Below are 72089 nucleotides of genomic sequence, written 5' to 3' on the forward strand. Positions count from 1 at the left end.
GGATGCCCTCCATGTCCTCATGGCACCAAATCCTGCATTAACTGGCACATGTGACCGACCAGTTCCCCAGTCATGTGTAGTCTTCGGCACCACGAGTTCTCGATCATCTGCAGGAATGACAGGCGGCATCTATAGACCCTGGGTGTCGCTAGGCACTGAGCAGCGATGGCTCACTGTGTCTCTTCACTGGCATGAGCGGGAGTCCCAGCCACCCCTTCTTCCTGGGGTTGCTGCTCCTGCCTCTGCGCAGCCAGGAGCCTCAGTTGCTGTCTCCTCCGTCGTCTTCGTGCTCTGTTGGCCGTCAGGCATACAACTAGTTCACCAGGCTCCATGATCCTGATGTAGTCCTCCTGCAGGATGAAAGAGAGAGACACATGGTTAGCCTGTACTAAGAACCCGTCCTGGTTAAGTGTGCAGGCCTCTTAATGCTTCCCGGAGAGTACTGGCCACCACTTGGAGGGCCAGAGATTAGTGCGCTGCATGGCTACCCTGTTAGCTTGAACCATGGGTGGAGACAGGCCCAAACCGGGATGTTGACATTGAACTTCACCTGGTTAGGTGACACAATTCACCCCTTCTTTGGAAACAATGTACTCTGGTTTATTTAAAAATACAACTGTCCTTCTATACTTACATTCTAACCTTCCTCCATGTTTACCTACTTAACGTTTCAAACCTAGCTCATCTTCTAAAACATCAATGCCTTCAGACCAGCTGCCTTTAATCCAATTAAGACACACACACACACACACACACACACACACACAGATAGCGTTATTTTCCAATAAATTCCAGTAATATTATTACCTCTTCCTGACAGGTGTCACCCTGCAGCATTTCAGCCTGTGGCTTGTGTGCATTTTCAAAAAATTCAGGTCTTATTTTGCAAGTATTATATTCCTAGATGCAATTGTGTTTTTTTCTTTCATTATCATGACAGTATTGAGAGAGTGCTGCACTGTCAAAGGGTCATACTGAGGGAGTACTGCACTGTCAGAGGGTCAGTACTGAGGGAGCGCTGCACTGTCAGATGGTCAGTACTGAGGGAGTGTTGCACTGTCAGAGGGTCAGTACTGAGGGAGTGCTGCACTGTCAGAGGGTCGGTACTGAGGGAGTGCTGCACTGTCAGAGGGTCAGTACTGAGGGAGTGTTGCACTGTCAGAGGGTCAGTACTGAGGGAGTGCTGCACTGTCAGAGGGTCAGTACTGAGGGAGTGCTGCACTGTCAGAGGGTCAGTACTGAGGGAGCGCTGCACTGTCAGATGGTCAGTACTGAGTGAATGCAGCACTGTCAGAGGGTCAGTACTGAGGGAGTGTTGCACTATCAGAGGATCAGTACTGAGTGAATGCAGCACTGTCAGAGGGTCAGTACTGAGGGAGTGCTGCACTGTCAGAGGGTCAGTACTGAGGGAGCGCTGCACTGTCAGAGGGACAGTACTGAGGGAGTGCTGCACTGTCAGAGGGTCAGTACTGAGGGAGCGCTGCACTGTCAGATGGTCAGTACTGAGTGAATGCAGCACTGTCAGAGGGTCAGTACTGAGGGAGTGTTGCACTATCAGAGGATCAGTACTGAGAAAGCAGTGCACTGTCGGGTCAGTACTGAGGAAGCGCTGCACTGTCGGGGGGTCAGTACTGAAGGAGTGCTGTACTGTCAGAGGGTCAATACTGAGGGAATGCTGCACTGTCAGAGGGTCAGTACTGAGGGACTGCTGCACTGTTGAAGGGACAATACGGAGGAAATGCTGCACTGTCAGATGATCAGTACTGAGGGAGTACAGCACTGTCAGAGGGACAGTACTGAGGGAGGTCTGCACTGTCAGAAGATCACGACTGAGGGAATGCTGCATTGTCAGAGGGTCAGTACTGAGGGACTGCACTGTCAGCGGGTCAGTATTGAGGGAGTGCTGCACTGTCAGAGGGTCAGTACTGAGGGAGTGCTGCACTGTCGGAGGGTCAGTGCTGAGGGGATGCTGCACTGTCGGAGTGTCAGTACTGAGGGGGTGCTGCACTGTAGGATGGTCAGTATGGAGGGAGTGCTGCACTGTTGGGAGGGTCAGCACTGAGGGAGTGCTGCACTGTTGGAGTGTCAGCACTGAGGGAATGCTGCACTGTCTGGAGGGTCAGCACTGTGGGAGTGCTGCACTGTCAGAGGGTCAGTACTGAGGGCATGCTGCACTGTTGGAGGGTCAGTACTGAGGGGGTGCTGCACTGTAGGAGGGTCAGTACGGAGGGAGTGCTGCACTGTCAGGAGGGTCAGCACTGAGGGAGTGCTGCACCGTCGAGGGTCAGCACTGAGGGAGTGCTGCACTGTCGGAGGGTCAGCACTGAGGGAATGCTGCACTGTCTGGAGGGTCAGCACTGTGGGAGTGCTGCACTGTCGGAAGGTCAGTACGGGGGAAGTGCTGCACTGTCAGAGGGTCAGTACTGATGGAATGCTGCACTGTCTGGAGGGTCAGCACTGTGGGAGTGCTGCACTGTCAGAGAGTCAGTACAGAGGCGGTGCTGTACTGTCTGGAGTGTCAGTACTGTGGCAGCATTGTATCGTTAGGTGTGCCCTCTTTCAGAAGAAACATTAAACCAGGAACCCATCTTCCCTCTCAGGCGGTACTGGCACTATTACTAGGTAGTCATTGCCTGGTCCTGGCCAGTATTTATCCCTGAACCAAATTCACAATAACAGATGATAGAGTTGTTGTTTTTTGTTGTTTTGAGAGGTTTGCAGTGCACAAATTGGTTACTGTGTTTTCTACATTGCAGCAGGAACTACACTTCCAAAGTACTTTATTGGCTATTTAGTGTTTTGGGATGTCTGGAATTGTGTAAGGTGCGATATAATTGCAAGTCTTTCTTTCTTTTAAAATATCCATTCTCTCCACCACCGATGCACAGTGACAGCACCAACTACAAGATACACCGCAGCAGCTCACCAAGGCTCGTTTCAAACCAGTGACATCTCCCACCTAGGAGAACAAGGGCAGTGGTTACATCACCTCCAAGTTTCCCTCCACGTCACAAACCATTGCAACTTGGAAATATATTGGCTGTTCCTTCATCATCATTGGGTCAAAATCAGAAAATTCTCTACCTAACAGCTCTGCGGGAGTACCTCCACCACAGGGACCGCAGTGCTTCAAGAAGACAGCTCACCACCACCTTCTCAGCTGGAGAACTGTGTCTAATTCTGGGCACCACACTTTAGGTAGGGTGTGGAGGCTTTAGAGAGGGTGCACAAGAGATTGATAAGAATGGTTCCAGGGATGAGGAATTCTAGTTACATAGATAGACCAGAGAAGCTGGAGATTTTGTCACTAGAGCAGGGAAGGCTAAGAGGAGAATTGCTGGAGCTTTTCGAAATCATGAAGAGCTTAGGTAAAGTAAACAAAGAGAAGTTGTTTCCAAAGTCTGAAGGATCAGTAACAAGACGGCACAGATTTAAGGTGATTGGCAAAAGAATCAGAGGTGACCTGAGGAAAAGCTTTTTAACGCAACGTGTGGTTAGGATTTGGAATGCACTGTCTGATAGGGCCTGGATGCAGATTCAATGGTAACCTTCACTAGGGAATTGGATAAATATTTTAAAGAGGAAAATGGGAATATGGGATATGGGGAAGGAGTGGGGGAGTGAGACTAACTGGATTGTTCTTTGTAAGAGTCAACACAGACTTGATGGGCTGAATAATCTCATTCTGTTCTGTATGATATGATTCAAGGGGGATTTTGGACAGGCAATGAAGGTCAGCCTTCGCAGTCACACCAATATCTTGCGAATATGGGATGGAAAGTCCCTGTTCCTGGAATGGAATGAAGATTGGCACTGACTCCCATAGTTACACCAGGTAAATGTGGTTTGTTTTGTGCTGAGGGAGAGCAGGTTTTGTGTTGCTGGTAATTGGAGGTTTTTTTGGAAAGCCCCTGTCTCTGAAGGTGAACCTGACTCTACATTGTGCAGGTCTGACTAACACCAGAATTCAGTGAAAACTTTAATGTGGCTATCGCACAGCCAATCAGATAAAGGAGTCATCGGTTGCTGGGTAGAGTATGTTGGTGAAGGTTTGATTTTGGATCTGTGTACGGTGGAGATTATTAACAGGCCCAGCCTCTCCCACAGGCTCTCCAACCTTTATAAAGTCAGTAGTTAGAGAGATTGTGATCAAACATCATCAGGAATATCCCTGACACTACCTGCTTTATTCCAGTCAAACCTCACACACCCTGCCTCTGGTCGGTGATCGAATACTCGCACTAGAATCATAGAAGGATACAGCAAGACGAAAGACACTCTGCCCATCAAGACTGTGCTGGCTCTTTTTGCAACTGCCGACCAATTAGTCCGACTCCCTTGCACTTTCCCCACAGTCCTGCAAATTTTCTTCCCTTAAAATATTTATCCAGTTCCCTTTTGAAAGATGCTATCAAGCCTGTTTCCATCACCCATTCCAGGCCCGATGTTCCAAATCATAACAACTCTCTGTGTGAAATAAATCCTCCTCATCTTACATCTGGTTCTTTTGCCAATTACCTTAAACCTGTGTCCTCTGGTTACTGATCCTCCCATCACTGGAAACAGTTTCTCCTTATTTACTCAATCAAAACCCTTACTAGTTTCAAATCTCCATTTCTCCTTCTCTGCTCTCAGGAGAACAATCCCAGCTTCCCAGTTTCTCCACATAACTGAAGTCTCTGTTATACTGCACCAATCTTCACTAAGCTCAGCTTGTCCTGCCGCCTGCAAAGAAGGGTTTACAAATACCTCCCTAGTCTCTATGTGTCTGCACCCATTTTAGTTTATATTGCCTCTCCTCAGTCTTCCTCCTCAAATGCATCAGTTCACATTTCTCTGTTAAATTTGATCTGTCTTGTGTCTGTCCATGTCACCAGTCTGCCTATGTCCTCCTGAAGTCTATGACCGACATCCTCACTGTTTTCCATGCTTCTGAGTTTTCAGCCATCATGCAGTTTGAATTTATGCCCCAAGTGCAGGTCACATATATATCAAAAAGAGCGATGGTCAAAATACTGACCTCTGGGGAGCACCATTGTATACACCCTCCATTCTGAACAACAATCAGTTACTATTGCATGCTGCTTTCTGCTCCTTAGCCAATTTTGTATCTTAAAAGCCATTTCCCCCTTAATCCCATCGGCATCAATTTTGATACTACGTGTTGCTTTGACAAGGAACTTTGAGGGTCCAGATTCACAACACCAACTGCCCCACACCCCTGAAGCAGACAGTTTGAACATCTTTCACACGGAGTCCCGGGTAAAGTCTATTTCATTCACTGGGGGTTGTGGAGAATGATTCGGAAACATAAAGCAACTGGAATTTAAGAAATGGGACCAGGGGTTCACCACAAAGCCCAATAAGCCTGCTCCACCATTCAATTAGATCGTGGCTGATGTGATTACGGCCTTGACTTCACCATACAGCCTGACTGGTTCAGCTGTGTTGTCAATGTTTGGATGCTTCTCACATCACTAAAAAGCTCACAGAACAAGAGATAGAATCAGTGAGAATCTAAAATACACAGAACAGGAGACAGAAGGTCAGTAACCAGCTGGGATTACACAGGGAACAGAGGGTCAGTAACCAGCTGGGATTACACAGGGAACAGAGGGTCAGTAACCAGCTGGGATTACACAGGGGACAGAAGGTCAGTAACCATCTGGGATTACACAGGGGACAGAGGGTCAGTAACCAGCTGGGATTACACAGGGAACAGAGGGTCAGTAACCAGCTGGGATAACACAGGGGACAGAGGGTCAGTAACCAGCTGGGATTACACAGGGGACAGAGGGTCAGTAACCAGCTGGGATTACACAGGGAACAGAGGGTCAGTAACCAGCTGGGATTACATAGGGGACAGAGGGTCAGTAACCAGCTGGGATTACACAGGGGACAGAGGGTCAGTAACCAGCTGGGATTACACAGAGGACAGAAAGTCAGTAACCATCTGGGATTACACAGGGGACAGAAGGTCAGTAACCATCTGGGATTACACAGGGGACAGAAGGTCAGTAACCATCTGGGATTACACGGGGGACAGAAAGTCAGTAACCAGCTGGGATTACACAGAGGACAGAGGGTCAGTAACCATCTGGGATTACACAGGGGACAGAGGGTCAGTAACCAGCTGGGATTACACAGGGGACAGAGGGTCAGTAACCATCTGGGATTACACAGGGGACAGAGGGTCAGTAACCAGCTGGGATTACACAGGGGACAGAGGGTCAGTAACCATCTGGGATTACACAGGGGACAGAGGGTCAGTAACCAGCTGGGATTACACAGGGGACAGAGGGTCAGTAACCAGCTGGGATTACACAGGACAGAGGGTCAGTAACCAGATGGGATTACACAGGGAACAGAGGGTCAGTAACCAGCTGGGATTACACAGAGGACAGAGGGTCAGTAACCAGCTGGGATTACACAGGGAACAGAGGGTCAGTAACCAGCTGGGATTACACAGGGAACAGAGGGTCAGTAACCAGCTGGGATTACACAAGGGACAGAGGGTCAGTAACCAGCTGGGATTACACAGGGGACAGAGGGTCAGTAACCAGCTGGGATTACACAGGGGACAGAGGGTCAGTAACCAGCTGGGATTACACAACGGACAGAGGGTCAGTAACCAGCTGGGATTACACAGGGGACAGAGGGTCAGTAACCAGATGGGATTACACAGGGGACAGAGGGTCAGTAACCATCTGGGATTACACAGGGGACAGAGGGTCAGTAACCAGATGGGATTACACAGAGGACAGAGGGTCAGTAACCATCTGGGATTACACAGGGAACAGAGGGTCAGTAACCAGATGGGATTACACAGGGAACGGAGGGTCAGTAACCAGCTGGGATTACACAGGGGACAGAGGGTCAGTAACCAGCTGGGATTACACAGGGAACAGAAGGTCAGTAACCAGCTGGGATTACACAGGGGACAGAAAGTCAGTAACCAGCTGGGATTAAACAGGGGACTGAGGGTCAGTAACCAGATGGGATTACACAGGGGACAGAAGGTCAGTAACCAGCTGGGATTACACGGGGGACAGAAAGTCAGTAACCAGCTGGGATTACACAGGGGACAGAGGGTCAGTAACCATCTGGGATTACACAGGGGACAGAGGGTCAGTAACCAGCTGGGATTACACAGAGGGCAGAGGGTCAGTAACCAGATGGGATTACACAGGGGACAGAGGGTCAGTAACCAGCTGGGATTACACAGAGGACAGAGGGTCAGTAACCATCTGGGATTACACAGGGAACAGAGGGTCAGTAACCAGCTGGGATTACACAGGGAACAGAGGGTCAGTAACCAGCTGGGATTACACAGGGGACAGAGGGTCAGTAACCAGCTGGGATTACACAAGGGACAGAGGGTCAGTAACCAGCTGGGATTACACAGGGGACAGAGGGTCAGTAACCAGCTGGGATTACACAGGGGACAGAGGGTCCGTAACCAGCTGGGATTACACAACGGACAGAGGGTCAGTAACCAGCTGGGATTACACAGGGGACAGAGGGTCAGTAACCAGATGGGATTACACAGGGGACAGAGGGTCAGTAACCATCTGGGATTACACAGGGGACAGAGGGTCAGTAACCAGATGAGATTACACAGAGGACAGAGGGTCAGTAACCAGCTGGGATTACACAGGGGACAGAGGGTCAGTAACCAGCTGGGATTACACAGGGAACAGAGGATCAGTAACCAGCTGGGATTACACAGGGGACAGAGGGTCAGTAACCAGCTGGGATTACACAGAGGACAGAGGGTCAGTAACCATCTGGGATTACACAGGGAACAGAGGGTCAGTAACCAGCTGGGATTACACAGGGAACAGAGGGTCAGTAACCAGCTGGGATTACACAGGGGACAGAGGGTCAGTAACCAGCTGGGATTACACAGGGGACAGAGGGTCAGTAACCAGCTGGGATTACACAGGGGACAGAGGGTCAGTAACCATCTGGGATTACACAGGGAACAGAGGGTCAGTAACCATCTGGGATTACACAGGGGACAGAGGGTCAGTAACCAGCTGGGATTACACAGGGGACAGAAGGTCAGTAACCAGATGGGATTACACAGGGGACAGAAAGTCAGTAACCAGCTGGGATTACACAGGGGACTGAGGGTCAGTAACCAGATGGGATTACACAGGGGACAGAGGGTCAGTAACCAGCTGGGATTACACAGGGGACAGAGGGTCAGTAACCAGATGGGATTACACAGGGGACAGAGGGTCAGTAACCAGCTGGGATTACACAGGGGACAGAGGGTCAGTAACCAGCTGGGATTACACAGGGGACAAAGGGTCAGTAACCAGCTAGGATTACACAGGGGACAGAGCCTCAGTAACCAGCCGGGATTACATAAGAGAGAGAGACGGTCAGTAAACAGCTGGGATAATATAAGAGAGGGAGGGGGTCAGTAACCACTGGCAGTAGGCTTGAAATTTGCCCCATACATTCCCAGATATTGTTTCTCTTACAGAGGCAGTGGATGGAGGTGTTTGCAGACTTGTCCTGTAGATGTGATGTTTTACCTGGTTACTATACTGTCAGTCTGTTGGGTAGGTTTGCACTTTCCGAAGACACTAAAGATTGAAGAGCGGTGATATCTCTCAGCGCCCTGGACAATACTCCTCGTTCGTTTAACACAACAATACTCGTACAAATTTGCAGCTTGCCAGCATTTCATGAGTTACTCAAAATTCACTGAGGGGAAGAATATTTGGGAAATCCTGTAAATGTGACTAATGTTTTATAAATTCAAGCTCACATTATTGTAGTAGTACTGGAGAGCACAGGTACAGACTGGTATGGGGTCAGTTTAGGATTGATGGGCAGAATTGTCACTTAATTCACTCAGAAGATCATAGCAGTAGGCCATTCGGCCCCTTGATCCCACTCTGCTATTCAATAAATTCATGGCTGATATCACTGTGGCCTTAACTCCACTTTCCTGCCTGCACCTGCACCCACCCACCTTGTAGATCAACATCAGTCTAAATCAGTGATGGAGTGAGCTGAGGTTACCAGTGGCTGGAACATTCTGACTATAACTACTGTAGAGAAAAGCACAGCAGTGCTCTCAAGGTCACTCTCGATACTGAAGGGGTTACATTTTATTGTGCACTATCAGTGATCGAAAGTCCCAAGAACTGAAACCAGTCCTGCGGTGAAACCACAGATGAGGAGTACATAAATAGGTGTAAATATAACTCATCTCAGAGCCTGAACTGGCCAGTTAAAATTCAGCTTCCAGTGGAGTCATCTGTCTCTGGGTGAATTTGTTGGACGAGTTACTGTTTTTCTCTAGAGTCTGATAGTGTCCTGGCACCCTCTAGTACCACAGTCATGAACTACTTCACACCCACAGTAGTGCAAGAGCTGGGGAAAAGGTTAGGATTTGGGATAAGGTGACGGAGGGGGAGGGGGAAAAACAAGACATTGTCCCTGTTAAGAGGATACAGGGAGGGGAGCAGGTATTCACACTTTCGCCCCCTCCCTCAGTGTTTGTCCATATGTCAGTCATCCTGCTGATCTGTTGGAGAACAGGTTGCTGGGCAGCTGTGTTACCCTGGAAGCCCCTGGTATCCTGATCCATGAAGGCAGCAGTCTGAGTTTCCACTGCAGCACTCAGACCTGTGGTGGAAGCTGCTGGTGCTGCAATGGAAACTGTCACATCAGCCATCAGACCCTGCACCATGGTGGGGTCCACAGCACCGCGCTAATGGAGGTGGTCACCCATTCCATGTGGAAAGGACGGGCTCCAAGCTCTGTGCATGCTGGTGCCGGACTCCCCCATGACATTGAGTGTAAACTTTCCAATGCACCAAACACTTGGTTGTGTATGCCTATCAGTCTTCTCTGTCACTTGGTCCATCAAAGCCCTTCTCTGAAGCCTCTGCTGTAGCTGAACTGGTGCCAGTGACTGTAAGATCGAGCGATTGGTGTCTGTTCATTGTCATTGTCTTCCTCCTCTTCCTCCTCTGACTGGCAAAGCTCTTGGGTCTCTGAAATGAAGAAGGGACGGGGGTTGGGATGTGTTGAGGGGAGAGGAGAAAGTAAGAAGCATGTACTTGCACCATCTGTAGCTTGTGATTCAGCAGAGCCTTTGAGATGAGTGTGAAGGGGAAAGAGCGAAGAGGGGAGGTGGTGAGGTTGTGGCGTAATGGTATTGTTGCTGGACTAGTAATTCAGAGACCCAGGGCAATGCTCTGGGGACCCAGGCTCAAATCTCATCATGGCAGATGGTTAAAATTTGAATTCAGTAAAAATCTGGATTTAAAAGTCTGATGATGGCCATGATACCATTGTCATAAAAACTCATCTGGTTCACTAATGCCCTTTAGGAAAGGAAATCTGCTGTCCTTACCTGGAGTACGTGTGACTCCAGACCCACAGAATGTGGTTGACTCTTAAATGGCCTAACAAGCCACTCAGTTGTATCAAATGACTAAAAAACCTCAAAGGAATGAAACTGGAGTGACCTAGGGACTGGAAACGACAATGGCAAACTCAGCCTGTTGACCCTGCAAAGTCCTCCTTACTAACAGTTGGGGGCTTGTGCCAAAATTGGGAGAGTTGTCTCACAGACTAGTCAAGCAACAACCTGACATAGTCATCCTCACAGAATCATGCCTTACAGATAGTGTCCCAGGCACCACCATCACCATCCTGGGTATGTCTGAACCGCCGGCAGGACAGACCCAGCAGAGGTGGCGCCACAGTGGTATACAGTTGGGAGGGAGTTGCCTTGGGAGTCCTCAACATCGACTCCAGACCCCATGAAGTCTCATGGCATCAGATCAAACATGAGCAAGTAAACCTCCTGCTGATTACCATGTACCGCCCTCCCTCAGCTGATGAACATCATTTGGAGGAAGCACTAAGGGTAGGAAAGGCACAGAATGTACTCTGCGTGGGAGGCTTCAATGACCATCACCAAGAGTGACTTGGTAGCACCCCTACTGACCGAGCTGCTAGACTGGGTCTGCAGCAGATGGTGAGGGAACCAACAAGAGGGAAAAACTTGACCTCATCCTCACCGACCTGCCTTCCCCAGATGCATCTGTCCATAACAGTGTCAGTAGGAGTGACCACTGCACAGTCGTTGTGAAGACAACGTCCTGTCTTCACATTGAGAATAACCTCCATCATGTTGTGTGGCACAATCACCGTGCTAAATGGGATAGATTTCGAATAGATCCAGCAACTCAAGACTGGGCAGCCATGAGGTGCTGTGGGCCATCAGCAGCAGCAGAATTGTACTCAAACACAATCTGTAACCTCCTGGCCTGGCATATCTACCATTACCACCAAGCCAAGGGATCAACCCTAGTTCAATGAAGAGTGTAGGAGGGCATGGCAGGAGCAGCACGAGACATAACTAAAAATGAGGTGCCAACCTGGTGAAGCTATAACACAGGACTACTTGTGTGCAAAACTGCATAAGCAGCAAGTGATAGACAGAGCCAAGTGATTGCACAACCAACAGATCAGATCTAAGCCCTGCAGCCACACCCAGTCGTGAGTGGTGGTGGACAATTAAACAACTCATGGGAGGAGGAGGCTCCACAAATATCCCCATCCTCAATGATGGTGGAGACCAGCACATCAGTGCAAAAGGTAAGGCTGAAGCATTTGCTACAATCTTCAGCAATTAGTGCCGAGTGGATGATCCATCTCGGCCTCCTCCGGAGGTCCCGAGCATTACATATGCCAGTCTTCAGCAAATTTGGTCACTCCACATGATATCAAGAAACAGCTGAAGGCATTGGATACTGCAAAGGCTATGGGCCCTGACAATATTCCGGCAATAGTACTGAAGACTTGTGCTCCAGAGCTTGCCACGCCCCTAGCCAAGCTGTTCCAGTACAGCTACAACACAGGCATCTACCTGGCAATGTGGAAAATTGCCCAGATATGACCTGTACACAAAAACCAAGAGAAATCCAACCTGACCAACTCTTGATCATCAGTAAAGTGATTGACAGGGTCATCAACAGTGCTATCAAGCAGCACTTGCTTAGCAATAAACTGCTCACTGATGCTCAGTTCGGGTTCCGCCAGAGTCACTCAGCTTCTGTCCTCATTACAGCCTTGGTTCAAACATGGACAAAAGAGCTGAACTCCCGAGGTGAGGTGAGAGTGACTGGCCTTGACATTAAGGCTGCATTTGACCGAGTGTGGCATCAAAAAGCCCCAGCAAAACTCGAGTCAATGTGAATCACAGAGTAAACTCTCTGCTGGTTGCAGTCATACCTAGCATAAAGGAAGATGGCTGTTACCTCAGGTCAGTTATCTCAGCTCCAGGACATCACTGCAGGGGTTCCTCAGGATAGTGTCATAGGCCCAACCATCCTCTGCTGCTCCGTCAACAACCTTCCTTCCATCATAACGTCAGAAGTGGGGATATTTGCTGATGATTGCACGATGTTCAGCACCATTCGCGACTCCTCAGATATTGAAGCAGTCCATGTCCAAATGCATCAAGACCTAGACAACATTCAGGCTTGGGCTGACAAGTGGCAAGTAAGATTCGCCACACATGTGCCAATAAGAGAGAATCTAACTATCACTCCTTGATGTTCAATGGCATTCCCAGCTCTGAATCCCCCACTATCAGCATCCTGGGGGTTACCACTGATCAGAAACTGAACTAGACTGGCCATATAAATACTGTGGCTACAACAGCAGGCCAGAGGCTAGGAATCGTGCAGCGAGTAACTCACCTCCTGACTCCCCAAAGTCTGTCCACAATCTACAAGGCACAAATCAGGAGTGTGATGGAATACTCCCACTTGCCTGGATGAATGCAGCTCCCACAATACTCAAGAAGCTTGACACCATCCAGGACAAAGCAGTCCACTTGATTGGCACCCCATCCACAAACATTCACTCCCTCCACCACCAACGCACAGTAGCAGCAGTGTGTACCATCTACAAGATGCACTGCAGGAATTCATCAAGGTTCCTTAGACAACACCTTCCAAACTCATGACCACTACCATCTAGAAGGACAAGGGCAGCAGGCACGTGGGAATACCACCACCTGGAAGTTCCCTTCCAAGTCACTCACTATCCTGATTTGGAAATGTATCGCTGTTCCTTCACTGTCACTGGGTCAAAATCCTGGAGCTTCCTCTCTAACAGCACTGTGGATGTACCTACACCACATGGACTTCAGTGGTTCAAGAAGGCAGCTCACCACCACCTTCTCAATGGCAACGAGGACAACCTTTTAACCCAGAGGATGGTGATGGTCTGGAATGCGCTGCCTGGGAGGGTGGTGGAGGCAGGTTGCCTCACATCCTTTAAAAAGTACCTGGCACGTCATAATGTTCAAGGCTATGGGCCAAGTGCTGGTAAATGGGATTAGGTAGGTAGGTCAGGTGTTTCTCACGTGTCGGTGCAGATTCGATGGACCAAAGGGCCTCTTCTGCACTGTGTGATTCTGTGATTCTGTCAATTAGGAGATGGGCAATAAATGCTGGCTAGCCAGGGAAGCCCACATCCCTTGAATGAATAAAAAAAAGAGATGGAGGATTAAGTAAGTGGATACCCTAAATTTCAATCTTTAGTGTTGCCATGGACCACTGCCCCTCCCATAAGTCTTCTCCAGGGGGGTGAAAACATGTAAGCTGGTTTGTCCTCCTCCAGTTCCTGCTGTTCCCGTTTGTGAGCTACTTCCTCCTACAAGCGGGAGTGAAGTGTGTCAGTCAGTGTCCTGCAATACATTAGGGTGATGAGGCCATCATGGCTGAATAGTTGCCATTGTGTGAGTTGTGGCTGTGTGGCTTGCAACAACGCTAAGTGTGTGAGTTAAAGATTATGAATGATAGGAGTGAGTAGTGATTGATAGAAATTGTTGGCCAGTGGGTGATGGGTGTATATCTTATACTTTATTTGAATCTATATGGATCATTAGCCTTGAGCAGTAACTAAATGAATGTTGTGGCGTTGGTCACCTGCTATACACCCCTGCTTGATACTCAGGTCAAGTGATGCGCCGCCCAAACTGAATTTCTACCCCAACCCTGCTTCCACTGGTTTTAACAATGAGAACTTGTGACTTGAGCTGGAAAGTCCCAAGAAGTGAAACCAGGCATTTCCAGCATCCGCAGTAGCTTTTAGCTTTTTGTTTTTATCTCTGTGTTTAATTGACTGCCACCTCTCTTCAAGAAATGCCCTCTCTGAAGAAGTACGGTTCTGTTCTCCGACAGGATTTCCGCCTGTCTCTTCTGCCCTGCTCACCTTCATTGCTTTCCATTTCTCTCCTGGTGTTTGACAAGGTGTTTACAAATAGCACCACCTTCAACACCTCTTTGATCCTTTTGTCTGTGACATCTTTTGATTCCACAATCACCACATCCTCAACTTCTCTCTCCCCCCGCCCCCCCCACCTTAAACCAGCTTATATTTCACCTTTCTCCTAACTATGCTTCAGTTCTGCCGAAGGGTCGTGAAGGCTCGAAACGTTAACTGATTTCTTCTCCACCGGTGCTGCCAGACCTGCTGAGTTTTTCCAGGTAATTCTGTTTGTTTTGGATTTCCAGCATCCGCAGTAGCTTGTAGCTTTTTGTTTTTATCACTGAGACATGGAAACCATTCACCACATGGAACACTTGCAGTCTCTCTGCCAATATTCATCCAATCACACTCTGAGTCTCTTGGGCATCATCAGTCGCCGGGTGAACAGAGCTGGTCCAGAGTAGAAAATTCTCAGTTGATGTAGAGTGACCCCTATAGGGTTGTGGTGGGACTGCGGACAATCCCTCACTCCCCTATTCATGTTGATTCAATCACTCGCTCTGTGCATATGGTGCAATGGATAGGGCACAGCTCAATGTGACGGATAATTCAGTGACCTAATATATTTTATTTTAATTCATCCACAGACTATGTGTAAGCACACTGAAAAGAACATAACACCATAAAAAATAGGAGCAGAATGAACCATCTGGCCTGTTATGCCTGCCCCACCATCAATATGATCCTGTTCCACTCCTCCGCCAGCAATTCAAACCATAACCTGATTGTTCCCAACAGTCCCTTTCTAACATATTATGGCTTGTCCAGCAGTCAACAGTGAGTGACATCAGATACAAACCTAGACTGGAGAAACTGGCACTGTCCTCCGTAGAGGAGGCTGAGAGGGGATTTGATTGAGGTATTCAAAATCATGAGGGGTCTAGACAGAGTAGATAGAGAGAGACGGCTCCCAATGGTGGAAGGTTTGGAGAACCAGAGGACACTGATTTACAGTGACTGTGAAAAGAAATAACGTTGACATGAGGAAAATGTTTTTCACGCAGTGAGTGGTTCGGATGTGGAATGCACTGCCTGACAGGCAGGAATTCACCAAGGCTCCTTCAGCAGCACCTTCCAAACTCACAACCACTACCATCTAGAAGGACAAGGGCAGCAGACACACGGGAACATCACCACCTGGAAGTTCCCCTCCAAGTCATTCACTATCCTGATTTGGAAATATATCACCATTCCTTCACTGTCGCTGGGTCAAAATCATGGCACTCCCTTCCTAACAGCACTGTGGGTGTACCTACACCACATGGACTGCAGTGGTTGAAGAAGGCAGCACACCACAACCTTCTCAGGGGCAAATAGGAATGGGCAATAAAAGCTGGCCTAGCCAGGGAAGCCCACATCCATGAAGGAATAAAAGAAAAGAGAGGGAGGATTAAGTATGTGGATACCCTAAATTTCAATCTTCAGTGTTGCCATGGACCACTGCCCCTCCCATAAGTCTTCTCCAGGGGGGTGAAAACATGTAAGCTGGTTTGTCCTCCTCCAGTTCTTTCCTGCTGTTCCCGTTTGTGAGCTACTTCCTCCTACAAGCGGGAGTGAAGTGTGTCAGTCAGTGTCCTGCAATACATTAGGGTGATGAGGCCATCGTGGTTGAATAGTTGCCATTGTGTGAGTTGTGGCTGTGTGGCTTGCAACAACGCTAAGTGTGTGAGTTAAAGATTATGAATGATAGGAGTGAGTAGTGATTGAAAGAAATTGTTGGCCAGTGGGTGATGGGTGTATATCTTATACTTTATTTGAATCTATATGGATCATTAGCCTTGAGCAGTAACTGCAAATGAATAAAAGCAAAAAACTGCGGATGCTGGAAATCTAGAACAAAAACAAAAATACCTGGAAAAACTCAGCAGGTCTGACAGCATCTGCGGAGATGAATACAGTTAACGCTTCGAGTCCGTATGACTCTCCATCAGAACTAAGGAAACACAGAAGAGAGGTGAAATATAAGCTGGTTTAAGGGGGGTGGGACAGGTAGAGATGGAGAGAGGGCCAGTGATAGGTGGAGATGGCTAACAGATGTCACAGACAAAAAGAAAAAGGGGTGTTGATGGTGGTGATATTATCTAAGGAATGTGATAATGGGGACCTTAAGGGTAGAAAGCAGGACAAGCAAGGGATAGATAGCCCTGGTAGGGGTGGGGTGGGGTGGGGGGGGATCAAAATAGGCTAAAAGGTAGAGATAAAACAATGGATGGAAATACATTTAAATCACTGACACTTCCCTTCCCTTCCTTGACCTCCCTGTCTCAATTTCTGGTGATAGACAGTCCACCAATATTCATTACAAGCCGACCAACTCCCACAGCTACCTCGACTACAGCTCCTCACACCCCGCTTCCTGTAAGGACTCCATCCCATTCTCTCAGTTCCTTCGCCTCTGTCGCATCTGTTCTGATGATGCCACTTTCAAAAACAGTTCCTCTGACATGTCTTCCTTAAGTGAGGACACTTGAGTAAGAACCCTTAAGTGCATCAACGGGCGGAGGGATCTGGGTGTACAGGTCCACAGGTCACTGAAAGTAGCAACGCAGGTGGATAAGGTAGTCAGGAAGGCATATGGCGTATTGAGTATAAAAGCTGAGAAGTCATGCTGCAGCTGTATGGAACCTTGGTTAGGCCACACTTGGAATATTGCGTGCAATTCTAGTCGCCACATTACCAGAAGGATATGGAGGTGTTGGAGAGGGTGCAGAGGAGGTTTACCAGGATGCTGCCTGGTCTGGAGGGTATTAGCTATGAGGAGAGGTTGGAGAAACTCGAATTGTTCTCACTAGAGCAACAGAGATTGAGTTGATAGAAGTTTACAAAATTATGAGTGGCATGGACAGAATAGATAGTCAGAAGCTTTTTCCCAGGGTGGAAGAGTCAATTACTAGGGGACATAGATTTAAGGTGAGAGGAGAAAACTATAGAGGAGATGTGCGGGGCAACTTTTTTACGCAAAGGGTGGTGAGTGTCTGGAATTCGCTGCCAGAGGAGGTGGTGGAAGCAGGTACGATAGTGGTGTTTAAGAGGCAGCTTGACAAATACATGAATAGGATGGGAATAGAGGGATATGGACCCCGGAAGTGCACAATGTTTTAGTTAACGGGCAATATGATCGGCGCAGGCTTGGAGGGCCGAAGGGCCTGTTCCTGTGCTGTACTTTTCTTTGTTCTTTGTTCTTCCTTAACTGAGGTTTTCCACCCACGGTAGTTGACAGGGCCCTCAACCGTGTCCGGCCCATCTCCTGCGCATCCGCCCTCACACCTTCCTCTCCCTCCGAGAACCATGATAGGGCCCCCCTTGTACTCACTTATCACCCCACCAGCCTCTGAATTCAAATGATCATCCTCCGCCATTTCCGCCAACTCCAGCATGATGCCACCACCTAACACATCTTATTTTCACCTCCCCGACGGCATTCCGCAGGGATCGTTCCCTCTGGGACACCCTGGTTCACTCTTCCATCACCCCCTACACATCAACCTCCTCCCACGGCACCTTCCCATACAACCACAGGAGGTGTAACACCTGCCCCTTTACTTCCCCCCTCCTCGCATCCAAGGGCTCAAACACTCCTTTCAAGTGTAGCAGCATTTCACTTGCACTTCCCTCAATTTAGTCTACTGCACTTGCTGCTCCCAATGCGGTTTCCTCTACATTGGAAAGACCAAACGGAGACTGGGTGACCGCTTTGCAGAACACCTTCGGTCTGTCCACAAGCATGACCCAGACCTCCCTGTCGCTTGCCATTTCAACACACCACCCTGCTCTCATGCCCACATGTCCGTCCTTGGCTTGCAGCATTGTTCCAGTGAAGCTCAATGCAAACTAGAGGAACAGCACCTCATCTTCCGACTAGGCACTTTACAGCCTTCCAGACTGAATAGTGAGTTCAACAACTTCGGATCATGACATGTCTCCTCCATCCCCACCCCCATTCCGATCTCCCTTTTTCCAATAATTTATATATATTTTTCTTTTCCCACCTATTTCCATTATTTTTAAATGTATTTCCATCCATTGTTTTATCTCTACCTTTTAGCCTATTTCGTTCCCCCCCACCCCACCCCACCCCCACTAGGGCTATCTGTACCTTGCTCGTCCTGCTTTCCACCCTTAATGTCACCTATTAGCACATTTTTTAGCTAATATCACCACCGTCAACACCTCTTTGTCCTTTTGTCTGTGACATCTTTTGGTTATCTCCACCTATCACTGGCCCTCTATCCAGCTCTACCCCCCCCCCTTAAACCAGCTTATATTTCACCTCTTTTCTATTTTTCCTTAGTTCTGATGAACTGTAAATGAATGTTGTGGCGTTGGTCACCTGCTATACACCCCTGCTTGATACTCAGGTCAAGTGATGCGCCACCCAAACTGAATTTCTACCCCAACCCTGCTTCCTCTGGTTTTTAACAATGAGAACTTGTGACTTGAGCTGGAAAGTCCCAAGAAGTGAAACCAGGCACTGAGACATGGAAACCATTCACCACATGGAACACTTGCAGTCTCTCTGCCAATATTCATCCAATCACACTCTGAGTCTCTTGGGCATCATCAGTCGCCGGGTGAACAGAGCTGGTCCAGAGTAGAAAATTCTCAGTTGATGTAGAGTGACCCCTATAGGGTTTTAAAAACAAAAAACTACTGCGGATGCTGGAAATCCAAAACAAAAACAAAAACAGAATTACCTGGAAAAACTCAGCAGGTCTGGCAGCATCGGTGGAGAAGAAAAGAGTTGACGTTTCGAGTCCAATGGCCCTTCAACAGAACTGAGTGTAGTTAGGAGAGGGGTGAAATATAAGCTGGTTTAAGGTGGGGCGTGGGGTGGGGGGAGAGAAGTTGAGGGTGGGGTGGTTGTAGGGACAAGCAAGCAGTGATAGGAGCAGAGAATCAAAAGATGTCACAGATAAAAGGATCAAAGAGGTGTTGAAGGTGGTGATATTATCTAAGAGAATGTGCTAATTAAGAATGGATGGCAGGACACTCAAGGTACAGCTCTAGTGGGGGCGGGGTGGAAAGATTGACAAGGTATTAGTTGTAGATTTAAAAATAATGGAAATAGGTGGGACAAGAAAAATCTATATAAATTATTGAAAAAAACAAAAGGGAGGGGGAAGAAACGGGGTAGGGATGGGGGGAGGGAGTTTAAGATCTAAAGTTGTTGAATTCAATATTCAGCCCGGAAGGCTGTAAAGTGCCTAGTCGGAAGATGAGGTGCTGTTCCTCCAGTTTGCGTTGGGCTTCACTGGAACAATGCAGCAAGCCAAGGACAGACATGTGGGCAAGAGAACAGGGTGGAGTGTTAAAATGGCAAGCGACAGGGAGGTTTGGGTCTTTCTTGCGGACAGACCGAAGGTGTTCTGCAAAGCGGTCACCCAGTTTGCGTTTGGTCTCTCCAATGTAGAGGAGACTGCATTGGGAGCAACGAATGCAGTAGATTAAGTTAGGGGAAATGCAAGTGAAATGCTGCTTCACTTGAAAGGAGTGTTTGAGCCCTTGGACGGTGAGGAGAGAGGAAGTGAAGGGGCAGGTGTTGCATCTTCTGCGTGGGCATGGGGAGGTGCCATAGGTGGGGGTTGAGGAGTAGGGGGTGATGGAGGAGTGGACCAGGGTGTCCCGGAGGGAACGATCCCTACAGAATGCCGCCGGGGGGGTGAAGGGAAGATGTGTTTGGTGGTGGCATCATGCTGGAGTTGGCAGAAATGGCGGAGGATGATCCTTTGAATGCGGAGGCTGGTGGGGTGATGTGAGAACAAGGGGGACCCTATCATGTTTCTAGGAGGGAGGAGAAGGCATGAGGGCAGATGCGCGGGAGATGGGCCGGACACGGTTGAGGGCCCTGTCAACGACCGTGGGTGGAAAACCTCGGTTAAAGAAGAAGGAGGACATGTCAGAGGAACTGTTTTTGAAGGTAGCATCATCAGAACAGATGCGACGGAGGCGAAGGAACTGAGAGAATGGGATGGAGTCCTTACAGGAAGCGGGGTGTGAGGAGCTGTAGTCGAGGTAGCTGAGGGAGTCGGTAGGCTTGTAATGGATATTGGTGGACAGTCTATCATCAGAAATCGAGACAGAGAGGTCAAGGAAGGGAAGAGAAGTGTCAGAGATGGACCATGTGAAAATGATGGAGGGGTGGAGATTGGAAGCAAAATTAATAAATTTTTCCAGGTCCCGACGAGAGCATGAAGCAGCACCGAAATAATCATCGATGTACCGGAGAAAGAGTTGTGGGAGGGGGCCGGAGTAGGACTGGAACAAAGAATGTTCCACATACCCCATAAAGAGACAGGCATAGCTAGGGCCCATGCGGGTACCCATAGCCACACCTTTTATTTGGAGGAAGTGAGAGGAGTTAAAGGAGAAATTGTTCAGTGTGAGAACAAGTTCAGCCAGACGGAGGACAGTAGTGGTGGATGGGGATTGTTGGGGCCTCTGTTCAAGGAAGAAGCTAAGGGCCCTCAGACCATCCTGGTGGGGGATGGAGGTGTAGAGGGATTGGACATCCATGGTGAAGAGGAAGCGGTTGGGGCCAGGGAACTGGAAATTGTTGATGTGACGTAAGGTGTCAGAGGAATCACTGGATGTCGGTGGGAAGGGACTGGACAAGGGGAGAGAGAAGGGAGTCAAGATAACCAGAAATGAGTTCCGTGGGGCAGGAACAGGCTGACACGATCGGCTGCCAGGACAGTTCTGTTTGTGGATTTTGGGTAGGAGGTAGAAGCGGGCCGTCCGAGGTTGGGCGACTATCAGGTTGGAAGCTGTGGGAGGAAGATCTCCAGAGGAGATGAGGTCAGTGACAGTCCTGGAAACAATGGCTTGATATTCCGTGGTGGGGTCATGGTCCAGGAAGAGGTAGGAGGAAGTGTCTGTGAGTTGACGCTCAGCCTCCGCGAGGTAGAGGTCAGTGCGCCAGACAACAACAGCACCACCCTTGTCAGCGGGTTTGATGATAATGTTGGGGTTGGACCTGAGAGAACGGAGTGCAGTAAGTTCAGAGAGAGACAGATTAGAATGGGTGAGAGGAGCAGAGAAATTGAGATGGCTAATGTCACGCCGACAGTTCTCAATGAAAAGATTAAGAGAAGGTAAGAAACCAGAGGGAGGGGTCCAGGTGGAGGGAGAATATTGGAGGTGGGTAAAAGGATCCGTTGAACGGGGAGAGGAATCCTGCCCAATGAAGTGAGCACGGAGACAAAGATGGCGGAAGAAGAGTTCAGCATCGTGCCGAGCCCGAAATTCATTGAGATGAGGGCGTAAGGGTATGAAACTAAGACCTTTGCTGAGCCATGACCCCACCACGGAACATCAAAATATGCTGAACGTTCAGTGCTCAGCAAAGGACTTAGTTTCTTCCAAACTCACAACCACTACCATCTAGAAGGACAAGGGCAGCAGACACACGGGAACACCACCGCCTGGAAGTTCCCCTCCAAGCCACTCACTATCCTGATTTGGAAATATATCACCATTCCTTCACTGTCGCTGGGTCAAAATCCTGGCACTCCCTCCCTAACAGCACTGTGGGTGTACCTACACCACCTGGACTGCAGCGGTTGAAGAAGGCAGCTCACCACCACCTTCTTAAGGGCAATTAGGGATGGGCAATAAATGCTAGCCAAGCCAGCTAAGCCCACACCCATGAATGAGTTTTTAAAAAAGTGGAGGCAGATTGAGTCATTGCTTTCAAAAGAGAATTGGGTAATTATCAGTTCAGAAGAAATTTGTAAGGCCCTGGAAATGGTGGGGGAGTGGAATGGGGCCTGCTGCTCTTCCAGAGAGCCTGCATGGGTACAACAGGCCACATGGTCTCCTCTGTGCTGTAACTGTTCTATAATTCTATGAATTTATAAGATAATGTGAAGAATCTCGGTGTTAAATTATATGGTAAATGGAAGAAATCTATGGACCAGCACTCCTGTGGCTATTGATTGTGGCCCAACCAACTACGGTGTGTCAAGAGTGGGTCGGGAAGGTCAGTGTAACACAGTGCTAGAGCTAGCAGTGCTCCCTTTGACATTGTCTTACTGTCCCACCTTCACACTGTGTCTGCAGGCCAGCATCACTCCATCTTCTATTGTCCATGTGTCTCTGCAGCCCCCAGACTGTGAGTGCACTTTACTCAAATTATCATAAAGAGCGAGTCCATTACTGTATGAATATTGACAAATCAGTGTGAAAATGTGTATGGATTAGGTAGTAGAGTCACTGTGGGGAATAAAATTGATCCTGTATAAGCTCAACACATCATGTATAAAGTGAACCTTTAGGAAATGAAGAAAATTATCTCATTACATTTTTGGACTTTTTTTACCATTTTAATAATATTTGCCATCCATTTTGCAGTCAACTCACCTAAATTTAACCATCGCTTCATACATCCTCCTAAGTCCTCTCATTTACCTTTATAACTCCTTACATTTGGCAACGTGCCCTTTGTGACTTTCTTCATGGTGTTTCAGATAGTTCACTATTCATGTGAAGGGGTGTTCCAAGCAGTGGTTGAGGGGGGTGGAATGTGGTGGGGATGAGGGTAGTGGTGGTTTGAATTGTGTGGGGGAAACCTGGAAGTCAAGTCAGCAGGTCAGAACCTGCAATCACAGCTCAATTGAAATATCTAATGCTGAATTCCTGTTTTGGCGTCTCCAAGCGACACAGCAAGCCTGGTGCGTATCTGTATGATGAAACCTCTGTTGTATTTAAAGGGACAGTGCACAAATAGAAATTGGAGGTGTTTAGGACATGGAGCAAGCACAATATCCAGGTTTAATAATGCCTCAGTGGAACTGCTGCCGAGTGCAGTGAGGAGGAGGAGGAGGGGGGACAAACCTTTCCCCAGGAATGGGAGAAAGAAAGCTGCTGCTCTCACCAAGAAGGTAGCTGAGGAGACGATCATCACAAGTTCTCTGCTACCCTGATCTTAGTTGCAGAGCAGGGGGTGGTTTAAGATCCTAACCAGGTCAGGTCTATTGAGTATGTGTGCTAATACAATATATCCTGTGGGCCAAGCTGTATCGCTGAGTCTTGCCAAGTGTTCACATCACATCACTCTTCACACCCACACAACTCTCAGCAGCTCCCAGCCTCCACTGCCTGTGTACTATGGGGGAAAAAACAATAAAAACTGGGAAATAGGAGTACCGGTCCAAAGGGGTCTTGTGTATCTTAAAATGGAACACCACTTTGGTTTTTACTATTTTTTCTCTCTTATCACCTCCCCATTTATCCCTTACTCACACCCCAATCCTGATTCAATGTGACGCATGTGCCTCATAGTTACCCTTACTACATGCATTGGGTAAATATTCCTCATCACTCACCCACTGGTCTGTTTTATCTACACCTGTAGGAGGAAAGAGACTGGAGATGGGCTGCCACGTGCAAATAGCCCAGCTAACTGATACAGGAGAGAAGACCCTGGAGAAAGGTGGCGTCACAGTCTGAGGCAGAGTGACAGGAGGCTCACAGATAGCTGGTGACAGAATTACAAATATCCAGGGCAGACACTGTGCTGACATCATTCCATCCGTGACTGAATTATGAGGAGACTGAATATGGTGATTTTCAGGGTTGTCACTCTGCCACAACTAAATCATATCCCTTTCTCTGCTGTCTTCCAGGCTTTCACATGCACAGGAAATGCTGCAGGACACCCATGAGGATGGTACCTCAGAGAACCTCATTCCTTCTGAGGATGCACCATTGCAGTTTTATATGTACCATGCAGAAATGCTCACTCTACATATGGTCCAATTAGAGAGTCGGTAATGCTTTAACCTGGTGATTCACGGCTCACCAAGTGAGCATGAGTAGGCGCTGGAGAAAGGGACAGCTGTGAAGAGTCCGTGTCGGGTGGCACAATCCTCTCCAAGCTCCGCTCAGCTGGACACAGATGTTGAACCCTGGGGACTATTGTTGAGGAGGAGAACTATAGAGGCACAGCAGCAACTGACCTAGGTCCAAACTTGGCCCACACACAGTCTGCAATGCCAAGAGGATGGTGGAGTCTAACTCATCAGTAGTGAATTAGTAGATCAGGGAATTGTGAGAATATCTGCCATGGAGAGAGTGGCCAACTTCACGGAGCCTTAAGTGAGGTCAAGAACAGAGCCGTACAGAACTAAGATTCCAGCTTGTCTGCCACATTAAATAGGACGAGAGGTACATTGTACGTGGCCTTACAATAAGGCCCCGGAGATGGGTGATGCTGAAAAGGGACATGGAAGTGGGAACTCAATCCAAGCTCCCATTTCACACCCATTACTGCCTACACCACACTGTTGGTCAGTTCCTGGCACAATGCAACCTCTCTCCTGTTTCCATCTCTCCTGTGCTCCGCTCTCCTGTGTAACTCTTTCCCTGTGTTCATCTCTGCCTTGTCCCTCCCTGTGTCCCTCTTCTGTGTCCCCTATCTGTGTCCCTCTCTCCTGTGTTCCTCTCTCTCCCTGAGACCTTCTCTCCCCAAATCCCTCCTCCTGTGTCCCACTCCCTCTGTGGTGACAAAGGACAAGGTTGAGGGGGGGTCACAGGCAAAGGGGACTCAGAGGGAGGGGACAGCCTCTAGGATTCCTGAGTGGATGACCCAAATTTGTCCAGCAGCCGTTCCTCCTCCCTTAGGGTGTTCGAGGGACCCGGCCTAACTCCTTGAGGGTAAGTGTCCTGTGTCCCCTCTCTTCTTTTCCCTCCCCACCTGTGTTGCTCTCCCCTGTGCCCCGCTCTCCTTGTCCCTCTCTCGTGTCCCCTTCTCCTGTGTCCCTCCCTTCTCTGTCTGGGACATTGTCTGTCAGATATGAATTTGTGGGTATGACTATGTCAATCTAGATTGACTGGGCAGAGTATGCCACTGTCATAAGCATTATCTAGGTCAAGGCTGAGTAGTCCATTCGCTTTTATTCTGATCTGACTTTCTGCCGTGGTCTGGAGTCACATGTAGGCCAGACCAGGTAAGGATGGCAGATTTCCTTCCTTTAAGGACATTAGTGAACCAGACGGGTTTTTATGACAATCCAAAAGTTTCACAATCACCATTTCTAAGTACTGGCATTTTATTCCAGGTGTATTAATTAACTGAATTTAATCAGCTGTCATGGTGGGATTAGAACTCACATCTCCAGAACATTTATCCAGGCCATTGGATTACTATTTATTCATCTTGGGATGTGAGCATCAGTAGCAAGGCCAGCATTTATTGTTCATCTCTACTTACCCTTGCGAAGGTGGTGGTGAGCTGCCTTCTTGAACGGCTGCAGTTCATGTGGTGTAGGTACACACACAGTGCTGTTAGGGAAGGAGTTCCAGGATTTTGACTCAGCGACAGTGAAGGAACAGCGATATATTTCCAAGTCAGATGGTGAGTGACTTGGAGGGGAACTTCCAGATGGTGGTGTTCCCGTATGTCTACTGCCCTTGTTCTTCCAGGTGGTAGAAGTCGTGGGTTATGGCTGTCGAAGGAGCTTTGGTGATTTGTTGCTGCAGTGCTTCTTATGGATGGTGCACATTGCTGCCACTATTCGCTGTTAGGAGAAGGAGTAAATGGTGGATGGAGTGCCGATCAAGGGGCTGCTTTGCCCTGGGTTGTGTCAAGCTTGTTGAGTGTTGTTGGGGCCACACTTCCAGGGATTTTGAGAGAATTCCATGCATTCCTGACTTGTGCCTTTTGATGGTGGGGAGGCTTTGGGGAGTCAGGAGGTGAATTACTCACTGCAGAATTTCTAGCCTCTGACTTGCTCTTGTAGCCACAGTATTTATATGGCTAGTCCGGTTCATTTTCTGGTCAATGGTAACCCCCAGGATATTGATAATGGGAGTTTCAGTGATGGCAATGCCATTGAATGTCAAGGGGCAATGGTTAGATCCTCTCTTATTGGGGATGGTCATTGCCTGGCATTTGTGTGGCCTGAATCTTCCTTTCCACTAATCAGCCCAAGCCTGAATATGCCCAGGTCTTCCTGATACTGATTCAGTATCTAAGGAGTTGTGAATGGTGCTGCACATTGTGCAATCATCAGTGAACATCCCCACTTCTGACCATATGTTGGAAGGAAGCTGAAGTTGGTAGCACAATACCCAGCTCCACAGAGTACTGCTTCGAAGAGTGCTTAACTCGGGGAATTTGGTGAGTGTGGGAATTTTGTGCAGTGAGAGGAGAGGTGCTGTTCTGCTTTTTTAGAATACAATAAGTGGACTATGTGAGGGTGTGGGACACAGTGAGACCTGAGAACTGAAATCCAGAGGCATTAATAAGGTGAACAGAGGGTGTTTATCTATATTAGCGTCACATTGGAAGCAGCAGTGGTGGTGGTCCTTGGTGGAGTCTGAGCATCTAAGGAGTTAAAAGGGGAACTAAGGGGAACAGAGAGACAGCCCAGAGACTCACAGGCATCAGTGGGCCTGGATAGAGACTGAGAGTAGCAATCAAGGTGTTAAAACAGGGGAGCAAGCTTCCAGAGCAATCACCTAACGACAAAAGCAACAACTGTAAAACAGCTATGGTGATATCTCAAACATGGAAGGAGCCAATTGTTGAGTAGCTGTTAAGTGTTTCTAGATAATAGTCTGGAAAGTAAAGTAAAGGCATGGCAGGGTACCTCAGCCCCATGGAATGCATAACCTGTCCCATGTGAAAAATCCTGGATACTTTCCTTGGCATGGAAGCCCACATGTCCAGGAGGTGTTACCAGTTTGAGCAGCTCAAGCTCTAGGTTTCTGAGCTTGTGTCAGCTGGAGTCATTAACGGCATCCACAAAGCTGAGAACTTTGCAGATAGCGAGTTTCTGAGATGGTCACTCTGCAGCTTAAACATTTGCAGGGGCAGTTAAATCGTGAGGGTCTGGAGTCACATACAAGCCAGACCAGGGTTTTTGTGACAATCCAGTAGCTTCATGACCATTATGAATGACACTAGCTTTTTATTCCAGATTTATTAATTAAATTTAAATTCCCTTGGCTGCCGTGATGGGATTTGAACCCATGTCTTCAAGGCATTAGTCCAGTATAAATTACTCACCAGTAAGATTGGCGCTATGCTACCATGCACAGCTTGTGGATTGAAGAGATTGTGTAATGAATTGGTAAGTAACGAGGAGGACGAGGTACATGGATACCCTGAATTTCAATTGCTTCAGCCCGCAGGAAGTCACTGCCTGAGTGATGCCCCCTGCCCATAATGGCGCAGTCTCCTCCAGAGATGCTAAAACACGCAAATGAGTTTGTCCTCCTCCAGTTGTGAGCTACCTTGTCCTGCGAGTAAGAGTGAAGTGTGTCAGTGAGTGTCCTGAGCTATGCTTCCATGATGTGGCTGTCATGATTGAGTAGCTGCAATTGTTTGGGAGCTGTGAGTTGTGAGTGTGAGGGTTGCAACAATGCTGAGTGTATTTGTTAAAGCTTATAAATGATAGGGTTGAGTTGTGATTGTTTGAGATTGACGGTAGGTTGGTGATGGGTGTATATTGAATTGAGCAGTAGATGAAGCTAGTGGTGCAGTTAGATATGTCATTGAAAAATTGAGCTCATGCACTCAACTTGATAACTCATGTCAGATCATTAAACTTCTTCCTGTACTGCAGCCAGGAGCAATACTCCCAGCATCGACTGCTTCCTCCCATTGCCTCCTGTGCATGCATTAGGAGTATCCCTTACCCATCCCCCCACTGCAGAATCAGGATATCACTCCTACTTTCCACCTCTTCCACTACGTGCAGTGATCACAAACCTTAGTGCACGCTCTCTCCAATTCTTCGCTCATTTACAGGGCAGATTCGCTCCGAAAGGACTCGCATCAGGCCAGCAGCCACAAACTCCCCTTTAAGAGGTGCAGGCAGTCTTTAAGAAGCGCTGGACCCTCACAATCCCTGCTGATGTGTGCAGCCAATGAGCATCGTGGCTCATGCTGATTGCACGCAGCAATCACTTAAATCTGGAGATAGCACAATGCAGTGAATTCTTATCCTTCTTCCCGTTTGAGATTTTGATTCAATTTAAACCTCACGGTCGTTTACTCATTTCGAATGGTCGCTGTCTAAGACCTTTCTGCCATAGTACACCGAGGGGCTGGGAAGTGTATAGACGCCTCGGGCTTTATGACTCACATGGAATGTATACAGTGAATACTACATGTATCACAATTGCATTGAAGCACCTCAGAGTGCAACATGATCTATGTCAATAACTGGAATACCATTGCACTGTATGACTGTCTGTAATGACCATGTTGAAATGTCTGTAATATTCATTGATTGTATCAAAGTACCTCATGATCTATGTGGAAAAGTTGAATACAATTGCACTTTTTGTGATGGCCATTTTGAAATGTTTTGTAATGTTCTTTCAGATATTTTATGAATCCAGTATATTTTCCAATAAAAAAATTTTGTAAATTTGTTTCTTCTCCTCTCCCATTCCATTGTTGGGTGGTCTGTACAATAACTCTGTTAGTATGATCATTCCCCTCATGATCTTCATCTGAATCTTTATGGATCACTAGGAGAAGAGGCTTGAGCAGTAACTGTAAATAAATGTTATGGCATTGGCCTCCTGTTATAACCAACGCCCCCCCGCCCCCATCAGCCTCTTGATATTCAGTTTGTGTGGAGTTAATTCAATTGCTCGACTGACCAATACGAATTTCTATCCCAACCATTTCCTCTCCAACTGGTTCCTCTGGTTTTTAACAATGAGAACTTATGACTTGAGCTGGAAATTCCCGAGAAGTGAAACTAGGCACTGAGGCACAATAACCATTCACCACGTGGAACGCTTCAGTCTCTCTAGTCAATATTTACCAACCACACTCTGGTGTCTTTGAGCATCATCAATCACTGGGTGAACTGAACTGCTCCAGTGCTGAAAAGTGTCAGTAGATGCAGAGTGACCCCTATAGGGCTGTGGTGGGACTGCGTAAAATTCCTCTCACATCCCTTCTCATGCCGATTCAATCACCCACTCTGTTTATGTGATGCATTGGACAGGACACAACACTAATGTGATGGATAATTCAACAGCCTACTATTTGTACCTACTATTTTATCTTAATTCACCCACAGTCCATGTAAAAACACCCTGACTGAAATCCAGCAGGGTTTCAATGCTGTTGATCTGGTGCTCACTGTGTGAAGAAGGGCCACTGGTCCCAGTAGATGTCCAGAGGCTCTCACCAACAGAACCTCAGTGTGGAGGAGAATATACAGCTGGATCAATTTTTCATGTCTCAGCTTTTCAGGTTTCCAAATGCAAAGAAGTTACTCAGATGAGGATTCTCCATCTGCAGGTTGAAAACCCCACATGGAATTTCAGGCAAGGTAGGAAGGGAGCGAATTAGGGCAGCCTTCCTTCTCAGCATATTTCCTAAAACACACTGATTTCAAAAACAACAGGTCCAAAACTTAAAGCGTGTCTCTATCATGTGATTTCCAGTAAATCACTAGCTTTTGCCTTTACCAGTTTTTTCCTCATCAATTAAAGTGATTGCAGTTCAAAACAAACAGCTCTTCCCCCTCAAATACCATGCTGGTCAGGTGATTTCTTGGCAAAAGGTAGGCTTGCTCCCCATCCAAAGGTGATCTTGTGACCCTTCTTTAAAGAAAACCAAGGGTCCAAACAATACAATGTCTTGCCACATTTTAAAAGAAAATATAGTTTGTGAAGATATGGTTTTCCCAACAACTCTTTAAGCTGTCAATCAAACTTTGAACTCAGAACCTCAGCTGCTGACATAATTGTAGCTGTTGAAACTCAGCCAAGCTTGCATAATGATATAATAATAGGCTTAAGGGAAATACTGCATGAACAGAAGCTACATCAACTGGCCTGAAAGCAATCCAGCAGAGTATATTTTTAACAATTACTGACATCTGAAGCCAGTTTTACTTATTGTTTAAAGAGTAAGAATTTTTTTTAAAGCTTTAGATCATGACAGTTAATCAGGCCTCATCCGCCCTTCAACAGCATTTACATTTAATCCATGAATACATGACTCCCACACTGTGGGTTAAGGCCTTGGCAACAACCAAAATGGGGTCTGCTTGAACTCAGCACTGAGTTCAAATGGCCCTGTTGAGTTTGGGTTTCACACCTGTATGGAACATGCCCCGCCCTCTTTCCCATGCCGACAAAAATGGGATCTGTCAGAAATTAGGATGGGACTTTTGCATTTGAGTCCCACCTACCATTTCTAAAGGTCTGTGGAGTCTTCCCAGAGGCAGTTATACCCATTAGGTTAGATCTTCATATGTGTTCCATGGTCAGGGACAGGATGGTGTGATTATAAGAGAGGCAGGTATGGAGGTCGAGAAGGTAGCAATGGAAGACCCACAACCCTTGCACTTGTTGAGGTTCTTGCAGCCTGTGTGGACAAGAGCAAGGGCTGCACAGAAGGTGAACAAACTGACCACAGCACCATGGTGCAGAGGGCCATTCAAGTGGGGGGAGTAGAAAGGAACGTACACTGTAGTTGTGGTAGGGGACAGTATAGTTAGGGGAAGAGATACTGTTCTCTGCAGCCAAGAGCATAAGTCATGAATGCTAAGTTGCCTACCCCGTGCAGGGTTAAAGACATCTCCTCTGGGTTGGAGAGGGTCATGGAGTGGACAGGGAAGGATCCCGTTGCCGGGGTCCCTGTGGGTATCAACGACATAGGTAGGACTAAGAAAGAGGTTCTACTGAGAGAGTATGAGCAGCTAGGGGCCAAATTAAAAAGCAGGACCACAAAGGTAATAATCTCTGGATTACCACCTGAGCCACGAGCAAATTAGCGTAGGGTAGGTAAGATCATAGAGCTGAATGCATGGCTCAAAGATTGGTGTGGGAGAAGTGGGTTTTGGTTCAGTACTGGGGAAAGAGGAAGCTGTGCCATTGGAACAGGTTTGCGCTGGGACGAGTGTCTTGATGAATCAAATAATTAGGGCTATAGATAGGGTTTTAAACTAAATAGTGAGAGGGAGATTTAGAATTTTAACAAGAACAGAACTTGAAGACCGTGAGGGTGGTGAAAGTGGAAACAATCGATTATTTCAAAAGGAAATTGGATGGGCAATTGAAAGAAACAAACTTGCCAGGCTATGGGGATCAAGTGGGGCAGTGGGACTGACTGGGTTGCTCCACAGGAAGTTGGCATGGACTCAACAGGGCAAATGGCCTCCTTTTGTGCTGTTTGAACGCTCTGTCCCTTCTTGTCACACTCTGGTTATCATTATCTGTGACACTATCATGGAGTCATAGAGTCATTTATGACACAAAAGGAGGTCATTCGGCCTGTCAAGTCCATGGCAGCTTCCTGCAGAGCAATCCAGTCAGTCCCACTCCCAACTCCTCAACCCTGCAACCATTCTTGAGAATCCTTTCAGCACCCTCCCTCATGCCTTCACATCCTTCTTAAAGTGGGGTGCCCAAAACTGGAGGCATTACTCCAGGTGAAGCTAGAGCATTGTTTTATGCAGGCTTAACATAACTTCCTTGCACCATGATGTAGAATCAATTTGGGTGAATATAATAAATAACAAGAGAAAGAAGTCACTGATGGGAGTGGTTCATAGGCTACCTTACAGTAGCTTCACTGTAGGACGGAGAATGAAACAAGATACAATGGAGGCTTGGTAGAAAGGTATTGCAATAATCGTTAGAGATTTGAATCTTCATATTGATTGGACAAATCAAGTTGGCAAAGGTAGCCTTGAGGACAGTTTCATAGAGTATATTCGGGACAGTTTCTTAGAGCAATACATTGTGGAACCAACCAGGGAATATGCTATGTTAGACCTGTTAATGTGTAATGAGAAAGATTAATTAATGATCGCATTGTAAGATAATCCTGGGAAGAGTGATCATAACATGCTCAGTTTGAGGTTGAGAACTTGGGCCTGAAATTATTGTCTGAAACTTAAATAAAGATAATTATTAAGGTATGATGACAGAGTCAGCTAAAGTAGACTGCAAATATAGGTTAAAAGGTAATACAGTAACAGTGGCAGACATTTAAGGAGATATTTCATAACTCTCTATATAGATGTATTCCCTGGAGAAAGAAAGACCCTATGAGAAGGATGATCCATCTGTGACAAACTAAAGAAGTTGAAGGTAGTATGAAATTGAAAGAAAATGTATACAATGCTGCAAAGTTTCATGAGAGGCCATAAGACTTGAAAACATTTTAAAACACGCAAAGTGTGCTAAGAAAAACTGAGATGGAGCAATTTGAAAATGAGACCAAACTAGCAAGAAAGATAAAAGACAGTAAGAACTTCTACAAATATATAAAAAGGAAGAGAACAGCTAAAGTAAACTTTGGTCTCTTAGAGGATGAGACTGGGGAATTGATATAGAGAAACAAGGAAATGGCAGAGATTTGAACATGGTAGAAGACACAAAAAGCATCCCAAGAATGGTAGAAAATCAAAGGGAAAAAGGGAGGAGGAAGTTAAAACATTCACTATCATTGGAGAAAAATTGCTCGGGAAAATACTGGGATTAAAACGCTGAAACAGCTGCTGCACTTGATGGGCTAATCTCAAAGGAAGTGCCTGCAGAGATAATGGGCGCATTGGTTGGAATCTTCCAAAATTCTAGAAAGATCCTGGAAGATTGGAAAAATGAAAAATGTAACAACCCTATTCAAGAAAGGATGGAGACAGAAAGCAAGAAACTATAAGCCAGTTATCCTAACATCTGTCATTGGGAAAACTCTGGAATCCGTTATGAAGGACGTGGTAGCAGGGCATTGAGAAAATTATTATAACATCAAAGAAGATCATACCACCCGTCAAGTCTGGTCTGCCATTCAATATGATCATGGTTGATCTTGAGCTTAAAACCATAAGAACATAAGAAATAGGAGTAGGAATAGGTCATTCAGCCCCTTGAGCCTGCTCTGCCAGTCAATAAGATCATGGCTGATCTGATGTGGCCTTAACTCCGCTTCACTGTTTGTCCACTGTAACCCTTGATTCCCTTTACAATCTAAAATCTGTCTAACTCGGCCTTGAATATATTCAATGAGCCAGCCACCACTGCTCATTAGAGTAGGGAATTCCAAACGCTAACAACCTGCTGAGATAAAAAAAATCTTAACTTGATCTTACACAAGAAGTCATGATTGTATTGAATACAGGCCAGGCTCCAGGGCCACATGGTCTAATCCTGCTCTTATTTCTTGTATTTGTGAAAATATGCCCCTAGTTCTACATTTCCCAACAAAGGGAAGCATCCTCTCAGCATCTGCCCTGTCAAACCCCCTCAGAATCTTACATGTTTCAATAAGATCACCTCTCATTCTTCTAAACTCCAATGAGTCTAGGTCCAAGCTGCACAACTTTTCCTCAGACTGTTAGAACTGTGCCTAAACAATAGAACTTTCATGAGTGAATGAAAGCAGAATGGTTAATCAGCAGTACTGACTGAAGACAATCCCTAAAGATATCCATTCCAGCTGACACCAGGGACTTTACCACCTTTCACAGCTTCAGGAACCCAGACACAAAGACAACACTGACACCTGCAGCTCTAACTAGTTACCATTTTAAATCAAATCAAACTTTCAGGCTGCCAGTTTAAAACATTCTACCATATAAAAACTGTGGCTACAAGAGCAGGTCAGAGGCTAGGAATCCTGCAGCGAGTACCTCACCTGAAAGCTCCCCAAAGCCTGTCCACAATCTACAAGTCAGGAGTGTGATGGAATACTCTCTCCTTACCTGGATGAGTGCAGCTCCAACAACACTCAAGAACCTTGACACCATCCAGGGCAAAGCAGCCCACTTGATTGGCACCACATCCTCAAACATTCACTCCCTCCACCGGCTCCTTAGACAGCACCTTCCAAACAGAGGAGACTGAGAGGAGATTTAATAGAGGTGTGCAAAATTATGAGGGGCCCTAGTTAGCCTGGATAGGAATGACTTATTTCACTGAGCAAAGAGTTCACTAATCAGGGAGCATATATTGAATGTAATTGGGTAAAGGGTTAGAAGAGAGTTGAGGAGTGATTGTTTCACCCAGAGGCTGGTGAGGGTCTGGAAATCACTGTCTGAAAGGGTGATCAAGGCAGAGATCCTCATCACATTTTTTTAAAAACCCTTTGTTATGCACTTGAAGGGATAACCTCTCCACATTAACACTATACCAGAGAATTTACAGCATGGGTTAGATACAGAGTTAAACTACACCTGAACTATCCCTAGATTGTCAGATTAACCCAGGTCACTCAGATCAGGATCCAGACTCACCTGTCTCTGAGGTACTCCTGTATCACTTGTCTTATTTTAATCAGATGCAGTGTTTGGTAGCAGGGCAGACACGAGGGACTGGGACAACTGTTCATATGGAGGATAACCACCAGAGATCTATTAGAGAATCAGAGCAGGCCAGGGAGGATCAAACATGGAAACTGTCAGCCTGCTTTGTGGAATGCTTTAGTCTTGGTTAAGAATGTTGACTCAGTGAACTTTTGTCCCTAAGGGATGACAGTTATCAGAATAGATATTATAACATCTGGTATTCAACCAACCTATGCTTGCAAAGCTCAGAACATAACATCTAACATTAGATGTGAGTCCGTGATTGGATATTACTTGCCGAATAATCCCAAGTGCGCTAAGAATTACACTGACGGCCAATTCAAGATTATCAGTCAGGCTTGCAATGTGGCTCAATTACACTTGCTAGAAGCTACATATATTCATAAGCAAGAACCTGTCCTCTGTGGGCAAAAGGAATATGTCCAGGCATTGCGCCTTTACTGAATTAAACATTCTCCATGGCAATGCCACGACCAATCATTCAACTTGCTAACCAATCAGCACCCTTTTCTCATGCAGTATAAATTGTTGCGCCCTTTGAAATTTGGCATTTTGCATCTGTCCTGATGAGTGCATGATGAAAAGATTTGACAGCATGTCTCTTTTTTCAGCAAAATAAATATTTTGACCTCTGTATGAGAGTGGCAAGTTTCTGCTGATTGCGCCTGTTTGAGGTGGCTCTTCAAATTACCCTGCAGATATTTAGGCACCAACAGTCAGTCATATTAATGACTCCAGTCTACATGCCCTGGTTATTTCAGGAAACTACAGGCCCACAACTAGCAGTTTATCTCAGTTGTGTCACAAAAACAGGAGAAATAAGTTTAAAAAGTTTAATACCTTTAATAAATAATTGAGGGGAGGTGATGGCGTAGTGGTATTGTTGCTGGACCAGTGATCCAGAGACCCAGGGTGATGCTCTGGAGACCTGGGTTTGAATCTTACCATGGCAGATGGTGGAACTTGAATTCAATAAAAATCTGGAATTAAAAAGTCTAATGATGTTCATGAAACCATTGTAGATTGTTATAAAAACCCAGCTGGTTCACCAATGTCCTTTTGAGGAGGAAATCTGCTGTCCTTACCCAGTCTGGCCTACATGTGACTCCAGACCCACAGCAATGTGGTTGACTCTTACAACGCCCTCTGAACAAGGAGCAATTAGGGAATGGCAATAAATGCTGGCATAGCCAGTGACGTCCATATCCCATAAACAAATTTTAAAAAATGACCTCAATATTATTGCATTAAGGTTCTGCTTTGTTTTATCATCAATCATAAAGTTTAAAATGGTGCAGATTCACTCTATCCCTCTTACCTTTTATTGCTGGAGGAGGAGAGAGAGATATAGGAGAAAGGATGAGGAAGAAAGGAGGAGAGAGTTGAAGAGGAGAGAGAAGGAGAATGGAAGAGGGTGAAAACTGAGAGATGGGAAGAAGAGAGAAGATTGAGGAGGAAGTGGGAAAGAGGACGAGGAGGAAATGAGAGAGAGAAGGTAGGTAGGTTGGAGAGGAACGAGAGAAAATTACTCCCTCCCTCCTGTGCCATTCTCTCCTGTATCCCTCTTTCCTGTGCATTTGCTGATCCCACATCATCGCTGCCTTGCATGATGTGGGTCTTCCTCTTCTGATCTGCTGTCAAACACTTCCAAGGTTACACATCCCACACTGATGTTGTCAGTGTGGAGGCCTCCGAGGATGAAGAATGCTATTCCCACACTAGAAATCTCTGTCAAATGTTTGCAAGGAGGGACTATGCCAGCGGCTGTAATAAGTGAGGTTTTATTCAGGTGGGATAATGACAAGTTTAAATCTCCACCTGATCTGCTGCTCAAAGTCACCTCCGTTTCACCGGTCAGTTTCCCAAGCTTCAGGAAACTCATGTTACTCATATTTGGCACAATTTGAATTTTAAACAATATTTCAAGTGGCATGTAGAATGGCTACTGCCCTCAAGTCTTTATTTACATATTATGACAACAGAGATCTCATAAATGTGACAAACCACAATGTACAAAGGGATTTATCCAACATTGTATCTCCTGCCACCAACCCGAAAGGCATCAGGAACAGGTACGTATACACACTCAGCTCACACTGTGACAAACAGCACAGGCACAACTGTTCCTGTTGCCTTTCAGGTTGGTGACAGGAGTTTCGAAAATATGTAACTGGCATTAATTTTACATTAATTTAGCAGCGAATAAAGAAAAACATACTTTGCTAGCAACAATTATAAAATCTCTCCCTTTGTGGCTTGATCATTCATCCTACTTCCCAATCTGTGATGTGATCTCAATCTCAATGAGATTTTATGTCAGTCCTGCCTCCTTAAGAGGGGTTCACTTGGAGCTAGTCTAAATGTGTTAAGGCTTTGTGCAGGGATTGCCTGCATAGACTGGGTAGCTCAGTTGTCAGATAATAGGACTTTTAATCCCAGATCTTGATTTCGCATCCCCGATTGGGTAATTAAACTTACTGCTTTAGTGAATTTTTAAACCAAAAGTGCCCTTAAGCTAAATATGACAATCAATTCTTCACAGTCTCTGAGTCAATTGGAGGTTGGAAATCTCATTTACTGAAATAACCTGATAGCTTCATTATTTACTGAATCATCAGAAGCATGTTTTAGAGAGGGGACAGTTGATAAATGATAGGTAGACTAGATACAAGAACTTGCAATTGGTTAGGGACTACACAGGCCAAAAAATGGATAACTTGAACTTTAGTGTTTGCCTGTGTCTAGCCAACTTGTTTGTTTTAATGCAGGCAGCTGACACTGCATGTGTGCCTGCACAGGACATGCTCCCCCTGGTGTTGCAGCACAGTTAAACACAGCCTTTGTTCAAACATCACCCTTTTCATAACAAAAGAGAAAAAAATGCATGCAATGTCAAATGTAAGTTACTCCGCATACATAGTCCATAAAGAAAATTACCACAGGTGAACAAAAAACTTCTTTCTAGTCTGTTCCAATTTTGTCTGGCCCATACATCCATTGCACACATAATTTTTAAAGTGTTCAGGTCATCTTCTGATATGCAAGTGAGTTGTTGTTGGCTGTTCATCTGGTGTCTGCTGGTTCTTGAGGTGACGTTGTTGCCGTGGCGAGTGTTGTTGCTGTGGTAATTGTTGCTGCTGATCCGTTACATTTATAGGGGAACAGTTGACCTCTGGGACTGATGGTCGTTCAGTTCCTTGCTTAGTTGGTGAAATCAGATCTGCCTCATCAGCTGTCTAGTGAAAAGGAGCAGCTTCTCCGGTTGCACGTAGATGTCTGCGGTTGTGACGATAGCTCTGGTTGTTCACTTTCACCGTGTACGATCAAGGTGACAACTTCTCTACACAGGACCCAAGTTGCCAAGTGAGCTGACTTTTGTTGAGTGTGTTGAATGTTTTCACTCTGACCGGCTCTCCAACTCTCAGCTCTGGCAATGATGTGGCAGCTCTATCAAAGTGAAATTTATCTTTTTGTCGTTTCACTTTGATCTTGTCACTCACTCCCTGTTACTGCTTCTGGCCTCAGTGGTTTTTTAGCTGTTGGAAGAGTAGTCTGGATGCAGCGTGACATTAGTCACTGGACTGGACAACTTTCCATGCCTTTGGTAAGTGTGTTTCTCCACTCTAAGATTGCCTTGTGCACATCTGTGCTGGGTCCAGTCGATTTTATGATAATCCCTTTGGCAATTTTCACCGCTGCCTCAGCCTTTCCATTTGACTGGGGATAATGTGGAGATGATGTGTGGCGCTGAATTTCCCAATCGTTCATCAAGTGTCCGAATTCTTCACTCATGAATTGAGGGCCATTGTCACTCATCACAATGTCAGGAATGCCATGACGACTGAAGTGTGCTTTCAGGCTTTCTACAACCTTACTGGTAGTTGTTGACGTCAGCTGGTCTAACTCCCAGTAGTCTGAATAGTAGTCGACTGTGACAGGATAATCAGTTCCAGTGAGAGTGAAGAGGTCTTCTCCAAGTTTCATCTATGGTCTGTCTGGGATGTCATGAGTCATGAGCAGCTCTTTATCTTGTTTAGCTTGATGTTCATTACAAACACTGCACTGGCTGGCGTGGTCCTTAATCTCATTGCTCATGTTTGGCCAGTAAAGCACTTCTCTTCCCTCCCTCAGACTAGACTCGATTCCTTGATGGTTTGTGTGGATGAGCTTCAGCATCTCTTTTCTCATCTCTTTAGGGATAATGACCCGAGTCCCTTTGTACAAGATGCCATCTTGGGTGATCACTTCATCTCTGTCTGCCCAATACAGCAACAGGTGTGTCCTTGATGGTTTCAGGCCATCCTTTCATCACAACTTCCTGTAACATCTGAAGAGTTGTATCTCATCGTGCAGTTTTCGTGATCTGAGCAAGACGCTTGTCTGTCAGATTCAATGTCTCTGCTGGGTTGATGACTTCCAGAGCATGTCGTGCTGTTGCTTCTTGTTGAATCTGGAAGATTTCACATTCTGTACCAGCATCATCAACTTCCTTCAGAGAGAATGCAGCTCTCGACAGCATGTCGGTGATGTACATCTGCTTCCCTTGCTTGTACTTCACTTCCAAATGATATCACTGCAAATGAAGTAACATCCTTTGCAAAAGCTTTGGAGCAGATAGAAGTGGTTTGAAAAATATGCTTTGAAGTGGCTTGTGGTCAGATTCTACCATCACTTTCTCTCTCCCAAATAATACTCATTGAAATACACACAAGCAAAGACAAAAGCCAGGCTCTCTTTCTCAATGTGTGTACAATGTCATTCAGTTTGTGTTAACGCTCTGGATGCAAACACAACTGGTTGTCCTTGCTGCATGAGGGTTGCTCCAAGTCCTGTTTCACTACAAGGTGACTTCATCATTGACATCATCGTACCTCAGCACTGGCGTTGTCGTCACTAGTTGTTTAATGTGAGTGAAAGCTGCTTCTTGTTCTGTGCCCCAATATCTCTGAACACCCTTTGCAGTGAGCTTGTGTAGAGAGTCACACTCTGATGAATTAAATTGGGCAAGAATTTGGAGAGGTAGTTCACAAATCCAACAAATCGTTAAACTCCTTCCCATCAGTTGTCAGTTCCCATGTGGGTTTACTGATGTTTTGGGAGCTCCAACAACTGTGTGAAAGCTTTACTACAGTATTCACACAAATAGGGATTTTCCTGTGTGAGTACATTTATGGGCCAGGCGAGATGCTGACTGTAACAGCCTTGTCATACTCCTCAAACACAAATGGTTTCTCCCTGTGTGAATCCTCTGGTGTCCCAGGAGGGTTGAAAGCATCACAAAAGCTTTATAGTAAACATCACATTCGAAGCGTTACTCCGCAATATGGCTCCTCTGATGGAGTAGGAGGTTCGATGATTGTGGGAATGATTTGCCGCACACGTCACACATGAACGGTTTCTCCCCTGTGTGAATGCATTGGTGTCTGCGGAGGTTCGATGAGCCCGAGAATGATTTGTCGCACACCTCACATGTGAATGGTTTCTCCCCTGTGTGAGTGCGTTGGTGTATGCGGAGGGTGGCTGACTCCGAGAATGATTTGTTGCACATCTTGCATGTGAATGGTTTCTCCCCAGTGTGAATGCGTTGGTGTACACGTAGTGCTGATGACCACGAGAATGATTTGGTGCACACCTCGCACGTGAATGGTTTCTCCCCTGTGTGGACTGGCTGATGGACCAAGAGTTTCGAAAATTTTGTGAAGGCTTTGTCACATACCTCACACTTGAACGGTTTTTCCCCTGTGTGAATGCGTTGATGTACAAGGAGGGTCGATGACTGCGAGAATGATTTGTCACACACTGCACATGTGAATGGTTTCTCCCCTGTGTGAATCCGTTGGTGTCTGCGGAGGCTCGATGCCTGTGAGAATGATTTGTCGCACATCTCACATGTGAACGGTTTTTCCCCTGTGTGAATCCGCTGGTGGGCAAGTAGATTGGAGGCCTGGGTGAAAGCCATCTCACAAACTTCACACCTGAAGGGCTTTTCCCCTGTGTGCTTCCGCTGGTGTCTCAGGAGGCTCGATGATGTCACAAAAGCTTTATCGCACATCTCACACTTGAAGGGTTTCTCTTCCATGTAGGTGCCCTTGTGTTAACAGTGTTTGTATCAGATGCACCCTCCGTGTTAGGAGATCTTATGAGACTCCTCAATAATCTTATTTACAAACTCCTTATACACCTCTCACTTGTTGGAATGAGTCAGTGGCTCATGAGTCTCGATGAATGATTGAAGCTCTCACCACACTTGGAACCCACTCATACTTCTTCGTAGCCTCACCCTGACCAATCACCTATAGCAAAACCTTCGGAAAGGTTGGTTCTGATGGAAGGTTCCACACCACTGACCAGTTTCAGATCTGATGATATGTCAAAGCTCCCCTGACCCGAACGATTTGCAGATAATGGTTTCACTGCCCAACCTTCTCTGTGTTGAGCAATGCTGTGAAGGGACGGGATGTCTTCCCACAGTTGTGCAGTTGTTCCTTGGGTGATGGTTAGGATCTATCTGTGGTGTCTATCCACTCTGTATTCTCTGGTGTCATACGGTGCAATCCTTCTGTAAAACAGGAAAAGGAAACATGATTCCTCCAACTCCCTCTCCTCCTTTGCTGAAGGGGCTGACTCCTCAGTTAGAGACTGTTCCACAGTGAGTGCCAGTCTGCTATTCCCCTGGGTGGGGATCAGATACAAGTCCTTTCTTTTTCCTCACTTGACTGTCACACACCCTCTGTTTCCAGCAGGGACACTGGATAGTGACCAGGAGCAGACAACGTGGCTACTTTCTTCCTCTGCCCAGCCCCCATTTTCCCAGGCACCATGAGGACAATGGAAAAGACAGTTGGGTGGAGTGTAAAACGGGCTATCAATTCGCTGTGAACTCGAGTCGTGCTGGTGAAGACCAGTTTTACCCTGAGAGCATGTGTTTAATATAAAAAACACTCAGGAGAAATGTTAATTCAATGGAGATTATGAAATTTCTCCCCTTGTTTTCCAAAATTATTTGAAGAAAATACACTGGGCAGAAAGTACTAGAAGCTGAGGAAAATATTGCTTCAGTGTAGCTGATTGAAGGATTCTGGTTTATCCTGGGAAATTAGATACACTGCACTCGCTCAGACTGCACATCCCAAATTCAGCTATCAGCCACAGCACTGGGCAAAACTATCAAATCCAAGCCCAGGCTTTTGGAAAAGACCGAGGCCTTCAGGTAAAATCTTTAAAGAAGGCATTAATAGAGATTTCAATAAATGTGTCTCCAGGTATGGCAGCCAAATTGCTATGGTGCTGGATTAACAATCCAGAGATTGAGAGTTCAAATCCAACCACAGAAAGTTACATACATAGAATTACAGTGCAGAAACAGGCCATTCGGCCCAATTGGTCCAGGCTGGTGTTTATGCTTCACACGAGCCTCCTCTCACCCCTCTTCATCTCACCCTATCAGCATATCCTTCTGTTCCTCTCTCCCTCATGTGCTTATCTAGTTTCCCCTTAAAGACATCTATGCTGTTCACCTCAACCACTCCATTTGTGAAACGGAATTTAATTAATTTTAGAATCTGTGGAATAGAATCAAAATAAAAACATGAAAATGTTCAGGTTGCCCTAAAAACCCGAACATTGTCCTTCAAGGAAGGGAACCTGCTACAACTGCCTGGTCTGGTCTACATGTGACTCCAGTCCCACACAATATGGTTGACTCTGAACTGCCCTCTGATGTGGCCCAGCAAACAATGATAAACAATCACTATAAAGTCTCAATAATACGAGGAAAATCAGATACATCTGGACAATCCTGGCATTGTGTCAGAATAAGATTAAGGTGATCTCAGCCCAGTGAAATCTGTAAAGTCTCTCTTACCAAGGTCTGAGGACAAGTACCCAAGTGAGGAGAGCTGCCCCACAGACTGGTCAAGTAGCAGTGATACTCACTGAATCGTATCAATCTGGAAACATCCCAGACTCCTCCGTTACCATCCCTGGGTATGTCCCATCCCACTGGCAGGTGGGGAAGTCTCAATATTGACTCCATGGAGTCTCATGGCTTCAGGTCAAACAAGTTCAAGGAAAATGACCACTCCCCTCCCAACTGATGAATGAGTACTTCACCATGTTAATCATCACTAGGGAAGTAGACTAAGGGCAGATTCCAAAACTGGGTATCCATGAGGTGCAGTGAGCCATCAGCAGCAGCAGGATTGTTTTCCACCACAATCTCACAGCCCAGCACATCCCTCATTCCATGATTATCATCAGACCAGCAGACAGACATGTCAGGAGCAACATTGGCTCCCTCTCTGCCGCTTACGTCTCTGCCCACTGCCTCTCCTCTGTCTGGCCTGAGACCAGGAATTACCGCCAACCCCACCCCCCCACCCCATCCATGCAGGGAGGGGACTGCAGCCTGAAGGTGCATCCTTCAGTGCTCCTTGACACACTGAGTTTGAACTAGTGTGCAGCCATTCCTACCCTGCTCTGCTGCCAGTTATACGTTATAACCCAATCTCCCTTTACAATGAGTCTGCTCCCTCACTGGGAGACTGCTTCACAGCGAGGGTCAGTAGGATAGTGAACCATGAGGGGAATCACACTGCTCCTACTGAACTTTCTGACTTTTTACTCAGCAGCAATAAACAAGAACTTCCATTTATATAGCACCTTTGACACAGTTCAATGTCCCAACCTATTTGGCAAGTGTTAACAAAATTTGGGAGCTTGCTGTGCTCACACTGACTGCCAAGTTTCCTACATTACAACAGTGACCACACTTCAAAGTACTTCACTGGCTGTAAGGAGCTTTGAGATGTCTGGTGGTCGTGAAAGGCCCTCTATAAATGCAGGTCTTTCTTTTCTAATGAGGTTACAGAGGTGTTGGGAGGGGTTTTTTCTTTATTCATTTACAGGATGTGGGCATCGCTGGCTGGGCCAGCATTTATTGCCCATCCCTAACTGCCCTTGAGAAGGTGGTGCTGAGCTGCCTTCTTGAACCGCTGCAATCCCTGTGGTGTAGGTACACCCACAGTGCTGTTAGGAAGGGAGTTCCAGGGTTTTGACCCAGTGACAGTGAAGGAACAGTGATATACTTACAAGTCAATATGGTGAGTGGCTTGGAGGGAAACTTCCAGGTGGTGGTGTTCCCATCTATCTGTTGTCCTTGTCCTTCTACGTGGTAGTGGCCGTGGGTTTGGTAATTTCCTGCAGTGCATCTTGTAGATGGTACACATTGCTACCACTGTACATCGGTGGTGGAGGGAATGAATGTTTGTGGATGGGGTGCCAATCAAGTGGGCTGCTTTGTCCTGGGTGGTGTCGAACATCTTGAGTGTTGTTGGTGCTGCACTCATCCAGGCAAGCGGGGAGTATTGCATCACACAGGAATGCCTACCTTGAAGAAGATTTGCTCTTCTCTCCGTCAGGATTTTCGTATCTCTCTTTTGCCTTGTTCACCTTCATTGCTTTCCATTTCTCTCCTGGTGTTTGACAAGGTGTTTACTAAAACCCACTTTCACAGCCATATTTCCTTCCTCAGTGACTGTCTCCGTCTCCGACTTACCCTACGTGGATTTCACCTGAAGTTCCATCCCTCATGTTTCGAACCCACCCAGGGTTACAGGTATCTCCGGGACATACAACGCTCCTCGGACTGCTGTTCTCGTCGCATTCTGAGATCCACACTCAGTGCCATGCATCGCCATATGAACACACTCGACCTCTCCCTCCAGCAGCACCGACGGACCCTTTTTCAAAGCTGTGCGTGTCCCCAGTTTCATTTTAATCTTCATCTCATCCGACGCCTCAACAAGAAACTTTGTCGCTTCATTTCAGGTGCAAAGGAACGCAAGCTCCAACAACTCACCGACACCAACGCCCATCCAGGACCCTCCACCCCTGCCTGTCCCTCTGTCCCCATCCCGTCTTCCAATCCCAGCCCCTGCCGTGTATTCACCATATCCTCTGACCTTTCCCTCTCCGACGCTGAACGTTCAGTGCTCAGCAAAGGACTTAGTTTCATACCCTTACGCCCTCATCTCAATGAATTTCGGGCTTGGCACGATGCTGAACTCAGCTTTTATTTCACCTCTCTTCTATTTTTACTTATTTCTGTTGAAGGGTCATTCGGACTCAAAACGTTAACTGTGCTCCTCTCCGCAGATGCTGCCAGACCTGCTGAGTTTTTCCAGGAATTTTTGTTTTTGTTTTGCATCACACTCCTGACTTGTGATGATGGACAGGCTTAGGGGAGTCAGGAGGTGAGTTACTTGCTGCAGGATTCCTAGCCTATGATCTGCTCTTGTAGCCAGTTCAGTTTCTGAACTGAAAAGACAAGAAACATCCAGATCCCAACACACAGACAGAACTGACCATTCACAGTCCACAGGATAATAACCAGCTCCCAACACACACACACAGAACTCAACAATAGGAAATCAGTAAGAATCCTCAGACACTCTGCACCTCCCAGATAATTACACCTCACCTTCTCATATTCAGTAATGAGCCATCAACAAAAGTCAGCCTGTAAATCAGAAGGGAAATGCTTCCAATAAACACACTCAATATCCAACACAGCTCCAGGCAAACAGTTCAGCACAAAGCACCGAGTAAACAGCTCTCTCAGCTGGATGTTCTCACACAGCATAAGGGGCATTTCCACAGCTGATTCCCCACAGGATAGTCAGGCTGCCTGAAGATTAGTGTGGATATTATGTGATGTAATTATTATAAATTGTGTTCGTTCACTCACCATCTCCTGAGTTGGTTTTGAGTCCCTACAGGAAGTGAAGCAGCTGTGGAACAGGAAGAGGAGAGAATGGGCAGAGTGGGTGGGGCTCTCTGATTGACGTCTCTCACAGCCAATCCAAATATTTCTGGAGTAACATGAGTTTCCTGAAGTTTGGGAAACTGACCGGTGAAACGGAGGCGACTTTGAGCAGCAGATCAGGTGGGGATTTAAACTTGTCATTGTCCCATCTGAATAAAACCTCACTTATTGCAGCTGCTGTCTCAGTTCCCCTGGTAAATGTTTGACAGAGATTTCTAGTGTGGGAATAACATTCTTCATCCTCGGAGGCTTTCAAACTGACAGCATTAATCTACAGCAGTGTAAGGGACTAACATACCATAGGAGTTCTGTATGCTGGCAGCCTGAGAAAGAGATTTGTACCATGCAGACATATCTGTAAAAGGCTAAATCAGTCTTGAATAAAGGATCCACATTATTGTGTTACTGATCCCATCCTGAGTGGTCAGTGCCTTTGTGGGCATATAGCTATCACAGAGTTTAACATAACACAAGTTAGCCTCGGATGTGTTTGATAACAGATCAGAAGAGTAAGACCCATGGCATTCGAGGCAGCAATGACATGCAGTGGCTTGATTAGCACATGCACAGGACGGAGGGGCATAGGAAAGGAGGACTCGAGAGAGGGGCACAGGAGAGAAGATGCAGGAGGGAACACACAGGAGGGAGGGAGACAGGAAATTGACTCAGGGACTCAGGTGATTCTGTGACTTAGAGAGCTAGTCTCTGACACAGCGTGTGAGGTGGGGCTCATTGTGTGAGTATATGCTGCATGAGTTGACATCTGACAGCCCAGGGGTCACCTCCTGTGGAAGTTTAGCTCCCCTCAACTCCAAGTTTAGGGACACTACATTCACCCCATCCAGTTCCTCTCCCGGGATGTCCCAGTCCAGAGTTGAGTACTTCAGGGACTTAAGCAGAGGAAGGGAAAGAGATGTTTGGTTGCTTTTACCTAAACTTTATCAGCCTGCAGGAATTTGATTCAGGAGAAGTTAGTTAATTGTTGAGTATCTGGTAAGTGATTAAGGTTTATTCAATTCCTAAGGTTCAAAATAATATGTTTTGAGCGGGAGAGGATAAAAGGTACGGACTGAGAGGCTTACCTGCAGTGAGACCTGTGGCGGTGTGACATCACAAACCAAAACATGATGCGAGTGCAGGGAAAGCAGCTGATTGGTGAGTAGGATTGGTGAGTATTTCTAGTTTTTAAAGGAAAAGTAAGGTCTTTAGGTTGTGTTTAGGTCTCTCATCTTTTTGTTCTCTATGTTTCTTAAATATAGCTTGTTAAGTATAAGATCAATACTGGTGTAAAAAAAATTAATTATAATAAAGTGTAAAGAGCGGTGTTTCTTCAAGTATAAAGAGCAGTATAAAATCAATTAGAGCAATTAATTGATAAGTTAATGAGGGCATGACAGGTGACGTGTTGCTGCTGCAACATATGGGAGCTGCTGGACACCAAAGTGATCCAGAGCAAACACATCTGTAGTATGTATTAGCTGCTTAAGGAACTTCGGATCCGAGTTGAGGAGCTGGAGTCTGAGCTGTAGACATTGCGCCACATCAGGGAGGGGGAAAGTTACCTGGACACTTTGCTCCAGGAGGCAGTCACACCCAAAAATTAGATCATTCAAATTTCGTCTGTGATTAGGGACAGGAGGGTGTGACTGCAGGTGAGGCATGTATGAAGACCCAGGGGGTGGTGTTCGAGGAGCCTTGGCCCCTGCAATTGTCCAACAGTTACGAGGTTCTTGCAAACTGTGTGGGCGAGAGCAGGGACTGCAGGAAGGATGAACAAACTAACCACGGCACCATGGTACAGGGGACCATTCAAGTAGGGGGAGGAAATAGGGATGTAGTAGTGGTAGGGGACAGTGTAATTAGGGGGATACTGTTCTCTACAGCCCTGAGCCTGAGTGCCAAAGGCTGTGTTACCTGCCCGGTGCCAGGGCTAAGGACATCTCCTCAGAGCTGGAGAGGAGCTTGGATTGGGAGGGGAGGGATCCACATTGTTGTCGTCCACATTGGTACCAATGACATTGATAGGACTAGAAAGGAGGTTCTGCTGAAAGAATTTGAACAGTTGGGAGCTAAGTTAAAAAACAAAACCTCCAAGGTAATAATCTCAGGATTGCTACCTGAGTCAGGGGCAAACTGGATGGAGTAAATAAAGTCAAGGAGTTAAATGCGTTGCTCAGAGATTGGTGTGGGAGGAATGAGTTTCAGTTCATGGGGCAGTGGCACCAGAACTGGGGTAGAAAGGAGCTGTCCCGGTGGGGCGGGCTTCACTTAAACCATGTTGGGACCAGTGTCCTGGCGAATCAAATAACTCGGGCTGTAGAGAGGGCTTTAAATTAAATGTCAGGGGGATGGATTCTAGAGAGGGGATATGTAGGCTTACAAAGCAAAAGGATATGGCAACTATTTAGGTAATGATACCCAGAGTGTGACAGGAAGGAACAGAGTGCACAAACGTTTTTAAAAAGCAGCAAATAGAGTCAAAGGGGGAAAAATGGTAAAAAGGCAAAATTAATGGCTCTTTACTTAAATGCACGTAGTGTTCGGAACAAAATAAATGAATTAACGGCACAAATAGAGGTTAATGGACATGATCTTATAGCCATTACGGAGACATGGTTACAAGGAGATCAAAGCTGGGAACGAAATATTCAGGGGTATGTGACTTTTCGAAAGGACAGGCAGGAAGGAAAGGGTGGTGGGGTAACTTTGTTAGTACAAGATGGAATAAGTATAATAGCAAGAAAGGATCTTGGATTGGAAGATATAGAATCCATATGGGTGGAGGTAAGAAATAGCAAGGGGAAGGAGGCACTGGTAGGAGTGGCCTGTGGGCCCCCTAGCAGTAGCTATACTGTAGGACAGAGAATAAAGCAGGAGATAATGAGGGCATGTAAAAAAAAGGCAGTACATTAATCAAGGATGACTTTAATCTTCATGTAGATTGGGAAAATCAAATTGGCCGAGGTAGCCACGAGCAAGAATTCATAGAGTGTATTCGGGACAGTTTCATAGGACAATATGTTGTGGATCCAACCAGGGATCAAGCTATTTTGGATCTGGTAATGTGTAATGAGGTAGGTTTAATAAATGATCTCAGAGTAAAAGATCCCCTAGGAAACAGTGATCATAACATGATAGAAATTAGCATTCAGTTTGGGAGTGAGAAACTTGGGTCGGAAGCAACTGTGTTAAACTTAAATAAGCACAATTATGAAGGAATGAGGGCAGAGTTGGCTGGAGTGGACTGGGAAAGGAGTTTAGCAGAAAAGACGGTTGATGAACGATGGCAGACATTTAAGAAAATACTTCATGACTCACAACAAGATATGTCCCAATGAGGAAGAAGGATTCAAGGAAGGGGATAAACCAACCATGGTTAACCAAGGAAGTTAAGGATAGTATCAAATTGAAAGAAAAAACATACAATGTGGCAAAGATTAGTGGTAAGCCAGAGGATTGGGAAAGTTTTAAAACCAAAAGATGACCAAAAAAAAAGGAGGGAGAAAATAAACTTTGAGGGTAAGCTAGCAAGTAATATAAAAATGGACAGTAAGAGCTTCTTTAAATATATAAAAAGAGAGAGTGTCACGACCCACTGGGGATGTAATAACAAGCCCTACTTGTTCCCCAAGACACAACAAATGTGAAAAAAGTTTGATCAAACCACTAAGTTGCTCCAATTCTACCTAACTGTTTAATTTAACAGAACACCAGGTTTATAAACTTAATAAGTAAATAACTGTTGATTGAACAAATCATTGTTAACCAGTGGCAAAAGAAGGAAATATGAACTGCTAATTTCTAACACTATAACTTAAACTCTACCCCTTTTTAAATCCCTATACACACACAAAAAAGACACATAAGGCACACAAAAACATGGATTTTAAGGGTGGGATAAAAGGGTTCAATAGCACCAATTCCACCGTACAGGATTTGATGGGTTGATTTTGATCGATATCTTCCAAATTCCTTTCAGTTCTTGTTGATGATACAAGGTGGTCTCCCAGCACTTTCAGTCTTTAGTTCACTGGTTGAGCTCTTGCCTTTCAATGTCTGTAACAGTAATTTTCGCCTTTGCCTCTTGCAGGGGTTTTCAGAGAGAGAGCAGGTTATAGAGATGAGAAGAAAAGCCTGCAAGCTATTATTGTAGAATTACTGGAATCTTCCACAGACAGGAGAAAGGGGTTTTAGGTCTTGTTCCTTTCAGGCTAGGAGCTATTCAGCTGCACAGCTTCTCACACAATACCTGGTCATCTGGTCAGGAGCCAATTGAATGCTGTTGTCAGACAGCTCCCTTGGTCCAGGGTTTCTTTCTGGCATCATCCTGTCTTTAATGACACACTCTGTTCCAGGACTGCAACACTGTATATATCTCTCATCCTGTTCCAGTGGATATGTCTTTCAACCTGCAGCCATTGTAATTTTAACCCACAGTCCAACAGAAAATAAAAATATATGTTCTTTACAACAGTCCAACAAAAATAAAAAGATATGCTCCTTACAAGAGGCCAAAGTGAACATAGGCCCCTTAGAGACTGAGCCGGGGGAAATAATAATAGGGAACCAGGAAATGGCAGAGGAGTTGAATAAATGCTTTGGAGCAGTCTTCACAGTAGAAGACACGAATAGCATTCCAAAAATGCTAAATAATCAAGGGACAAAAGTGGGGGGGGGAGGAAATAAATACAATAACTATCACTAGAGAAAAAGTACTAGGGAAACTAATAAGGCTAAAGGCCAATAAGTCCCCTGGACCTGATGGGTTGCATCCTAGGATATTAAGGAAAGTAGCTACAGAGATAGTGGATGCACTGGTAGTAATTTTCCAAGAATCCTTAGATTCTGGAAAAGTACCTGAGGATTGGAAAACTGCCAATGTAACACCCTTATTGAAAATGGGAGGCAGACAAAACAGGTAACTATAGGCCAGTTAGCTTAACATCTGTCATTGGGAAAATGTTACAGAGTCAATCATAAAGGATGTAATAGCAGAGCAATTAGAAATACATAATATAATCAAGCAAAGTCAGCATGGCTTCATGAAGGGGAAATCATGCCTAACAAATTTATTAGAATTCTTTGAGGAGGTAACAAGTAGGATAGATAAAGGGGAACCAGTAGATGTAATATATTTGGATTTCCAAAAGGTGTTTGATAAGGTACCGCATGGATAGAGGATTGGATAACTAATAGAAGACAGAGAGTTGGGGTAAGGGGGGGCATTTTCAGGATGGCAACCTGTAACTAGTGGAGTGCCACAAGGATCAGTGCTGGGGCCACAATTATTTGCAATATATATTAATGACTTGGAGGAGGGAAATGAATGTACTGTCACCAGGTTTGCAGATGACACAAAAATAGTTGGGAAGGCAAGTAGTGAGGATGACACAAAGAGTCTACAGAGGGATATAGACAGGTTAAGTGAGCGGGCAAAAACTTAGCAGATGGAATATAATATGGGAAAAAGTGAGTGAAGCACTTGGCAGGAAGAATAGAGGAGCTGAATGTAATTTAAACGGAGAAAGACTGCAGAAGGCTGCAGCACAGAGGGATTTGGGAGTCCTTGTGCATGAATCACCAAAAACTAACATACAAGTTTAGCAGGTAATAGGGAAGGCAAAAGGAATGTTGGCCTTTATTTCAAAGGGAATGAAGTATAAAAATAGGGAAGTTTTGCTAAAACTGTACAAGGCACTAGTTAGACCACACCTAGAATACTGTGAACAGTTTTGGTCCCCTTATCTAAGGAAAGATATACTGGCATTGGAGGCAGCCCAGAGAAGGTTCATTAGGTTGATCCCGGGGATGGAGGGATTTTCTTATGAGGAGAGGTTGAGTAGGTTGGGCCTGTACTCATTGTAGTTTAGAAGAATGAGAGGTGACCTTATTGAAACATATAAGATTCTTAGGGGGTTTGACAGGGTAGATGTTGAGAGGCTGTTTCCCCTTGTGAGAGAGTCGAGAACCAGAGGGCATAATCTCAGAATAAGGCATCACCCATTTAAAACAGAGATGAGGAGGGATCTCTTCTCTCAGAGGGTAGTTAATCTGTGGAATTTTTTACCGCAGAGGGCTGTAGAGACTGGATCATTAAGTATATTCAAGGCTGAGATAGACAGATTTTTAATCAGTAAAGGGATCAAGGGTTATGGGGAAAAGGCAGGAAAGTGGAGTTAAGGATTATCAGATCAGCCATAATCTCATTGAATGGCAGAGCAGATTTGATGGGCCGAATAGCCTACTTCTGCTCCTATGTCTTGTGGTCTCTCCTGGCATGTCCCAGTCCATTCACCTATCCCAGTTCCTCTCTTGGGCTGTCCCAGTCTAGGCCTTGTTTGAAAGTGATATTGTTCAGTGTGCCACATACTAGGATGATTGTGGCAATTCTCTCTCTGGGGAATACTGTGACCCATCCCCTGGTGTAGGCAGTACCTGAAATAGTTCTTCAACATCCCACTAGCTTCTCTCTGTGAGCTGACTCAGAGAAACATGGGCATCAATAAACAACACCACCTCCTCAGTGTGCGGCGCATGAAATGGTAGCATCAGCCACGGAAGGAAGAGATGGACTTTGTCCCTAATCAGGTCACTCACCTTCCCCCAATATGGGTCTGATGTCCGGGTTCCTGACAATAAAGCATTGTGGAATGATCCAGAGTGAGTGACGTTCACATGGAGTATTCTCAGACGGACATTACACACTACATGAAGGAGGGAAATTGCTTTCTGTTCAGGTAGCTCTGAGTCTCCTCGGGTGACCTTCAATGCCATGTGAGTGTTATCAATTGCTCCCAGCACCTTGGGGAAGCAGCTTTTCCATAAAACTCCAGTCACCTCTGCTGCTGCTCTCTGACTGTTGCATTAAATTTGATAAATTCATTTACTTTGCAGAGTAACTTATTCTCCTCTGCTCCTATCTCTCCTGTTCCTCTTTCCCCATCCTATTCTTTCTCTCTCCTCCTCTCCTTATCTCTCCACATTCACTGTCACTCTCTCCCACCCTATCTCTATTCCTCCACCTCTCTCCCTGCTCCCCGCCTTTCTCTCTCCCCTTTTTCTCCTCTTCCAGCATTAGAAAGGTAAGAGGGATAGAGAGAAAGTTCACCATTTTAAATTCTATCATAAATGGAAAAAGCAAAGCAGAAACTCCATACAATATTGTTGATGTAATAATGTAATTATTATGTTAAACAATTTTTAACTATTTTTCCCATTTATGTGACACAAACTATTATCTGTGGGCCTGTAGTTTGCTGAAATAATTGCTGACCACAGCATGTAGACTGAAGTCATGAAATATGACTGACTGTTGGTGCCTGAACGCCCAAAAACCCTGAGTGTAATTTGAAGAGCCGCATCAAACAGGCACAATCGGCAGAAACTCGCCACTCTCATTATTCCCATCTGGGGCCGTGGTCATTTCTGTGGTTGGTACCAGCTTCCTGGGTGATGTTTCATAAACCAGAGTTAAAGATCGTAAAGATCATTAAATCTCAATTTACACTTTGCATAAATTACACTTAAAATTCCTGATAAGGTTAATGTTAAGAAGGTTAAGCCGGATGATGCTGATAAGACTGACAGAAACTAAAGTAAACTTTCAGCCACAGCTAACATGTTAATAGTTGTTGCATGTTTGTCATGGGGTTTTACTAAAGCGGATATTCAAAAAAATTGTGTGTGGCTAATTGAAGTAGTTTTTATTTAGGGACAGTACTGGAATAATCAATCGGGAGTTGGACTTGAACCCACAACCTTGTTCTCTGAGTCAGAGGGTTGTGGGTTCAAGTCCCACTCCAGGAGTTCAGCACAAAAAAGTCATGGCTGACACTCCAGTGCAGGACTGAGGGGTGGAAGAGATTACAGAGATAGGGAGGGGAGAGGCCATGGAGGGATTTGAAAACAAGCTCAAAAACCTCACTAAAACTAACACTGAGCTTTCCTGTGAAGAGTGGGTTATTTCTCGAGTTTTATTCCTGACAGACTGTTAGAACTGTGCCTAAACAATAGAACTTTCATGAGTGAATGAAAGCAGAATGGTTAATCAGCAGTACTGATTGAAGACAATCCCTAAAGATGTCCATTCCAGCTGACACCAGGGACTTTACCACCTTCCACAGCTTCAGGAACCCAGACACAAAGACAACACTGACACCTGCAGCTCTAACTAGTTACCACTTTAAATCAAATCAAACTTTCAGGCTGCCAGTTTACAGGGGGAAAAGCATTCTGTACACAGCCTTGGCACTTAACCCCTTAGAAACTGAATCTAATAGACCAGAAATATTGAAGCTATTGGCAGTCATGGCTTAGTTAGCACTCTCGCCTCTGAGTCAGAAGGTTGTGTGTTCAAGTCTTGCTCCAGGGACTTAAGCACTGAGGCTGACACTCCAGTGCAGTACTGAGGGAATGCTGCACTGTCAACGGGTACCATCTTTTAGATGAGTTAAACCAAGGCCCAGTTGGTCATCTCAAGCAAACGTATAAGTCCCCATGGCACCACGGCATAGAAGAGCGGGAGAGTTATCTCTGATGTCCTGGTCAATATGAATTCTGCAATCACTGTCACAAAAGATGGTCTGATGATTATCACATTGCTCTTTGTGGGAGCTTGCTGTGCACACACTGGCTACCAAGTGACTACACTTCAAAAGTGCGTCATTGGCTGTAAAGTGCACTCGGATGCCCCAAGTTTATTGAAAGTTGATATATAAATGCAAGTCTTTCTTTCTTAGGGAAATGTTATACTTCCTGTGAACTGTAAACTATAAACCCATTGATGGAGAGAGTGTACCAGCTCAAAGTGACATTGACCAATATATTGTGTGTAGGACTCTTACTGTAGGCTCCTGAGTGTTTCAGTGAATAGGAATATACCATGCTGACAAATCAGGTAGATTAGGTTAAATGTACACAGAAGATTGATAGAACAGCAGGCAAACAACACTACAATATTCAGCTCACAGCAAACTTTGAATCAAGCAAAATAACAAAACATTTGAAGATGACTCAAGATCTTTCCCAAAACATGAAATAAATCTTAGAAGATTGTAAGGTGAACATATCACACAGTTATTACATTGAGGTATGATGGGCTGTGGGAACTCAGGTCTGTAGAGACTCATCCCTACTCCCTCACCATACTCAGGATAGTCATCCTCCCAGACAGGAGAGTACAAACATTCCCCATGATATTGGTCAAACACCCTTCACCTGAAGAGGATCTGTCTATAATTCACATTACCAACTAATGCAGTGTCCAATTCTATCCCATACCCACTCCTGAGAGCTGGCTCACTTTACTAACACACACACTCACATCAGGGAAAACTCTCTCAGAATACGACAGACAGAAGTTTCTTTAAAATCCCTGTGCTTTAGTCTGGCTCCCAATTCCAATGGTCAGAAATGACACCGAACTTTAGTGACACAGGATGGAGCTAGTTTCCATCATGCAAACCCACCAATGGTTACAGAGATCCGGTGGTCACATGGGTCCATGGATCAATCAATTTCCATTCCTGGAAGACACTCTTCCCCCAGGTGAGTTGGACAGTGTTTTCTAATTCCCAATTCTCTGCCCTTTGGCCCTCCATTCACCACAATGCTTCTGTAGCCATCAGTCTGATTTAACCACTCCCTTATATCCACATCTTACACCCTTGTTCCCAAAATTACCTTTACTCCCTTCCTGGTCGATCTCCCTGCTTCTCAAGTCCAACTGGTTTAGCCATCCATCGCAACATCTGACTGGACCACATCAAGCACCAGTGATCCTGCTTTCCTCTGCCAAAACTGTTCATTACTCCAGGACCATCCTGAAGGGAAAATGTAACCCACAACTTCTCCTCCCCAAAACCAACTGTGTCCTTGTGGAAGTTATGTTGCAGCTGTACAGAGCTCTGTTTAGACCGTATCTGGAGAACTGTGTTCAGTTCTGGGCACCGCACCTCAAGAAGGATATATTGGCCTTGGAGGGAGTGCAGCGTAGATTCACCAGAATGTTCCTGGGGGAACTTATGAGGACAGGTTGTTCAGACTGAGCTTGCATTCCCTCGAATGTAGAAAATTAAGGGTTCATCTAATTGAGGTGTTTAAGATGATAAAACGAGTTGATAGAGCATTTAGAGAGAAACTATTCCTCTGGTGGGAGAGTCCAGAACATCGCATTAAAATTCGAGCCAGGCTGTTCAGGGGCGATGTCAGCAAACACTTCTTCACAAAAAGGGGACTGGAAATCTGGAACTCTCTCCCCTTTGAAATATGTTCAGGCTGGAGGTAAATTGAAAATTTCAAAACTGAGATTTATAAGTTTATTGTTAGACAAGGGGGTTAAGGTTTACAGAGCCAAGGCAGGTAGATAGAGTTAAGATACGGATCAGCCATGATCTAACTGAATGGTGTAACAGGCTCAAGGAATTACTCCAGTTCCTACATTCCTTAGATTCCTCTCGATTGCCCTCTCCACTCTCATCTCTAACAACAATTGGTCAGTGTCATCCTCTTCAAACTCCAGCTGAGCTTCTGACCCCATAACCCTCTCTCTCACAAAGATCGCCTACTCTCCACTCTGTAACGTCGCGCATTTCCAACACCCTCTCCACTGACCTCCACATTAAACCATCTGCTGTTGAAAGCCTCATCCATCTCTGAGCTCCCCCAATTCTGGCCTTTAGTATATCGGCCCCACTTCCTTCACTTCACCATTGACAACTGTGTTTTCAGCCATCCAGGTTCCATGCTCATGAATTTCCTCCTTAAACCTCTCTGCATCTTTATCTCTCTCTTCTCATTTCATGCCCTCCTTAAGTCTTTTCCCAAACTTTTGTTCATCCTTCCTCCTTGTCAGCTGTCCCTCGATTCGAGCATGACAACCACTCAGGGCTGCAGATTCTGGCATGGGTCATCACGTGACTCATCAGGTCTTGGGGGTGATTGACAAGTTGTCACCATTCTGAAGAATTGAGAGCAAGCTCCTCCCAGTCATTAATGTCAATGAATGAGAGCTTCAGAGTGCCTTTGAAGCGATCTTTTTGCCTTCCTCTGGAATTTTGACAATTTGAGAATTGCGAGAACAGTTGGGGCAAATGTTTTTTAGTCATCCAGGCACAGGCACCAGTCCATCAAAGTTGATGTTGCAGGAGTTTTGTCTCAACGCTGGTGGACCTTGATCTGAGACACAAGCATTGTCATTGGTCCTTCCAGTCTATCTGAAGGATGCAGGGAACACATTGTTGATGGAATTTCTCTTGTGCTCTTCTGACGCGCTCTGCAGTCCATGTCTCGCTGTAGTACAGCAGCAGCGACAATAACTGCTCTGTACACTAGGACTTGAGCTCAATTGTGAAGAGTCTTTTGTTTTTTTTAATTCATGGATTGTAATCCTCACTGGCAAGGCCAGCATTTGCTGCCCATCCAGAATTTCCCTTGAGAAGATGGTGGTTAGCCACCTTCCTGAACCTCTGCAGTCCAAATTCCTGCAGTCAAACACTCTCTGCCTTAGTTTGTAGAAGGCTGAACTATCAAAGCTGATCTGCTGTTGGATGTCCTCGTCAATGGCAGCCTTTTGGGACAGGTGGCTGTTGAGGTTTGGGAATACACAATAACACTGTAGTCATCCACAAATTGTAGGTTCTGTGAGTTTATGGTGGTCAGTTTAGTTTTGGCACGGAGGTGACTAAGGTAAATGAGTTTCCCATCTAGATGGTATTTAATACTCTTACCAGAGGGCAGTTGATCTTTGATGAGGTGAACAGTCACTGTCAGGTAGATTGTAAATAGAATGGGGGCTATCACACAGCCTTGCTTGACACTAGTCTGGATTTTGAAGACTTCTGTTTCAGATCTCCCACTCAAGACAGTCGCAGTCATATCATCATGAAGCAATTGCAGGATTGCGATGAACTTTCTTGGACATCCAAATTATTGGAGCACAATCCACAGAGTCTCACGATTTACTGAGTTAAATGTTTTGGTCACGTCGATGAATGTAATGAAGAATTCCTGGTGTTGTTCTCGATATTTTTCTAGGATTTGTTTGACAACAAAGATCATGTCGGAGGTTCGTCTGGAAGGTCTGAAACCAAGTCAAAGTTCTACGTGATGTCTGTATCCATGTGGGGGACTGATGTCTGCTGGACAGATCATCGACTTATTCGATCGGTGATGAACATCCACCCAGCGCCAAAACATCACAAGGCCCAAAAGTCCAAGAGGAAGAAGATTAATGTCTCAGCCCTAAAACAGCCCGACCGAAGAGAGGAATTCCAGGTGCAGCTCACGACCAATCGGGAAAATCTTCACACATCCAACTCAATTCCCAAACAGTGAGATCAAAATAAAATCAGCTGTACTAAACTCCTGTGCCCAGACCATTGGGTTCGAGCATGGTCATCATTAGGACTGGCTCGACGAACATGACGCTCAAATATATGACCTCCTGAAACAAAAACAATCAGCCTGAAAGTTTCGACAATATGCTGATCATCATGACAAACGAAGCTTTTTTTGAAGTCACCTGGATAATCTATAGATCGAGGTCAAATGAACAAAATCCCCTTCGTTCAGAGGATGGTGTGTCTCTTATTAAGGATGACAGTCCCATCTTAACACTGGAAAGAACATTGTGAAAAACTCCTCAACCATGAATCCACAGTGACAGCTGATGCCCTCCAGTCTATCCCCCAGTGCTTGTGGTAGAATCCATGAGTGAGTCACCATCGATGGGAGAGCTGCAACAAACATTTAAACAGATGAGAAACAACAAAGCCTGTGGCCCTGTTGGTATTCCAGCTGAGGTTTTCCAAGCTGGTGGATGTTTGCTTACATGAAGACTCCATGCACTCATCCTAAGGATTAGGGAGGAAAAGGGAACTCCCTGAACTTCAGGAATGTGACTATTGTAACCATCTTATCCATAGCAGGGAAAATCTTGACACACATTCTCCTGAATCACCTACTTCCTGTGGCTGAGGAAATCCTCCCAGAGACACAGTGACATCTGTGGATAAGCCGGATTCCCTATACATATTGATGTCTTCTTTTGGTGATGTTTGGTGATCTGGTCAAAGGTTAAATTGATCTTCTTGAAACAATTGGACTGATGGTGGGAGAGGTTTGAGACAGACACTGCTGAGACAGACAGTGCTTTGGAACAACAGCTCCCCTGTGTGAGCACTGGAGGGTAAACAACACAGACAACTCTGTGTAATGGAAGCAGGTGACCCGGCTCCAAGTCCATGTGGAGATGTCGGTGTATGGTGAGAGAGGAGGAGTAGGTGAAACAATCCTGTCACACGTCACACTGGACGGGTTTGTCTCCCGTGTGGGTTCACTGACATTTCAGGAGGTCTGACAACTGTGTGAAGGCTTTCTTACAGAACTCACACCGATAGGATTTCTCCCTTGTGTTTGAAACATTAATGGACCAGGAGATACACTGACTGTGTGAAAGCCTTGTCACACACCTCATACCTGAATAGTTTCTCTCCTGTGTGGATCCTCTAGTGCTTCAGGAGATCGGAGGTGTGGGTGAAAATCTTGTCACAAACATTTCACCTGAAGAGTTTCTCCCCTGTGTGAATCCTCTGGTGTCCCAGGAGGATCAAAGATGTCACAAAAGCTTCATCACAAAGGTCACACTTCCATGTGTGGATCCTCTGATGGTGTAGGAGTTTCGATGATCTCAAGAACGATTTGTTGCACACCTCATTAATGGTTTCTCACTTCTATGAGTGCGTTGGTGTGTGCGAAGGTTAGCCGACTGTGAGAATGATCTGCCACACTCCTTGCACATGAATGTGTGAATGCAATGGTGTCTGCGGAGGGTCGATGACTGCGAGAATGATCTGTTGCACACATCACACGTGAATGGTTGCTCCCCTGTGTGAATGCGTTGGTGTCTGCGGAGGGTCGATAACTGCGAGAATGATCTGTTGCACACCTCACATGTGAATGGTTTCTCCCCAGTGTGAATGTGTTGGCGTACAAGGAGATGCAATGATTGCAAGAATGATTTGTTACACACCTTGCATGTGAATGGTTTCTCCCCTGTGTGAATGCATTAGTGTACGTGGAGGGACCGTGATTGTGAGAAGCATCTGTCACACACCTCACACTTGAAAGGCTTCTCCCCAGTGTGCATGCATCGATGTGTCACGAGCGTCGATGACTATGTGAATGCTTGGTCACACACCTCACACTTGAATGGCTTCTCCCCAGTATGGATGCGTCGGTATTTCACGAGCGTCGATGGCACTATGAAGGCTTGGTCGCACACCTCACACCTGAAGGGTTTCTCACCTGTGTGATTCCTCTGGTGGCTCAGGAGCTTCGTAGATGTCGGAAAAACTTCATCACAAATCTCACACTTGTAGGGCTTCTCCCCTGTGTGTATTGTCTGATGGACAAGGAGGCTTGTTGACTGTGTGAATGCTTTGTCACACACCTCGCACGTGAACAGCTTTTCCCCAGTGTGAATGTACCTATGTTCCACGACCGTCATTGACTGTGTGAAGTCTTGGTCAAATACCTCACACTTGAAGGATTTCTCTTCCATTTGGCTGTTCAAGAGATGCACCTTGCATATTAGCAGATCTTATGAGCCTGTGGAGACCTCCTCACACACCTCACACTTCAACAGTTTCCCACCTATAGGAATGAGTCAGTGGTTCATGAGGCTCGATGAATGATTGAAGCTCTCACCACACTTGGAGCCACTCACACTTCTTCCCAGCCTCACCCTGACCGATCACAGCTGAACCTTTGGAAAGGTTGGTTCTGATGGAAGGTTCCACACCACTGACCAGTTTCAGATCTGATGATATATCAAAGCTCCCCTGACCCGAGATGATGGTTTCACTGCCCAACCTTCTCTGTGTTGAACAATGCTGTGAAGGGACTGGGTGTCTTCCCACAGTTGTGCAGTTGTCCCTTGGGTGATGGTCAGGATCTATCTGCGGTTTATCCTCTCTGTATTCTCTGGTGTAGTACAGTGCAATCCTTCTGTAAAACAGGAGGAAACATGATTTCCACCAACTCATTTGCTGAAGGGCTGGCTCCCTTAGTTAGAGACTGTTCCACAGTGAGTGCCAGTCTGCTATTACCCTGTGTGGGGATCAGATACAAATCCTTTCTTTTTCCTCATTTGACTGTCACACACCCTCTGTTTCCACCAGGGACACTGGATAGTGACCAGGAGCAGACAATGTGGCTACTTTCTTTCCTCCACCCAGTCCCCCATCTTCCCAGGCACCATGAGCGCAATGGAAAAGACAGTCGGGCGGAGTGTAAAACAGGCTATCAATTCATTATGAATACAAGAGACAAGAATTTGGAGCAGGAGTAGACCATATAGCCCGTCAAGCCTGCTCCACTATTCAATACGATCCTGACTAATCCTGGGCTTCAACTTCATTTTCCTGCCCACTCCCCATATTCCTGAATTCCCTGTGAGACCAAAGCTCTGTCTATCCCAGCTGTAAATGTATGCAACGATGGAGCATCCACAACACTCTGGGGTAGAGAATTTCAAAGACACACAACTCTTTGACTGAAGAAATTTATCCTCATCTCAGTCCTAAAAGATCGGCCCCTTATCCTGAGAATGTGCCCCCGTGTTTTAGACTCCCCAATCAGCAGAAACAATCTCTCAATGTCTACCCTATCAGGCCCCTTTAGAAATTTGTATATTTCAATAATATCGCCACTCATTCTTCTGAACTCAAAGAATATAGGCCCAATTTACACAGCCGCTCATCATTGGGCAGCACCCTTATCTGAGGGACCAATCTAGTGAACATTCAGCGTACCATCTCGACTGCAAGGATATCCTTTCCTAAATGTGAAGACCAAAACTGCACACAGTATTCCAGATATGGTCTCACCAAAACCCTGTTCAATTGTAGCAAAACTTCTCTAGCCCTGTACTCCAATCCCCCTTGCAATAAAGGCCAACATGCCATTTATGTTTCCAATTGCTTGCTGCACCTGTATGCTTTCTGCATTCCTTGTACACCGAAGTCTCTTTCAACATCAACACTACAAGTTTCTTACTTTTGAAAAAATATACTGCCTTTCTATCCTTATGAGCAAGGTGAATAACTTTACTGTTCCTATATTATACTCCATCTGCCACGTTGTTGGCCACTCATCTAACCTGTCTATATTTCTTTGCAGCCTCTCTATGTCCTCCCCACAACTTAACTTTCACCCAGCTTGCTATCATCAGGAAACTTAGATAAATTATTCTCTATCCCGATGAGCTCATGTTGTGCTGGCGAAAACCAGTTTTTCCCTTAGAGTATCTGCTTAATATAAAAAAACACTCAGCAGAAATGTTAATTCAGTGGAAGTTTTGAAATTTCTCCCCTTGTTTTCCAAAATTATTTGAAGAAAACACACTGGACAGGAAGTGCTAGAAGCTAAGGAAAATATTGCTTCAGTGTAGCTGATTGAAGGATTCTGGTTTATCCTAGGAAATTAGATACACTGCACTCGCTCAGACTGCACATCCCAAATTCAGCTATCAGCTACAGCACTGGGCAAAACTATCAAATCCAAGCCCAGGCTTTTGGGAAAGGCCGAGGCCTTCAGGTAAAATCTCTAAAGAAGGCTTTAAAAGACATTTCAATTAATGTGTCTCCAGGTATGGCAGACAAATTGCTATGATGCTGGATTAACAATCCAGAGATTGAGAGTTCAAATCCAACCACGGAAAGTTACAGACATAGAATTACAGTGCAGAAACAGGCCATTCGGCCCAACTTGTCTATGCTGGTGTTAATGCTTCACACGAGTCTCCTCTCACCCCTATTCATCTCGCCCTATCAGCATATCCTTCTGTTCCTTTCTCCCTCATGTGCTTATCTAGTTTCCCCTTAAAGATATCTATGCTACTCACCTCAACTACTCAACATCCAAATGTGTCTGCTAACCAAGTTGCACACCAGTTGCTCCTAAATGGAAAAATAACTAGAAACAACCAAGAGCACAACTAGATAGGAAGAAGTATAGTGATGACCGTGGCTTCACTGGACCATTCACCATGGAAGAGCTGGAAACTGGTATATCTAGTCTAAAACACGGGAAAGCAATTGGTCTTGACAACAGAGCAACGGAGCAGATAAAGCATTTTGGACAGCAAGCAAAGAAATGGCTCCTACAATTGTTCAGTCACTGCCTGGCAACACACAAGCTACCTAATATTTGGTAGAAGGCACATATAATAGCACTATTAAAGCCTGGAAAAGATCCCTCAGATCCTAAGAGTTTTCGGCCAATTTCACTGCTTTGCCACACCAATAAGCTGTTTGAATGCCTGATACTCAATAGGATAGCACCAACTGTAGATGAGAAGATCATTCCAGAGCAAGCAGGTTTCCGCCCCGGCAAATCAACAACAAGCCAACTGCTCAAACTCACACAACATATCGAAGATGGTTTTGAGCAAGGGATGGTAACAGGTGCTGTTTTTGTAGACCTGTCAGCAGCATACGATACAGTGATCCATAGATGTCTCCTCTGCAAGATCCTAGAGATGACAAAAGATATTCACTTAACAGAGCTGTTAGAAAGCATGCTTCAGAATCACTGGTTCTATGTTGAACTAGGTGGGAAGTGCAGCAGGTGGCATATTCAGAAGAATGGTCTTCCTCAGGGAAGCGTGCTTGCACCACTACTGTACAACATCTACACGAATGACCAACCTATAGACAGTGTCACACGCCGTTTTATATATGCTAATGACTTATGTGTCACTGTCCAAAGCACTGATTTTAACACCGTGGAGAAAACGCTTTCTGAGGCCTTGGAGGGACTAACATCCTACTATGAAGAAAACCACCTTCGCGCAAACCCATCAAAGACGCAAGTTTGTGCATTCCACCTCAGAAACCGTGAAGCCAAACGACAGCTTAAAGTAACCTGGTGTGGAGCAACACTGACGCATTGCGAGCACCCTATCTACTTAGGAGTCACCCTTGACAGATGCCTCACCTTCAAGAACCACATCGAAAAGACAAAGGCAAAAGTGAGCGCATGAAACAACATCCTGAATAAGCTCACTAACACAAAATGGGGAGCAAGCTCGAAAACATTGTGAACCAGTGCACTTGCTCTTTGCTATTCCACTGCCGAATACGCCTGCCCTGCATGGGAAAGATCTACTCATGCTAAGAAGTTGGATGCCGTTCTGAATGCAAGCTGCCAGCTTATCACAGGTTGTTTAAAACCAACAAATGCCAACAGCCTATATATCCTGGTGGGTATCGCTCCCCCTGATATAAGAAGAACGGTAGCCAGCAAGAAAGAGCGACTCTGTCAAACATCAGATGAGAGGCACCCTCTACATGGTCTTACACCTACACCCAGCCGCCTAAAGTCAAGGAAGAGCTTCATAAACAGTGTTGTTCCATTACAATTAACCCCATCTGAAGCCTGCATCGCCTTGTGGAAAGACCGGCTCGCCAGTCTCGAACAACCCCTAGCAATGGAAATTCTACCGGATGAAAGCCTTCCCCCAGGAGCTAATTGCAACTGGGCAACCTGGAAGTGCCTTAACAGACTTAGGACTGGTGTAGGTCGTTCAAAGGTATCACTAAGCAAATGGGAATATACAACCAGTCCGACAACTTGTGAATGTGGAACTGAGCCACAGTCTATGCAACATCTCCTGCAATGCCTATCGCTAGAAGAACTCTGCACTGTTGCAGATCTTGCCGAATTCAACAACAAGGTGCAAAAATGTGTCCAGTTCTGGCTGGGCCATGTATAGACTGTCCATGGGCACAATAAGAAGAAGACCTCAACTACTCCAAGTTGTGAAGCTGAATTTAATTCATTTTGGAATTTGTGGAATAGAATCAAAATAAAAGCATAAAAACTTTCAGGTTGGTAAAAACCTTGTTCAAATATTGTGCTTCGGGGAAGGGAACCTGCAACAACTACCTGGCCTGGTCTACATGTGATTCCAGTCCCACACAACACCGTTGACTCTGAACTGCCCTCTGAAGTGGCCAAGCAAACAATGATAAACAATCACTACAAAGTCCAATAATAAGAGGAAAATCAGATAGATCTGGACAATCCTGACATTGTGTCAGAATAAGAGTAAGGTGATCTCAGCCCAGTGAAATCTGTAAAGTCTCTCTTACCAAGGTCTGAGGACAAGTGACCAAGTGAGGAGAGCTGCCCCACAGAGTGGTCAAGTAGCAGTGATACTCACTGAATCGTATCAACCTGGAAACATCCCAGACTCCTCCGTCACCACTGAAAAGCAGAATACTGCGGATGCTGGAAATCTGAAATAAACATCGAAAACACTGAAAAAACTCAGCAGATAAGGTAGCACCTGTGTAACAGGGAAACAGAATTCACATTTCAGATCTGAGATCTTTCATCAGAACTGGGACAGGTCAAAGATGTAACAGGTTTTGAGCAACGGGTGGGTGGGACAAGGACAAAAAGGAAGGTCTGTGTTAGGGAGGACGACAGGAGAGATTGGGTGACAGAAAAGTTAGTCTTCCAGGGCCAAAGAGAATGGTGATGGGATAAGAAAAGACACAAAGGAACAAAAGATGTCCCTAAAGCTGGTGTGTTGCTACATTAAAGAAAACATATGAAACAAGCAAAGGCAAGGAAACAAAATGAGGATCAGAGTTTACAGTCTGAAATTGTTGAACTCAAGGTTGAGTCCAGAATTCTGTAAAGTGCCTAATCGAAACATGGGATGCTGTTCCTCAAGCTTAAGTTGAGCCTCACTGGAACAGTGCAGCAGGCCAAGAGCAGAAACGTCAGTGTGAGAGCAAGATGGAGAATTAAAATGATAGATCACCAGGAGCTCAGGGTCATGTTTTGAGACTGAATGGAGGTGTTCCATAAACTGGTCACACAATCTGCGTTTGATCTCCCCAATGTCGAGGACACCACATTGTCAGCAGCAAATGCAGTAGGCTAAATCGAAAAAAGTAGACGTAAATTGCAGCTTCATCTGGAAGGAGTGTTTGTGGCTTTGGTCGGTGAGGAGAGAGGAGGAAAATAAGCAGGTGTTACACCTCCTGTGATGGCATGGAAAGGGGGTGTTGGGGGTGATTGAGGAGTGGAGCAGGGTGCCACGGAGGAAATGGTCTTTCCGGAATGTTAAAGAGGGGAGGAAGTGGAAAATATGTTTGGTGGTGCAATCATGCCTGAGGTGGAGGAAATGGCAGCAAATGATCCATTGAATATGGAGGAAAGGTAAGGACAAGGGGACCTTATTGTGGTGCGGGGTGGGGGGAGGAGGGGTGAGACCAGAAGTGTGAGAAACATGGCAGACATGGCCCAGAGCTGTGTCAACCATGGGTTAGTTGGAGGGTGGTAGGGGGGAATCCTCGGTTGAGGGAAAAAAAGGTATCTCAGAAGCGTTGTTGTGGAAGATTGTATCGTGAGAACGGATGCAAAAGAAATGGGGGAACTTGACTATCCCAGTGAAACTCTTTCCGATAAGCACTTTACAGCTTTGGAGACTCAACATTGAGTTTAACTGTTTCAGACCGTAAACTCTGGCCCCCATTTTGTTTCCATTTTTTTTTGCTTGTTTCAGTTTTTTTTTCTTTCAGTTGGCAACACACCTGCTTTAGGTACATCTTTTGTTTCTTTTCTTATCCCATCACCATTCCATTGGCTCTGGAAGACTAACTTTACTGTCATTCAATCTCTCCTGTCTTCCACCCTATCACAAACATTCCTTTCCTCCTTGTCCCAGCCATCCCTCGCTCAAAACCCATTACATCTCCAACTTTTTTTTCCCAGTTCTAATGAAAGGTCACAGATGTGAAACACTTACTCCTTCTCTCCACAAATGCTGCCTGACATGTTGAATTTTTCCAGCATTTTCTGTTTTTATTCCACGCAAAGCCACAATGGGACTCAGCACACGAGTGCAAGGCACAATGTTAAAGTACCTTCAGCTAAAAATGGTGAGCGGATGATCAAACCCGGCCTCCTCGTAAGGTGCTGGGAGACCCCTCCAAACCACTCAAATCCTCCTCACTATCGAGAAGGCTCAAGTCAGGAGTGTGATGGAACACTCACCACTCATATGGATGGGAACATCTACAACACTAAAGAGTCCCGACAGGATCAAGAACACAGCCGGTCCCCTAATCAGAGCCGCTACCATTAGACTCAGTATTCACTCACTCCACCACCAGGACACTGTCCAGATACGTTATTTCAAAAGAATCTTCCTTCACACTGGATATTCAGCTCCCCTAATTGGATAGCTTAGGGAGGACCAAAGATCATATTTACAAGTTGCGCAAGGGCAGAACTACAGGTTCATCAATCATTACAAGTAGCAAGGCAGGTCAACAAGGCCATTTTTTAACAAATCAAACAATATCTTGGGGTAAATTTTCGAGGAATAGAATTGAAAAACTGAGAAGTTATGTTGAACTTGTATAGAACCTTGCTTAAATCACACTTGGAGAGCTGTGCACAGTTCTGATCTCCAGATTGAAAAAGGACATAAAGGAACTGGAGAAGGTGCAAAAAACATGCATAAGGATGATATTGAGAATTGAGAGATAGTAACTATCAGGAAAGACTAAACAGGCTAGCACTCTTTTCCCTAGAAAAGATAAGGGTGACATGATAGAAATCTTTAAAATCATGAATTATAAAATTAAGAATTTGGGGGTAAATGGAGAGAAGATGTTTCCACTTGTGTGGGAGAGTCCAAAACTAGGGGCCAGAAATATAAGATGGTCAATAATAAACCCAATGAGGAATTCAGGAGAAACTTCTTCACTAAGAGAATGATTAGAATGTGGAACTTGCCAGCACAGGGAATGGTTGAGGTAAATAGTTTTGATGTATTTGGTGGGAAGCCAGGTAAGTACATGAGGGAAAAAGGAATAGAAGGATCTGCTGATTGGGTGAAATAAGATAGGTAGGGAGAAAGCTCATGTGGAGCATAAGCACCGGTAGAAAGCAGATGGGCTAATTGGTCTGTTTCTGTGCTTTAAAAACTAGGATACAAACAAAAAGTTGCATGCCCCCTCTCCGGGTCAAAGTGTCCCTTATTTTGTTCCCTCAGAGTTGGTCACTCTGGAGTAAATCCGAGGCACAGTCACTCCCGGGTTCCAGAGTTACTTCTCAAGCACTGGTCAATCTCATCCGCCACTTTCTCTTCTCTGTTCCTCCATCTCATGCCTCTCCTCCGGTGTCCGTCCCTCCCATGTTTCTCTCTCCTGTGCATGTGCTGATCCCACCACTGCACGTCATCACTGCCTTGGATGCTGTGGGTCTTCCTCTTCTGATCTGCTGTCAAACACATCCAAGGCTACACATCCCACACTGATGTTGTCAGTTTGAAAGCCTCTGAGGCTGAAGAATGTTATTCCCACACTAGAAATCTCTGTCAAACATTTACCGGGGGAACTGAGACAGCAGCTGGAATAAGTGAGGTTTTATTCAGATGGGACAATGATAAGTTTAAATCCCCACCTGATCTGCTGCTCAAAGTCTCCTCCATTTCACCGGTCAGTTTCCCAAACTTCAGGAAACTCATGTTGCTCCTGAAATATTTGGATTGGCTGTGAGAGACGTCAATCAGAGAGCCCCACCCACTCTGCCCATTCCCTCCCCTTCCTGTTCCACAGCTGCTTCACTTCCTGTACGGACTCAAAACCAATTCAGGACATGGTGAGTGAACGAACACAATTTATAATAATTACATCACATAATATCCACACTAATCTTCAGGCAGTCTGACTATCCTGTGGGGAATCAGCTGTGGAAATGCCCCTTATGCTGTGTGAGAACATCCAGCTGAGAGAGCTGTTTACTCGGTGCTTTGTGCTGAACTGTTTGCCTGGAGCTGTGTGTTGGATATTGAGTGTGTTTATTGGAAGCATTTCCCTTCTGATTTACAGGCTGACTTTTGTTGATGGCTCATTACTGAATATGAGAAGGTGAGGTGTAATTATCTGGGAGGTGCAGAGTGTCTGAGGATTCTTACTGATTTCCTATTGTTGAGTTCTGTCTGTGTGTGTGTTGGGAGCTGGTTATTATCCTGTGGACTGTGAATGGTCAGTTCTGTCTGTGTGTTGTGATCTGGATGTTTCCTGTCTTTCCAAATCCCTCCAAGACCTCCCCCTATCTCTGTAGCCTCCTCAGAAAAGAAAAAAAAAGACTTGCATTTATATGAAGCCTTTCACAGCCAGATGTCTCAAAGTGATTTATACCCAATTAATTTCTTTTGAAGTGTGGCCACTGTTGTAATGTAGGAAACACGGCAGCCAATGTGCGCACAGCAAGCTCCCACAAACAGCAATGTGATAATGACCAGATAAGTTGTTTTTTAGTGGTGTTGATTGAGGGATTAATGTTGGTCAGGACACCAGGAATAATTCCCCTATTCTTCTTCAAAATAGTGCCATGGGATCTTTTACACCCACCTTAGAGAGAGAGAGAGAGCAGACGGGGCCTCAGTTTGAGATCTTATCTGAAAGACAGCACTTCTGACAATGCAGCACACCCTCAGTACAGCACTGGAGGTTCAGCCTCAGTGCCCAAGTCCTGGAGCGGGGCTTGAACCCACATTCTTCTGACTCAGAGGTGAGAGTGCTACCCCCGAGCCAAGGTTGACAGTCACCTCAGCTCTACAACCCTCTAAGACCTCTGCACTCCTCCAATTTTGGTCTCTTGAGCATCTGTGATTTTAACCATTCCACCCTTGGTGCGTGTGCCTTCCACTGCCTGGGCCCTTAGCTCTGGAATTCCCTCCCTAAACCTCCCCATCTTTCTCCCCTTCTTTAAGATACTTCTTCAAAGCTACCTGTTTGATCAAGCATTTGACCATTTCTTCTAAAATCTCCATAAGTGACTTGCTGTCAAATGTTGTCTGATAATGCACCTTGAAGTGTTTTGGGACCTTTTACAATGTTAAAGGTGCTGTAGAAATCCAAGTTGTTGTTGTTGCTGGACAGCACGGTGGCCAGCTCCCTGATTCAGGATTATATTGAGCTTTGTGTGTTTAACCAGACCGTCCTTACTTCAGGTTTTACAGCCAGCTGTTCCAGAGGTTAATACTGGAGTTCATTGTGACCAGCTGAAGAGCTGGGTCAATGCTCAGAAGTGAGGTTATGCTTTGAAATTGATGTGTAGGGAGGGGGTGAATGGAATTTGATTTGATGTAGAGAAATGTATGATGCACTGCTTTGTACTGTTTCCTGATCATTCAGCTGTCTTGTGTAACTGACAACAGCTGGTTGGTTTGTGGACTGCGTCTTGCTCATTAAGACTGTCCATTCAGCTTGTCTGTTAGAGAGAGGCTGAGGTGGTCTGGGGGAGGTCCAAGGAAGAATTTTGGAGAGGGTACAGAAGAAATTTACTAGAATGTTCCAGGGTTGAGTGATTACAGTTACGTGGATAGGCTGGAGAAGCTGGGATTGTTTCCCTTAAAGCAGAGAAGGCTAAGAGGAGATTTGTTAGAGACATTTAAAATCATGAAGCGTTTAGACAGGGAGAAAGAGAAAGCTGTTTCCATTGGCAGAAGGGTCAATAACTAGAGGTTACAGATAAAAGATGATTGGCAAAAGAATCAGAGGCGACTTGAGGAAAACCTTTTTCAGACAACGCGTGGTTAGCATTTAGAATGCACTGTCTGATAAGGCAGTGGATGCAAATTCAATAATAACCTTCAGGAGGGAATTGGATAAATACTTGAAAGAGGGAAAATTATAGGGATTCGGGGGAGGAGTGGCGCAGTGAGACAAACTGGATTGTTCTTCAAAAGAGCCAGCCCAGACATGAAGGGTCAAATAGACACCTTTTATGACGTACTATTCTATGAGTCTATATGATTCTATGAAGGGTTCTCCATTACCATTCCTGGCTCTCATTGTCATTTCCCTATGTTGGTCAGGAATAGGGACACCGTACATAGGAAGAGGTACAAGCTCCACTCACAGGAGAGACCAGTGACGTCCTGCCTCAGCTCATCTGCTGCTGAAACCTTCATCCACACCTTTGTAGACTCTCGATTCAACTATCCCAATGCTCTCCTGGCTGCTCTCACAAATTGTACTGAAAACTTGAGCTCCTCCAAAACTCTGCAGCCCATGTCCGAACTGACACCAAGACCCATTCCCCAATCACCCCTGTGCACACTGATCGACATTGACTTCTGGTCCAGCAACACCTTGATCTTAAAATTCTCATCCTTATTTTCAGATCTTTCCAGCTTGCCTCTCCCTATCAGAGCAATTTGTCTGCCGTATCTGGAGACACATTAATTGAAATGTCTTTTAATGCTGCCTTTAAAGATTTTACCTGAAGGCCTCGGCCTTTCCCAACATCCTGGGCTCGGATTTGATAGTTTTGCCCAGTGCTGTGGCTGATAGCTGAATTTGGGATGTGCAGTCTGAGCGAGTGCAGTGTATCTAATTTCCCAGGATAAACCAGAACCCTTCAATCAGCTACACTGAAGCAATATTTTCCTTCGATTCTCACACTTCAAAGGCTCTACTGAATTATCATTTCTTCGGAATTGTTTTCATCTTAAACTCATACACTAACGGTAAAACTGCACTAACGACACGAGCTAATAGTGAATTGATAGACTCTTTTACACTCCATCCCCCAACTGTCTTTTGCACTTCCATTATGGCACCTGGGAAGACGGGTGATGCTGGGCGGAGGAAAGAAGGTTGCCACTGAGGAGTCAGCCTCTTCAACAAAGGAGGAGAGGGAGTTGGAGTAAATCATGTTTCCTTTTCCTGTTTTACAGAAGGATTGCACCGTACTACACCAGAGAATACAGAGAGGATAGACACCGCAGATAGATCCTGACCACCATCTGAGAAACAACTGCAAAAGTACATGGAAGAGAAATCATTCGAGAGTGAGGTGTGCAACCAAGCATGTATACAGTCATCGATGCTCTTGCATCAGCAACACATTCACACAGACGAAAAGCTGTTCAGGTGCGAGGTGTGTGACAAGTCATTCTCAAAGTCATGGAACCTTCACAGGCACCGACGAATGCACACTGGGGAGAAACCATTCAAGTGCGAGGTGTGTGACAAATCATTCTCACAATTATCGACACTCCGCACACACCAACGGATTCACACAGGGGAGAAACCATTCACATGTGAGGTGTGCAACAAATCATTCTCACATTCATCAACCTTCCGCGAACACCAACGCATTCACACAGGGGAGAAACCATTCAAGTGTGAGGTGTGCAACAAATCATTCTCAGACTCATCGACCCTCCGCGTACACCAACGCATTCACACAGGGGAGAAACCATTCACGTGTGAGGTGTGCAGCAAATCATTTGCACAGTTATCGACCCTCCGTGCACACCAACGCATTCACACTGGGGAGAAACCGGTCAAGTGTGAGGTGTGTGACAAAGCCTTCTCACAGTTAGGGAGCCTCCTGGTCCATCAGAAGATCCACACAGGGGAGAAACCGTTCAAGTGTAACGTTTGCGATAAAGCTTTTGTAAGGTCTTCAAGCCTCCTGATACACCAGATGATTCATACAGGGGAGAAACCCTTCAGATGTGAATTTTGTGAGATGGCTTTCATCCAATCCTCTGATCTCCTGAGGCACCAGAGGATTCACACAGGGGAGAAACCCTTCAAGTGTGAGGTGTGTAA

At 45.7% G+C, this 72089-nt stretch overlaps 1 protein-coding gene and 1 pseudogene across 2 annotated transcripts in view; one reads left to right on the top strand and one right to left on the bottom strand.

Moving 5' to 3' along the window:
- Positions 1-38287: 38287 nt before the first annotated feature.
- On the bottom strand, positions 38288-60179 carry LOC144695288 (uncharacterized; annotated as a pseudogene). Its single transcript, XR_013579919.1, has 3 exons — positions 59256-60179; positions 58902-59031; positions 38288-40677 (listed from the first exon to the last, which is right to left on the bottom strand). The product of XR_013579919.1 is annotated as an uncharacterized LOC144695288 (transcript).
- An 11004-nt stretch (positions 60180-71183) lies between these two features.
- Positions 71184-72089, top strand: part of LOC144695458 (uncharacterized) — a 101275-nt gene continuing 100369 nt past the window's right edge. Inside the window, 1 exon segment of the mRNA XM_078566343.1 lies at positions 71184-72089. This exon segment is cut by the window's right edge and continues 172 nt beyond it. Coding sequence (XP_078422469.1) covers positions 71299-72089 — 791 coding nt within the window. The 5' untranslated portion in view covers positions 71184-71298.

The sequence above is a fragment of the Cetorhinus maximus genome, chromosome 21 (genome assembly GCF_964194155.1).
Source record: "Cetorhinus maximus chromosome 21, sCetMax3.hap1.1, whole genome shotgun sequence".
In the NCBI taxonomy this organism is placed as follows: domain Eukaryota; kingdom Metazoa; phylum Chordata; class Chondrichthyes; order Lamniformes; family Cetorhinidae; genus Cetorhinus; species Cetorhinus maximus.